This window comes from Haemaphysalis longicornis, unplaced genomic scaffold, assembly GCF_048455015.1.
Source record: "Haemaphysalis longicornis isolate Haplotype H1 unplaced genomic scaffold, Haemaphysalis longicornis Haplotype H1 scaffold_3, whole genome shotgun sequence".
NCBI lineage: Eukaryota > Metazoa > Arthropoda > Arachnida > Ixodida > Ixodidae > Haemaphysalis > Haemaphysalis longicornis.
Window position 1 is genome coordinate 100331108 of NW_027526335.1, and position 54157 is coordinate 100385264.

The 54157-nt window shown below is 47.7% G+C and overlaps 1 protein-coding gene and 2 pseudogenes across 2 annotated transcripts; 2 read left to right on the forward strand and 1 right to left on the reverse strand.

Moving 5' to 3' along the window:
* Window positions 1–14506: 14506 nt before the first annotated feature.
* Window positions 14507–16050, reverse strand: LOC144174949 (histone H3.1-like). Its single transcript, XM_077703938.1, has 2 exons — window positions 15867–16050; window positions 14507–14922 (listed from the first exon to the last, which is right to left on the reverse strand). Exons 1-2 carry the CDS (start codon window positions 15997–15999, stop codon window positions 14645–14647), a joined length of 411 nt encoding a protein of 136 aa, XP_077560064.1. The 5' UTR covers window positions 16000–16050; the 3' UTR covers window positions 14507–14644.
* A 12282-nt stretch (window positions 16051–28332) lies between these two features.
* On the forward strand, window positions 28333–31809 carry LOC144173353 (very long chain fatty acid elongase 7 pseudogene; annotated as a pseudogene). Its single transcript, XR_013323232.1, has 2 exons — window positions 28333–28535; window positions 30761–31809. The product of XR_013323232.1 is annotated as a very long chain fatty acid elongase 7 pseudogene (transcript).
* A 20992-nt stretch (window positions 31810–52801) lies between these two features.
* Window positions 52802–53666, forward strand: LOC144173354 (very long chain fatty acid elongase AAEL008004 pseudogene; annotated as a pseudogene).
* Window positions 53667–54157: the final 491 nt, after the last annotated feature.

Here is a 54157-nt window from a genome sequence, read left to right on the forward strand (position 1 = left end):
AGCAATAGCAGTGCGAACGCAGATGTGTTTCTTTGGTCCGCCAAACAGTCAGTAATGATGGGGTGCGGCAAAGCAGAAACGTGAAAACTCGAGGCTTTTTTAAACAAGCTTGTGTGCTTGAGATGGGAAATCATCTGCGTGGTTGCCGAGCCTTGTTTTTGCCGCGTCGCTCGTGTGCAGTCGCAGTGGGCCCAGCGAAATAGAATTTGCTCTAAAGGGTGTTTTCACGAGACATCAGCCGGGCGTGTCCAGTCGACATATTTGATTTCGACGACATTTTTGTATATATAGCTCCTTGTGCACATGGGGAAAACATATGCGAAGTTGCTTTGTGGAAAAAAAAATTTCCCTTCCGCAAACAAATTGCCAAAGTCAGGTCGGGTCCCCGGCGCGCTGAATAGCTCGCGGGAAATTTAAAACTTCTACCACTATAAAACAAAACCTACTGAAGCTATCGCCCTAGTTATTTTTATGTAAAGACTTTCAGTACCACCAGATTTTTTACGGTATTCGTGATTGGGGCCAAAGCGAATTTCTTTTGTTCAAAATTCCAAATTTTTAAAATTCCCCAAATGACGGGCCGTTTTCGTCTGCAACTAAACAAGCTAGGTAGTTAAAATTTTTCAGTGCTATTTGTCTGTTATTTTTCAATCTTCGTGCAAATTTTATTTTATGTGGTCAAGACGGTTATATTTTAAAAAAAAAGCACTCTACTGCAGCTAGGTAAGGCATTTTGGTATTCAATAATACCCACTTATAAAGATCTCGGATATAACAATTTATCAGTTATAATGACGCTATTTCGGTGCACTTACGACGTTTCTATGCTACCCATTGAAACTGCGTCCAGATATACCGAATATTTGTCAAAGCGTCCTGATTTTACAACGAGCACTTCCGACACGCTCACGGTAAAAATATGGCGCATACAAAGTTTTAAAAAAAATCCAAACAGTTTTTTAAGCGTGAGAGAGGAGGCATGCTGGTGCATTTACCGTAGCAGTGCAACCGCGACGAAGGTATCCCAGATCGGATGCTACCGCCCGCAGATTTCGGACGCCGAGACCGACGTTACTCACTCTCCAGGCATTTTTCCAGACGAAGAATGGCAGTGAGGAAGACAGAAATAGTATAAATTGATTTATTTGATTGACTGTAGGGTTTAACGCGCCAACGCAACGCAGGCGGCGAGGCGCCCTGTAGTAGATGCCTCCGGATTAATTTTGACCACCTGGGGGTCATTAACGTGCGCCGAAATCTCGTACACACGGGCGTTTTTGCTTTTCGCCTGCACCAGAAAAGCGGCCGCCGTGACGGCGAATCCAACACGCGTCGCTCAACAGCGCAACGCCTTAGTCACTGAGCCACCGCGGCGGGTAAGCATAAATTTAATTGTCTTGTTGTGGTAATTAGCGGCCCTAATTGTACTCCGGGTTAGCGGTAAATAATTTTGAACAATTTACAATCTTAAGCATGTGCCAGTGGCTATAAATGAACATTGCCCGCCACTCCGTATCCACTGCCGCACATATAGCCAGTGTAGACCTTCACGCCGCCCGAGTGGACGTGAACGCGGCACCGCGCACTGCAAAAACCGCCTGTGGGTTACTTAACTGCGATATAGAGGTCGCGGTTCGCCGACACTTCGTCGGCGCGGTTACCGATAACGAATCTAGTTGACATTCAAACTTTCGAACTCCGCTCTTCTCCGGCCGAAGCGACGCAGCTCCTAATACTCTCAGCCTTCGCGGCTGATAGCTATCGAAGCCATTACGACCAGTGGAGATTTTGAAGCCTTGCAAAATGAGTTTTTCGCCGCCATTTCACCGGTAGAGGCAGTTTCGACGCAAACACAGTTTAGTTCGTTGGTAAGCAAGCAGCGGGCATCTCTTCATGACGCGAACAGGCTTAATTTGTCACCGAAAGTGTTGTTCGAAATGTCCCCTAATTGGCGCGCGTTTTAAAGGGCGAGTCCATAGACAACGAACTATTAATAGAACGGCCACTTTTCGTGGACCTTCTGAGTTCGTTATAAGCGGGTTTGACAGTATCTTGAAAGCCAATAAAAAAAAGGTCATCTTCGATTTCTTTCAAACTTTTACCTATTCAAGCCAATGCGCTCTGTCACCTACATAAAAAAACTAAAGCCGTTCCACTGAACGTGAAAGCTGACGGAAGTGCAGAGAAAATGATTCGCCATAATGGGCTGTAGCGCCGTTAACCGCTCACTGCCACCACCCAGAACAATTCAAATTTGCCGCCTCCGTAGTGCTCGTGCGCCCCCTGCCTGAAACAGCGCCAGCAGAAGTTCTGTTCTTTTTGGGCTTGCATTTCCTCCCGCACTTGCCGGGGTTGCACTGCCACTTTTTAGATGCGACGCTGAGAGCATCTCTTGTCGGCAGCCCTGTCCTTCCTGCGTGCGTCCGTCGTCGTCGTCGGCGTCCGCAATTGATCTCCTCCGCTCACCCCCTCTCCTCTCCGATAGCGAACACTCTCTCGCGAGGGGCATTGGATTGGATTCGATTGTCTTGGCTTGGCTTGGCTTCTCTTGGATTGGATTGGATTAAAGTAGATTGTGTTGGATTGTGTTGCGTCATAGCCGCGGCAGACGCACTGGCGCCGGCGCGTGCCCAGATGAGAGCGAACACTCTCTCTCAACATCTGCGGGCGTGCGGCCCAGCGCGCTCTCACTCTGCCGGTGAGCGGCGCTGCGCGCGGTGCTGCGCATGTGCAGTACTCTCTCTCTCCGCGGTCTCCTCTCCTTCGGGCGCGCTGCGCATATAACCGGTGTTCCGCTCTCCGGCGGCCTTTCGGTCGACGGTTGCTCTCCGCTTGCGCTTGAACCCCCTCAGCGTCGCATCACACCAGGGTTCCCGCGAGGGGAGGTGGGCGTAATTTTTTTCGCTTACTATCGCACAAACCAACCCATAGAGCATCCCGAACTAAATGAACGCGGGTGCTACCGGTTAATTACATATATTTTGCGTCAAATGGCCCTGCAGTTTTTTTTTTCGCTAAACGACGGGGAGATGTATGAAAAGTGCCAGCGTTTCACGAGCTTCGAACGGTAATTACTATATAAACCACTTGGTTTTCCAAGCCTCTGCCGGACGCCCTACGATGGAACGCCATGCTCTACTTGGGTCCGCTATCTCGCGGCACCACCTGATTCCGGCAGTCGTTCAACATCGACCGTTACAGCGAGCTACGACGTCAAGACGAGCCCCTCAAGTGCTCTGCACCTAAAACATGTTGAACTATGCTGTTTTGCAGCTGCAAAGCAGTATTGCGGTGCCATACTCAAGTGGTTTGTAAGAAGCTTATGACCGCAATGAAAGAGAAATAGCAGTTAGACCACGGCCACTGGTCCTTGCTTTTTGCACGACCTATGACTGTTTCGCTGATTTGTCGTCACCTTGTGGTGATGTAGAGTCCAACCCGGGACTCCCCGTCGAGGAAATGCTGAAAAAAATTATGAACCGACTTGGTGACCTTAAAAAAACTCGCTCAAGGTTAACCAGCGCTTGGATGAGACGTTCAGTAAGCTGACGAGCATAAATAACCAGCTGGATGAACTCACTCAGACCACTACGTCCCACACTCCAAAACTCGACGACTTGCAGACGCAAGTAAATGGTTTAATTAGGAAAATTGATGATCTAGAGAATAGCAGCCGAAAAAACAATATAATAATTTTTGGTGTCAAGGAACCCCGGGGCGAACCTTAACAATCCTGTAAAGAACAAGTGATAAAAAATATATTTGAACCATTGCTCAAAATCCCAGATGTTGCAATCGAGCGCATTCACGGAATTGGGCGACCAGCTAAGGAAAAGTGCCAGCCAGTCATTATAAAACTGGTTGACGGAAGAGATAAGGTTAAAATTTTCAAAAACTGCTCCAACCTAGAGGGGCACGAAATACAGCATCTCGGAAGACTTTCCTCCCGCATTCAGGCCAGTCGAAAAAAGTTATGGGCAAGCGCAGAAGCGGAAAGAGCTGGTAGTGTTAAGGTTGTTTCACTGTTTGACAAGAAAAAAATAAATGAAAAATTACATCAATGAGACGAGTTGCTGAACAAGAGAGCCCCATTATCTGCGCCGTGGCGTCACAACGGTGGCACTGTACAAGGTACAGTACACTGTACCCTGTACAGTGTACTGTAAACTGTACAGGGTACAATTTCACCTAATTTGCATCGCATCTCAGGGCACTACTCGCTCTGGAATATATACGTTGGAAGTATCGTCAATAAATCTGATTATTTAGAAAGTTTCCTCATTGCGCATGATCCCGACGTCACTATCATCACGCAAACGTGGCTTCACAGCGGCATTCCTTACTCAACAATTATTCCTAAGCCTCAGCACTTACTCCAATTTCCCGCCCTCCGAATCGCTGCTCGACACAGTTTTCTCGTTCAACATAGCACAGCTAGCAAGAACACCCCCTCGACCTACACCAGGCACGAGCTCAATTCTCGACCTTATCTTTGTTTCCGAGGCCATCCTCGAGGACAAGAACACCATAGAAATTCAACCTGGAATTGCTGATCACGAGCTGGCATTGTTCCACAGCAACATGCTATGCACTCCTTCGACTCCTGTGATAAGGAAGTATCTTGACTTGACTGCTGCCCCGGGCGAAGGTGTTTCGGATTTACTTGAAATGGAATTCGATAAATTTCATTCGGAGTGCAACACGAAGTACACAGCGTAAATGCGCTCTGGACTCGATTTAAAAACATCGTGCACAAATGCAATACTTATGTTCCATTAAAAACGAAAAAATCTCGCTAACCAAAGTCGGGATAACACGTGAGATACTTCAACTCAAACGTAAAATCAGGCGGCTATCACGCATTTTAAACGGAGCCGGTCACTTTCTGCTAAAGACCCTGTGGGTGGAGCTTTGGAAAAATATCAAAAGCTCGAAATTTCACTTCTTTAATGTAAGAATGCATACCTTCATGAGTGTTAATCCGAGAAAATTCTGGATGCACCTAACTAACAAAAAAGAGGGAGTAAAGAAACTAAAAGTGAATAAAGTTGATGTCACTGATCGGCGACCCTTGACAACAGCCTTCAATGATTACTTTTCTTCTGTATTTGTACGGGCAGTCGATTTACCACCCGAGTGTTTGCTGTCTTGCCTCAATATACCTGATTTGGTTGTTACCGAGGAAGGAATTATCTCTGCTCTGCTCCACCTCAACGCAAAAAAACAAAAATCAGCTGGACCGGACGATATACCAAACGCTTTCCTTGTCAGGTATGCTGAGTGGTGCTCCAGAGTTTTGTTTTTAATTATTCGAGAATGCATGCTACGAGGGGAAGTTCCAGAAGACTGGAAAAAGGCTAAAGTCGGCCCCGCTCCCAAGTCTGGCGACAAATTTGATATTAAAAGCTACTGTCCCATTTCTCTCTAATGCACAGCAAGTAAAGTGATGGAACACTTTCTTTTTAAACATATCAGTTTATTCTTTGAACAAAACAATTTCTTCTCTCCTAATCAACACGGATTTCGGCGTGGCTTTTCAACCGTAACGCAGTTAGTTCATACTACAAATGATTTCTTTAAATCGCATGACGAAGGCGGGCAAATCGACGAATTTTTTTTTTTTAGATTTTGAAAAAACCTTCGACCGTGTCTCCCATTGTCACTTGTTTATAAAATAATACAACTGTTAGCTAACCAAAAAATTCTAGAGTGGCTTAATTCGTATTTATCGAGGAGATGTCAGTACGTCCAAATTGCTAATAATACGTAACATTTAGCCCCCGTATACTGAGGTGTTCCCGAAGGCTCGGTCCTGGGTCCACTACTATTTTTTTATTTATTTAAACGATCTGAGGGAGATTCGCCACCAGGGGGCTGACGCAGCCTGACGAGCTTCGCTTCGGCTCCCGCTTTATGCCTCCCAAACAGCGAATCTGCATTAGAGCTGACTAAACGACCACTAACATCGAGCGCCGGATTTTGAGACGTCTCATCTGACACCAAGGTGAGACAAATCGGACCTCGAAAGCCCAGATTGTCGGCCGAGGGAAACAGCCACCGGGAAGCGCCCGCTAGGCCTACTTTGTATGCCTAGCTCTTTGGAACAACCGAGCCGCCGCCGGGTGACCATGTGAGACGCGCTATCACATCCCGCACCCCAGATCGCCGACATGGAATTCCATCAGCTCAGTGGACGCACAATTCACCCTGACAACCCGTGGATCCAGCGCATCAAAAAACGCAAGCCAACTAACGTCCCGACCACAAAAACAAGCCCGGTCGCCCATGTGCGCCGATCACCTGCCACGCCGCCCTCCATGACGGCGGCTCGTGATCCGCCACCAAGACTCCCAACAAGCTTCTACGCGATCATCTACCCACCGCGCGCGGGGCTCAACCTCACTAGGCTGACCACCACACCACTCACCGAAGCTTTTGCAGCCAAATGCGAGCTTTACCTGCCGTCCTTGTATAAGAAAGCTACCCTCCTTGTGCAACCGACTCAGAATGTGATCGTCACAGGTACGCCCGACCCTGACCTTGCCATCACACTCAGCAACATACAAACGCTTCAGATCTCAACAGGACTTTGCGAATTTGCCGCCTATATGCAGCCTCCACCCGGCACCTGCCGGGGTGTCATCCACGGTCTGGAAGCCACCACTACCGACTCAAACCTCCACGACTATCTCCTAGGAAACGAGCCGGCCCTCATTTACGCACGATTCATGGGTCAGACTCGATCGGTGCTTCTGACTTTCCAAGGTAACCACGTGCCCTTCTACGCGAAGGTGGGCAGCGTCCTCCACCGTTGCCGACCATTTCGCCGGTGTGTGCAAGTTTGCCGCGTGTGTGGTGAACTTGGGCATCGCATGGACGTGTGTATCCCAACCTGAGGACTCCAAGTGTCCAGACTGTGGCCAATCCTCGCCAGCCAAGGACCATGCGTGCCAACCAACGTGCAAACTCTGCTCCCAACCGCACACCACAGCAGGCAAGGACTGCCCGCGCCGCATCCGGCCAACGGTGCCGACCAACAAGACACGTCCTGTCGCCGACAACCAGGTAAGCTGGTCAGCTGTAGCTGCGCACTCTCCCACCGCTCATTCCTCCCTCCAACGCGACACGCCCAATTTCCCCCCACTCCCTACCTCGTCTCACTCACTCCCACTCTCACTCCCCGTCCCACAACCACTCCGCGATCTCATCAAACAACTGCAGGAACAAAACGCTAAGCTTCTCAGCCGAGTGGAAGAACCGGAAGCAGAACGCGCTGCACTACTTCATCCACCCCCGCCGGCTACCGAGGCTCCCACTCCCTTCACGAGAGCCCAAGTAGAAGAAATGGTGAACACGCAAATCACAGCTCACATAGTTCCTTATGTCGAGCAGTATATAGAAAAATCCACGGCGTCCCTCACTAAGATGATCACGGAGGCGGCCGACGCCACCCTCCGTCTTCTCACGGAACGATTCTCCGCCCTCGAGCAAACCCTCCTCCTCGAACACCCACCCCAAGCCAAAAAACAAAAAGGACAAAATGACCCGTAGGCACACAGTGCAACACCCTCTGACTATATACCAATGGAACTGTCGATCATTTAAAAGCAAGAAAGCCTCCCTTGAACTCTACACAGCCACCAGCCCCGTGGACCTACTGGCGCTTCAAGAAACGGACACCCCATCACCCACGCTGCACGACTACAACACCTACACCAACCCACCGCACCAACGCACGGCAATATTTGTCAAGCGTACCCTTCCGGCCCAAGTGATACCAACGGCATCCCCTATTGACAAGCGGGAAAAGTCTCTTTATCCTGAACCTGCACAGCCCCCCCCCCCCCCCCCACCCAGCCTCTCACGGTCATAGAACAGCTGCTTCATACAGTGGCCCGACTCACCGGAAACAATCAGTACATACTCCTCGGGGACTTTAACGCGCCGCATGTTACGTGGGGATATCTTTACGCATCCAAGAAAGGAACGGTCCTCCATCATGCTTCGCAAAATTACCATTTTATCCTGCAAAATGACTTCACCGAGGCTACCCGGCTCGGAAACAGCGTAACGCGAGATTTCATCCCAGATCTCACGTTTACACGACATGTCCCACAAATAGACTACGGAAGCCGGACACCATGAGAAGCGACCACGTCATAATTGCCTTATGTGTCTCCAATCATGCGTCCCGCCACCGCACCGGAGTGGCACGACTAACCGGTTGGGAGGCCCTCCGGAAAGCCCCCCTTCCCTCCATGCAACCTACGGAAGACATTGAAGAATGAAGCCAACTGGCTGACCTACAACAGACTTACACCAAGAACATCATACTCACACAGGATCTACCAGCAGCCGATACCCACCTTGACCACCTGTGGGAAGCCCGCCGTGGCTAACTGAATCGATGGCGTCGCAAAAAGCACAACAACTCACTCAAACGGCGCATCGCAAAACTTACACAAGAGGCGCTCACGTACGCCCAACATCTCCAAAACCAAAACTGGCGGACGTTTGCGACCAACTGAGCGGATCCCTCACAACAAAGAAAGCATGGAATATATATTTCGGCACCTGTTAGGAAATACGCCATCCAAAACCGCTCAACACATCACCCGCCTCATTCACAATCACTCTCAACCCCCGGACCAGCTGCTTTCCTCTCTTCAAAAGTAGCTTTTTGGCTCCTTGCTAACTCCGTCGTCTGCTTCACACCCTAATTACCAAGGGGCTCCCAACCCCAACCTTGACGAGCCTTACACACGCGAGGAACTCTTACAAGCACTCGCAAGGTTAACACGCAATTCGGCGCCGGGGCACGACCAAATTACATACAAGCTGCTTCGGAACCTGAACGACGAGCTTGGATTCCCTCCTTGACTGCTACAACTGGCACTGGAAAGAAGAAACACTACCCTCGCAGTGGCGACACGCTGATATTACCTTACTGCAAAAACCAAACAAGTCCTTGGGGTTCGACAACCTACGACCCATTTCCTTAACCTCATGTGTGGGTAAGCTATACTAACATTTGGTCGCTCGACGCCTTACAGAACTCCTAGAAGATACTGGCCGCTTTCCCCACACCATGTTCGGCTTCCGGGCACATCTGTCTGCTCAAGACGTACACCTACAATTGAAAGAAATAATCATTGACCACCTCAGCAAAACGAACCCAAGCTGCATCGTAGCCCTGGACATACAAGGGGCTTTCGACAACGTAACCCACACCGCCATCCTACAACAACTCCAAACCACGGGATGTGGAAAGGCAACTTACAACTTTGTCCGCGCCTTCCTCAGAAACCGGACGGCTACCTTACACCTCGGACCATACAAGACAGAGAAATTCCACATCCCCGCCCGGGGAACACCCCAAGGATCAGTAATTTCCCCTTTGCTATTCAACATCTCCCTATTAGGCCTTCCGGAACAACTTGCACAGATACCTGATCTACATCACGCTCTAGATGCTGATGACCTTACGCTCTGGACTAACACAGGCTCAAGCAAGCTGTAATATATGTTCAGTTTCCAAATTACACAATAAACAAGGGGAATAAAGGTTCGCTATTCATATAACTGGCATTTCGTCACCGGTAGCGTGGTACCGTGAGGCTGTGCTTCTTACGCGCTTCATTCTGGGACGCCGTTCGCAAGCCGCTAGTCTCATCGTCTATAAATGATAACGCACAAAAACAAACAAATAAAACATTACGCGCCAGCGTTTATCAGGACGAGAGGAGCACTGGCGCCAAAGCCCTCACAATCGTCACGTTAGGCCCCATATGTGCCATCGGGAAGAAAGAAATGCTACAAAGGCGTCGCTATGCGGTGCTTGAGTGACCAACGCAGCCCCGCTGCAGGAAGCGAAAAAATCGGCGTGCCTGCGAGTGAAACAGGACGCGCATGCGCGCCGCGCCGGTCTCGACAACAGGCGCCGGGCCTCCAGAGCGCGCATCGGTGGCTTTTGCCACGCGCTCACGTGGTCTGCAAAATTAAGTCCCCGACTGTACCTACCCAAGAGTGCTTGTTGTCGAGTGTGTTACGCGCTCTTTTTTCTTCTTGTTTGTTTCTACTCCAGAAAATTTGGGATGGATGTACCTAACCAAGATGGATGTACCTAACCCAGAACTGCTGGGCTTTAAATGATGTCCGTAATATTTTGGACGAAATACAACAGAGCCATGGAGAGATACAAAAATGTATCTAATGAACCAAGACTGAAAATTATCGTTTTGTTGAAACTATATGCCTTTCATTCGTCTCATCTGGTTTTCGCGCTTTCTTCAAAATTCGGGAATAGCACCCGTGTGCAATTGTCTGTTCACTGAATATTTGAGTCCACATGAACTGGTTCCCGATTATCTCTGCGGCACCATATGCTAGTGCAGAGCACTTAGCACCGACAGGCCGTATGTCTTCACTGTTGCTCGTTTGAGCATGAAGCAGGAGGGCAGTGAGGCTGATACAAGTGGCCGATCGCAGGGTAGCGGCAACCAAAGCGTTATAGATACTAACAGTACCAGGATGCCAGGATGGAAGCTGTCTAGTGACCTTAAATACAGGCCACGATGTACACGCTTGTTGGTCGGTTCAACAGGATATTTTGTTCGAATATCCATATCTTTCACACTACGGAAGTTCCTCCTTCAGACAATTTTTAAAGCATAGCTTTTTGCCTCTACCCCCAAGGATTCTGTCGCGACCGTTGGTGTCAACAGAAAACTCCCATGAGCAAATAAAAGAAGTTACTGGCACCACCAGAGATCGAACCTGGAACGAATAGAAAAACGGAGCGAGTGCCAACCGTCTTACCGACTGAGCTACGAGCCCACGCGGAGATAGGGGGGACAGACGATGCACTCACCGAGCACATCTCCCGGTTTAACCACTGCATTCTCGCTGAATTTCCGCGTGATAGCGTCACGCGACCACTCGCGCAGTTCAGCGCTCCGCCAACGGCCCGTGAAGCGGCCGTGTGCGCGCCTTGCGCATGTGCTAGGATTTCTAAAAATTAAAGGGAGCTCGCACCAACGCGTGGCATCTAACTTCTCCTCCGTCTCTTGCGCCGATCTCCTCGCCCCCGTCGGCGGTGGAAGAGACGAAGGAGAATGAGATCGTCTAACGCCGGGTTTGAGCTCCCTTTATTGTATATAAGAGTTTCCACCCATGTGCTTCACCAATACAACTCAACCAACCACCATTCATGAATCATGCATTGATTTAACCTTAGTAAATAACATCTATTTAAAGTAATAAAGGGTGTGGTTAAGTGCATTTCACTTGTCTCTGGTTTCATTCTTTGGAGAGCCACGCTTGTGAATTCAAGAGACGTCACATGGCTAATCGTTTTGGATGTTCATTACAGCTTCGCTTTCCAACCACCTTAACAGTGTGACAGCCGTTAAAGGGATTGGTCAGTGTTTCCCGTTTGGGTGGGTCTACACATGTTGAGAGGAAAAGAGACACAGACACGGACGGGTATCAACAGATAAAAGTTAAGTTTAATCAATGAGGGTTTAAACGGCGCCGGCTCCCTCCCTGGTCTCTAGGAAGGGGTAGCGTCGGCGCTAGTCCGGCACCTGGTCAGGTAGAAGCGTGTCAGGGGGGTGGCAGGTCCCTGCCATGGAGGCGAGATTTTTCGCTCTCGCGCCAAGGTGCACAAAAGGCACACGGACATCACTAGATCGGGGGCTCGAGCTCTCGAGCCGGGGAACGCGTACTCCGCTGGGTTGTGGAGGTTATCTCGGAGTGAAGATGCAGGCCCGCTGGTCCCTGTTTGCGGAAGGTGCAGGTAACGGCGTTCGTCCCCGTCTCACTCTCGGGCCGGAATGCAGGAGCGCGCTATCATATTTCTCAATACGGTGGCTTCCTCCGGCGGAATCGGTTGGTGTCGGATGAAGTAGGGGATCCCGGAGGTTGTTTCGACGCCTTCTTATACCCTCCGCGGGTTGCGTGGAAATAAGGGTTGGCGCGTTGGGGAACAAAGGAGGTCGGGCTGGTCATTGTTCGCTTCCCGCACGTGCGTGACGCCTCCACCAGCGTTGCGGGTGCTTCAAGGTCGGCTTGGACTCGTCTACGCGAAGGACGGCGTTGTAAGCACGTGGAGGGGTACGAATGCTGGCACCGGTGGGAACTTCCGAACGTCATACCCTCCTATCCCCAGAAAAGATTTTTGTTCCTGGAAAAGTCTTGATGCGCACGAGTTTAGGCACATTGCGTGGTTGATCAGGCTAGTAGAACACGGCGCGACACACCCTCGACACATATAGTATAGTGAACTAGAATACCTATAGTCTGCTCACGAAGCACAGTAGGGTCCATCGGTGACGCATTGTGGACAACAGGGATGCGAAGGCACCGTTTAAAACTCCTGACCAAACGCCATTCAAATTTTGTACCTTAGATGCTTGACCTAAGGAAATTTCCACATACATGTTTAGAAGAACAAGGTGTATACACGTAAATTCAGAATTTTCCACTCAGATACACAGGGCAAACAATGGTTAGCGATGATACGGCACGCACGGCCCCCCTGCTTCGTAGGGCATAAATGTGCATCGGCTGGGGGAGGCTGTTCACCGCTGGGGTTTGGGAATGTTGCATTATCTCCTGGAGCACGGCTCCAGGTAAAGCGTCCGCGAACGGGTTCGTAGCTGGGCTTCCGCGTTCCGGGGACGAAGGACGGTGCCTGTTTACCCCACCAATCCCCCTAGGAAATCCTGGTACGCCCTCTACTACACCCAAAGCAATTTTCAGCTTGTTGACTTTCACGATTCTTTCGTGTTTCATCCTAATCCGCCTGATTCGGCACGTGACATTAGACCGCTTTTCGACTGTCCGGAACCAGCCTTTCAAGTTCGGCGCTAGTTTCTTAGCCAGACCGCAGGCCTGGCCTTCTACTTTGACGTAGACCCTGTTGCCTGCCTAAAAGCCGGCGTCTTGGCTCTTTTTACCAATGCGCGACTTTCTTTTCTCCGCCGTTTTGTTCAGTGCCTCAGCCGCGAGATTTGGCGTGATCGAAAAGCCTTGAGCTTGCTCCGTGCCTCAGCCGCGAGATTGTGCGAGATCGAAAAGCGTTGAGCCAGCTCCGCGCGGTACTCCTCAATTGTGTTATAGTGCATTCTAGGAGTGTCGCCAACAATTCTTGGTGTCGCCACTTCGCGGCCGTGAAGGAAAAAAAACGTGGTATTATTTGTGCCCTCGTGGACTGCCGTGTTGTATGCGTGCACAGCGAAAGGAAGCCGCTTGTCCTAATCTCGTTGGTCGTGTGTAACGTAATTAGACAACATGGTCACAAGTGTTGGATGCAGCCTTTATATATACTGCACCGTTACACTCCTTGTGATACGCGGTGGTCTGCAACTTCTTTATACCCAAAAAGCCATACACTTCCTCCATTACCCGCGAGACAAAGTTCATGCACTGATCGGTGAGAACATTCAAGGGAACGCCTGGCCTCAGTGTCACTCCCTCGACGAAAACGCGCGCTACGGTTTCCGCCTTCTGATCTACCAGTGGGAAGGCTTCCGCGTAACGGCTCAGGTGGTCTGCAAAAACAAGTATGTACAGTCGGCAAAATGCTTGTCTATAACGCTCGAACGGCGTGCTCTGGACAGCGCGGGAGACACCTAGTGATAACGTCTGGTTTGAAATAGGTAGATAGTGAGCGTGCGCGGCCCGTATCAGCGTGACGGCCGTGTCCCTCCTCACTGTGCCCGTCGCCTTGGCTTGCACACCTTCTTTAACCGGAATAAGCTCTGCATGCCTGCGCTGCCGGGCCGGGAAACAAAAGCGGGGATTACCCGCCTTAGCGCGCGCTGTGCGAGTTTTTCGTGTGCATTAGCTTTGGCGCACAGCTGTTCATTGCATTATCCTTCTGCCAATAGCTGCATAAGTACCGCGTGCACCACTATCCGGTTTAAAGGCTCGGCTTTGCACGTCACTGCTGACGGACTAACGTCGCAATACTTAATGCACTGTGCAAGCAATCACGGACCGTCACTCTAAAACACCGGCAGCGATGCGTTTTCGGTGATTGTTGTTCGTTGCCTTGCATACAGAAAAAAACCCTCTAAATTGCGTAGGGCGCCGAAAACATTAAGCGTTGCAGGTAGTTCAAAGCAGCCAACGCTGTACTGCTATTCGCTAATCCCAACTATTGTTTCCCGGGCCGGCAGTGCAGGTAGCGCTTCTCACGGCGAAAGAAGGTACAGATGGCAAGGCGACGGGCACAACGACAAGGAAAACAGCCATCGCGCTTATGCGGGCCGCGGATGCTCACATTCTACCGGTCTCAAACCAGGCGTTATCACTAGATGTCTCCTGCGCAGTCCAGAGCACGCCGCTCGTGCGTTATAGACAAGACTTTTGCCGACTGTACGTGCGGAAGCGGCCTACGATCCTATGGCGCTGCCCTTGCCCTCGCATGCTCATGCGTGAAATATCTTAGGGATAGCCGTATACATACTACTTCGCAGTAATTAGGGTACAAGAGGGACAATTATGGTTCGCAGTCAGGTTTATTTACATGCAGGGTGATACAAAAATAAGCGAACAGCGAGGACTATACCGACAGTGACGACTAATGAATTGCAATGATATCTACAAGACCGTACGAGAGAAGGGTTGAGGAAGTACATCAGGCACGCTCTCCGCGAATCCGTCGTGCAAGCTGTATGTCCTTGGGCATGATGGTGACCCGCTTGGCGTGGATGGCGCAGAGGTTGGTGTCCTCGAAGAGCCCGACCAGGTACGCTTCGCAGGCTTCTTGCAGGGCCATGACGGCGGAGCTTTGGAAGCGCAGGTCTGTCTTGAAGTCCTGGGCTACTTCGCGAACGAGTCGCTGGAACGGGAGCTTCCGGATCAGCATCTCGGTCGACATCTGGTACCGCCGGATTTCCCGCAAGGCGACCGTTCCTGCAAGCAGGGAAGGTAAAAGAATGGGAACAATGCCCGTTTCACTTTGCCGCTCGAGCAAAAGCGCAGGTGTACACGGCATGGTGGTGTAGGGCGTGATTGGAGTAGATACGCTCTTGTGCAGTACCCGCGTGCAGAATACGTAATGCAGGCGTCCCCTTCGGTTTGCGCCAGCAAGAGCCAGGTGCAGCAACCTTCAAGCCATTGGAGCCCACAATGAGGAATGCACGGTAATGGCGGGATAGCAAAAGCTGCGAGAAGGGAATGATTTGCAGCAGGGGCAAAGTGCAAAATGAAGAAAACGGACACCGATGCACTATTTACGATTCCCTACCTTCTCTGTCTGTGAAGCGAGACTTGCGAGTGTGGGAAGCCCAAAATGGTGCACGGCACGTCAGGTGAAATGGGCTTAAAGACTATCGGACACCGCAGGAAGTTGGAAAATTAGTGGCACTCTGACAGCAGCCCCTGCACAGCGCAACGTGCCTCGACAAGTTTGCTGCCGAATAACTGTTCCACCCACGCGGTCCAACGCGAGAGTTGGTGAATAGCCAACATCGAACAGGAAAAGGCGGGGAGAAATTGCATTCAAACGCGCACCTGTGTAGCTAAGCATGGTATGCTGCTTAGATGCCTTACGAGGCTGATGAGCAGCCGACCAAGGAGCGCGCAGCCTCACACATACATTGTTAGTAGGATGCAGGAATATAGGCCTTGACTAGCTTCGCGAGCAAATACCTTTATCACGAAGAAGCACATTTCGAAAGATGCGCTCATGGCGATAACACAAGCGAAAAGCAAGGACAAACAAGACAAGTTAAGCTCACGAAGAAACCCAGAATTAGCTGACCGAACCCCCTACCAGTTCATTCATGAGGCGCACTATTAATCCTAACAGAGGCCGTGTAGAGCCAACAATCCCTCGAAAGAAATGAATCATTTACCCGGCCTGTATCGGTGAGGCTTCTTGACGCCGCCTGTTGCCGGAGCTAACTTCCGTGCGGCCTTCGTCGCCATCTGCTTCCTCGGAGCTTTTCCGCCGGTTGACTTGCGGGCCGGCTGCTTGGTGCGTGCCATGATGCGCCTAACGTAGCTTGAACTTGCCCAAAGGTGAACTGAACGAATTGTGCTCGGTGCGTGCCTTTAAATGGGTTTGCGCGGGCATGCGCGTTTGGGACGGATTGATTGGCGGTCACGAGGGTGCTATCCTGTACGGCCAGTAATGCTGGGGTTTGGAAATGATATCAGTGCAACGATGACGAGCAACCTTGGCTGATAGAATTGGCGGCTGTGTCAAAAGCCTTTGTAGTGGGCTCATGACGGTATCAAGAAAGAAACAAACGGCCACTGCGTGTGTGTGTGGCTTCTAGTCTGCGTCTGTGTGCGCGTGTTTTTGCGGTGGCGTATGTGTTAAACGAAAACAATTCACACTTAAGTCGGGTTACGGGCTTTCAAGGCAAAATCTTTGCGTACCATTATAACGGGGAGATTTTATATTCACGTCCACCCATCGATACAGCAGTCACGCTGTGTCTGCCCGCCCCTATCACCACCTTGGAGGCGTCTGTCGCGAATGGGAATGGCCTGCTGAAGCCCGGGAACTTCAGCCACTTCAGCAACGAAGCCTCCGTCCGCTTGCGTTTTATAGCCGAGAAAGCTGCTTGCTCCGTCTCGCCCCAGCTGAATGGTTTCTTGGTTGCCAGCTGAGTTACAGGGCGCGCCTGTTCGGCAAACTGGGGAATGTGTCGCCTGTAATAGGACAAATGGCTCAAGAATTGCCTCACTTAGATTTTTGTTCTGGGCTCCGGAAATTCCCGAACGCATTGTATTTTCGACGGGTGTGGTCGAACTCCCTCCGCCGATACGATGTGTCCAAGGCATTTTACTTCGGGGCGCAGAAATTGGCATTTGGACAGTTTGAGTGTAAGGCCTGCTGCATGTACCCTTGGGATAACATTACGCAGGTTGGTTGGGTGTCTCTCAAATGTGCTGCTGTACACGATTATGTCATCCAGATATGCATGACCCACCTTTCCCAAAAGACCAGCCAGGATGACGTCTGTCGTTCGTTGCGCTGTTTACAAGGCCTATAGGCATGCGACGCCACTGGTGGTGCCCTGAAGGCGTATTTAATGCCGTCTTTTCTTTGTCGTGCTCATGCATTCTTATCTGCCAGTATCCGGAGGCCATGTCTATCACTGTGAAAAACTTTGCGGAACCGAGTTCCGACAGTGTCTCCAAAATGTTCGGGAGGGCGTAAAGGTGCGCACGAGTCACGGGGTTCAAGTCGCGGTAATCGACGACGAAACGGTAGGACCCATCCGGCTTCTCCACCAGCAGCGCCGGCGCACCCCATGGAGACGTAGAATGCTCGATTATGTCCGCGTGGAGTAGCTCGTTAACCTGTCGTTCCATCTCTTCCATTTTGCAGTAGGGGTTTCGATACGCACGGCGGTAGACCGGGGTTGAATCGCCAGTCAAAGTGGCCGGTATCCGTTCCGCTGGTTGAAGAAACGGGAGCGAACTCTGCGATTAACTAAACTCTCGAAGCCGAGATTTATTAGGTTCGGAAACGTGCGAGAGGTCAATCTGGCGAAAGAAGCCGGTTCCGTCTACACGCCGGCACCGTCTACACGCCGGCAAACTGTCGCTTCCACTGACCTCTGGGCTACCACCGCAGGTATGGGGGCACCGATGAGCTTGTTGCGGGGTAACTTAATATCCTGAAGTGTGGTGTTAACTACGCGCACGGGCCCATTGCCAGACTCGGTAGCTCCAACTAAACCGTAAGAGCTGGCGATACAGGAAACCTCGAGGAGATTGCATTCCGCTACACCCAACTGTCCCTTATCCAGCTCGGAAGTTACCTCGCCCATCAGCACGCATTCCCTCAATGGGGGCAGCACGTTTTCCGCTGCCAGACATATGGGCGCGCCTTCGCAAGCATGCCAGTCGTTGCGCCTGCTGGTATTCTCGTCTTTAGCTGCCCAGTTTAGAATCAGGATCTCGACGTCCCTATGCTGATGGCGCCTCTGGTTAGTGGCAAATCTACCTTTTCTTGGGAAACGATGTTTTGCCGGATTAGACGAGCTACCGGCAATCTGGCCCTCTCTGTGCAGGCGAAGAACGTTGCCGTAACGGTGCGTTCCCCTAATTTCAAATGCCCTTCACGGCACGTTACAATTTACAAAGGGTCGCCTGTGATGCCAACAAGGCATGTTTTCTGCTCTACCGACCAGAGTGTCGTTCTCCAGTCGGGCAAAACGTCGTCTATAGCGTTTTCTCTGAGGAGGCTTACTTTTGAGACAGTGTCAATCAGGCATTTCATAGTTTCTCACCCTATTTCGCACTCAATTATCGGGCTAGTCTCCCCGTATATGTTAACTGTGGCCTCTACAGTGCCCCTCGGCTTCCCTCCATCGCGAGAGTGCCGCCTAAAGGGGGCTCGACTAATTTGTAATATACGCGGACGATATCAGTATTTTTCTTTCGGGTGAATCCACAGATTTGTTTTCCCGTGCGAACGCATTATTGGAAAAACTAGCAGCCTGGTCAGACGCTAACTTGCTTGAAGTAAACATCTCGAAGTCAAAAGCTGTTTTTTCCGCCTGAAAAATGAACCAATACGTACATTCACACATTCCACAATGCTATAAATCACAAACCACTGAAATAGTTGGATCTTTCAAAACATTGGGCGTTATTTTCTCAGAAAATATGTTGTGAGATAATCACGGACACCATATAACGCTAAAAGCTTCGAGGTCCATGGGATTTATTCTCCGCCACAACTATACTGCCACAAAAAGTCAAACTACTACCGTACCGGGCTCTTTTCTGCTCTTACTCCAACTATTGCACACTTGTATGGGCTCCAACTACAACCTCAAATCTGGAAAAACTAGCCGTTCTTGAAAAGCGGATGCCTCGCATTGTTCTTGACTTGCCGTACAGGCATAGAACAGAAAATTTATTTAGGGAACATGACATAGTAAAAATATTCAACCTGTACAAATACCGCTTGATCCGGAACTGCAAACGCGAAAGAAAATAGGTCTAAGTTTGCTGTCCAGTCTAGCAAGCCTACAATTGTACGAGACTCCATATCCACAGCGCCATAAAACCCCTTGGGCATTACCCAGATCCGTACAAACTACAGTCATCAACTCCTATTATATCAATTACTCACAATATTAAACACACTCCCTGATGAGGGTATCAATGTTTATAATTTTGCTATGTCATTTTTACGGAGTTATCTTGCCGAAAATCCACGTTAATATTGAGATCAGTGCTGTGTAACTTTGAATGTCTGTTTGACAAAAAAAGCTTGATTTGTTTTATGAATTTGTTGATGAGTAGTCCTGAATTGTTTGTGCGTATAGTTTTGTTTGTTTTATTTCGTTTTTTAGTCCACTGCGCTCTGCGCAGTGGGATGTCATTTTTTCTATTTATTTTCATTACGCAGAGCGTAGTTGAATGTCTTTTTTTTTTTTTTGCTACGCAGAGCGTAGAAGCAAGTCATGTTTTTCTTCTCTTTTTTTCACTACGCATAACGCAGTACAATGTCAATCTCTGCCCCCTATTGCGGTTTGCTGTCGCTGCCAGCTGTAAGGGTGGTGGGAGCTCCTTCAAGGGATTTTTCTTTTTCTTTTCTGTCGCTTTTACTCCTCCTCCTCCATCACTTGCATTGATGGAAATAAAGACTATTATCATTATTATTATTAATTTGTCAAAGTTTGAAAGACATCGATATCGGCTTTCAAAATCGGCTTTTAATCGGCTTTCAAAATATACCAAAAGCGTTCCCAAGCTGGAATAGAGTGCCTTTTTGAAATACGACCGTCCTGACCACATAAACTAAAATTGGCACGAAGATTGAAAAAGAATAGGAGAAAATACTAAAACACTTTACCTACCCCGCATTTCCCCGAGGGGAAGAATGTGAAAGTGCGAATGCACGAGTTGAATTTGCGCGGTTCGGTAATGTTCGCGAAAGAGAGATCACACACACACACACAACTACAAAGAAAGAAAGATGCATTTATTCACAGACACCTATTTGTGTTGTCGTTGTACTTGATTGCTAGAGCGGATCTCAGATTTGAAATTTCGTGTCAGTACTCCTTTAAGCGGGTGCATTAGCCCTTCTCACGCCCGATTCCTGGCCAATCCCCCACGTGGGTATGTGCCATGTCAGCGGCCAGGCAGCGCGCGCCCATCTCCCCCCGTTGCCAAGGAAGACGAGGAGATTCCTGGCCAATCCCCCACGTGGGTATGCTATGCGGACATCGCCGGTGGACGCAGGTTCAGGGTCGCTTAAGAAGTGCATCGCACTTAAAAAACACTAAAACACTTTACCTACCTAGCTTGTTTATTTTCAGAGAAAAGTGGCCTTACATTTGGGCATTTTTAAAATATTCCATACTTTTTGAATTTTTATTTAAGAAACTCTCTGTCCATGCCAAACACAGATACGGTAAATCATTTCAAAGTATCCAAAGTCTTTACATAACAATAACTCGGGTGAAAGCTGCAGTTCGTCTTACAGTGGTAGAAGTTTCAAATTTTCCGCAAGCCGCTCAACGCGCCAGTGACCGACTTTCGGAATTTTTTTTGAGGAAGGGAAAATTTTTTTCCACAAAATAGCTCCAGACATCTTTTACTTTGTGCACAAGAAGCTATATATAAAATTGTCGTCAAAATCAATGAGCTCGACCGGACACGCCCGTCTAATCTCTCCTCAAAACACCCTATAAATGCATTTAATCATTATTGCGAAAACCCGCACTGCAAGTGTAAGACCAGTGCACTGGGCGGCACCACCGACGCTCGTAATGACGGTGGAGACCCTGGCACTCATCACATGCAGCACTCGCATTGTACTCAGAACTCAAAATGTACTCATAACTCAAAATGAACGCGAAACTAAAAATGGACCCAGAACTCACTTGGTCTCAGGCGTACTCAAACTCAGTCGGGCTCAAACTAACTCAAGCTCAAACTCACCATGCCACACTAGCCTTGCGCAAACTCAAACTGAAGCTGACGCGTGAGTTTGAGTCCAAATGAGTCTCAGTGAGTGGAGTCATGAGTGAGTCCTCCGACCTCTGGTCGTTCATAAAATACAAAGATCGTCCATATGCAACGAGGTATGTCTACCAAAAGGGAAGATCCAGTCGAGCCTGACTATCCACAGAGACCAAAAATCTACCGATACAGAAGATCCAACAGAGCCTGCGTATCCAACGAGATGAAAGCTCCACCGAGACGGAAGATTTACAGTTGTATCTTTTGTCTCGTTGGATATTTCGGGTCGTTAGATCTTTAGGCACTGAATCCTGGTGGAAGGGGGACGGAATGTGAAAGGAAATAAATATGTGGATAGATGAGAATGACATTAAAGCGGTCGAAGGGCGGTATCTCTTTGTGAGCGCTTGCTTCTGGACACCGTGGGAATGGGGATCCTGGCGGGCAGAAGAAAAATCGATTTTGTAGAATTCAAATTTGGCGCCCTTCGAAGACCGCCTCATAGTCTCTACAATGGCAGAAAGAAGGCGCCAGGAGTCCGCTAGAAGTAGGAGTTCCTGTATAAACATCCCCCTCGCGAAGGGCACGATCAAATGCAGAGCATTTCCGGGGGCGCACGACGTTAAGTAGTTTGCGTTACGTTAATGTTGTTGCACTTGTGGCAACTGCTGATGAGAGAGCGCTCGTCAGCAGCAATTTGAATGAGCCAACGATATAAGGCGCGTTCGTAGCGTCCCATTCTGTGTCGGCTTTGTGGCGCAGTGGGTAGAGCACCATGTACATTGCGTTCCGCCCGCAGGGTCGAGGGATCGAAACCTGGCGCCGGATAGTATTTTATTTTATATAGTGTAGGGGGAGGGGTGCGGACAGCGACGGTGCGGACTACGACGGGACAACGCGGGTGACATCGTGAGTTACTGAAATGCTCTGCATTTAAAAGCGACGGTATCAAACGGATAGCGATGACTGCTGAAGGAATCAGGAACCATCCTTAATACGCGACGTTTCCTCTCCACTTGCTCCCTCACACTTGGCGCGTGCACACTCCCGACAGGCTGCGCTATGTCGCACTCACGCTGGGAAAGAACAAAATCTTCTCTTTCATTTTGCTCCCTCACACATGGCGCGTGTACACTGCGGGAGTTTATATTATTGCACGCGTGTGTAGGCCACTTTTTCTCTTGTTTCCTCCCCCTGCGTGTGTGCGTGTACGGAAGTGCATGTACGTCATCCACACGCGTTACTCCGACGGGAAAGATCCAAACATTTCCTCTCATCTTGCTCGCAACTCCTCTCCATCTCGTTTTACTGTCACTTATGCCCACCGATTCCTGCGCAGACCCCTCCTGGTCCCGGAGGGACATTTAGCCTAGGCATGCACATTTTCGCTGTTAAACTGAATGCAAACTGCCGCATGCGTTCTCGCTTTTTAAAGTAGCGGCAGCTTTACAAGGAAAGGTTCCTCCCTGAGCGGAAGGTCATAACAAAAACCCTCCCGAAAGCTTTCTTGCAGGTGGGAAGATAGAGCACATTGCTGAGAAACTGGGTTTTTTGGCGTAAAATAAATGCAACATCCCCCATTTTCGGTTAGACAGTCTTGAGCGCATCTGATTATTTCTCCCACCTTTCAGCCTTTCTAGATGCTTGGCCGTGCTGCTTTTGGACGTATTTATAGCATCAACCGCCAGATTTACATCAGCCGCTATGAGGTACTTCTGTGTGAAATCGCTGCCGCTTCCTCGTAGCCGCGTGGTCAGTTGTACAGAGAGCCCCAACATCTTCGTTGGTAGCGATTTCCTAACGATGAAGATTCGCATTGCCGACGGCGAGGACCCTTCCTTAACGGCCTTGTCGGCATAGCCACGGGGACGTGACTTGCAATGTAATCGGGGTTTTAGTTCTCTTAATAGATGGTGGCGGGCTGTCACTCGTACGCCACAAACCGGTCCAGCGTCTTTTACCTTTTGTACACTTAAAGAGATGTAAAGGTTGTCGGTTGACGCCACGCACGACCCATCACGGCACGGCACGCAAAAGATGGAAACGTGGCGTAAGAACGTTTCCTGTTGAAACGTTGGAGTATCTGGTTTCAAACTGCGGCTTCTAATGTCACTGGGAACTCAAACCAACACGCATTTAACCCCTCAGCCCTGGCAGGGGGAAGTAACAAGCGCGAGCCAAAGCATGCCGTGACAAAAACTGCAAACAAAAAAATGAAGGACTTCAAAATTGATTTAAAGGAGCAAAACTGATGAATGACCTCATTGGCGACGCTTGCTAAACTTCCATCGACTCCTCTAGGTAATTTATCACACGCCTGGTAAGCGCGGCGAAGGGAACGCTTACAGGCTGTCTATCCTGCCTCGTACCAGGGCAAGTATTTCGCATATCCCACCACACGGGCACAAAATTAAATTAAGGTGCCAGCATTTCCTACAAAAGCATATGGCCAGAAAGCTGTAAGGTGTCACCCTGCCCCCTCAACGCCTTCCGTCACCCGTTCCGTTTTCGTGCTCAACCTGCTGTCTCTTGCAAGCCGGCGGATGAAGATGGTGAAAACTTTATTGTCATCGCTGCAGTTAAGACGGGGTCACTCGTCTCTTCAGACGGCGGTCAGGAACCCGTGGTCACTGGCGGCCTCCTCCGCCAACCGGGCGACTGCTTGGACGTCGGCTAGGGTCCTAAGCAGCGTGGTCTCCTAATGCTCTTGTCTTGTAATGTGGACACCTGATGTGGGGGTCTCTGGTTAGGTGGGACACGCCAAAACCATGTGTGGGAGACCCTTTGGTGTCCACTTGATAGGTGAATTGTGTGGTCTCGCATTCATTGCGAAGAAGAAAAGGTAATGACGACGGTGATGATTCCCTCAATTTGTTCGCACGTACACACAAAAGGGGATTGGTCAAGAATAAAGCTCTGACTATTCCCCGAACGGAGGCTACATGTTTAATTTATTTTCCAGGAAACAAAATATACGTGCGAAAGGAAAGAAAGTGTGTTGAGACGGAAAACCCCAATTACCAAGTAATTATAGCTTCCTTAGCAATACAAGTCACCAGTCTCCGAAAAATAAACTGTCCTAATATTACAAACATACCTTTTTACGCAACCCAGATTTCTGTCCCCGAAATAGAGAATAAGTAACATTGAAAGGGTCAACAACAACACGTTTATCTGCATTCTTAAATACACCCACCAAGCTGAAAAGAACCGACCGCAATGAAGAAAAATTCTAGGGGTGCTTAAGTCTGCCTACGTATTTTCAAGGCGACTTGCGGCCGATGTTTACCACTGTGTTACTGCTTAAGGCGAAGTCACACTAGCCCGACCATCGGTTGAGTTGGTCGGCCAACACCGTGTCGGCGAGCTGTCGGCGCCCATGTCACATTGCGCCGACGCCGACCGTTGGCCAACCGTCTGCGTCGGCGAGAAATCGGCGGGGCGTCGGTGTCTGCGCGATGTCGGCCGACGCGCTTGTCAGACCAAGCCGACGACCGCGCGACGACCCACCCCACCGCCTCGCCTCTCCGCCGGGGATCTCCTTCTTTCTCTAGTCAAACTTGGAGTATCATGTCGCCGCTGCCGCGACTGCAGCCGTTCGTGCGTACTGGCATGTGCGTTGCTTGTTCTGTGTGTACTCCTCAACTTCTTGTTAGATCACGGACAAAGAAGAAATAGGATCTGTGTTCGCTGCTGCCGCGGGGTAATAATACGGATGTTATGGATGAGCCCCCGGCGAAAAGACCTCTGTAGCACGTAAAATATGTACATAATTTGGTGCGTACGTCCGCGGAAATTCAACCTCCTCTAATAGAGAAGGCCTAACATTACACCAGGGTAGCGCATTTTCGAGAAACACGGTGCAGGAAAAGGGAATTAATTGTTGTGGCTCCAGACGCGACTCGCTGTTTCGAAGGACATTTTCCATTACAAAGGCAGTTGCTTCTCAAAATCACGCAGAAAATTATTCACAAATTGGATACGCAAACCATGCCCTTTAAAAAACCGCTAAAAAAAACTGACCCCGCCGGGAATTGAACCCGCACCGTTGAGCGCGCGGGCGCGACGCGCGGGACCACTGCGCCCCCGCACAAATGGTGCCCCACTGCGAAATAGCGTGGGTACTAGATGGAGGTCTATCCTTCCGTGTCATACATCGGTGTTTACTAGCTGGTTTACAGAATTCCTGGCTGGTAAACTGAAATTTCTTAAATAGCGCTTGCACAGCAAGGTTCCCCTAAGCCCCCACAATAGATTATCGCCATCAACTCCGCTGCATCGCGAAAGTGCTCGCAAACATATGTGTGCCCTGCTGCGACTGCGATTTCCCGCTGCAGGAATAGTGCTTGCCGTACCCTGGTTTTACGTTTTACGTTAAAAACCTTGGCCGATATTGATCCCTCATTACCCAAATTACCCTACGTAACTCTTCTTCTGCACGAAACTGACCTTTTATTTTCTACAGGCGAGCCGATCGCACACGCATGTGCAGTTTGCAGCCCCGTGGTAGCGGCGTCGCCGAAGAGCTCGGCCGAAGCGTCGAAAGCCGAAATACGGATTGAATTAGCGCAAGTGTTGAGTTGTATGGGCTTCATATCTTACTGAGTTCATTACACTCCAGAAACTATCAAAATAGAGCCGCATTCTTTGCGGCACAGATGTTGTCGGGGAGCAGTTTTCGCTTCTCGATCGATTCCCGACGACGCGTCGGGCGACTGGTCGGGGGACCGCTTTTGTTGCCGTCTTCGGTCAGCGAGCCAGTCACACTATGCGGACTTTCCATCGGCCGACGTGTTTGTGTCGCCGTCGGCGTAGTATGACAGCGTGGTCGGGCAACTCGGCAGTTGGCCGATGGTTTGGCGACTCGTCGCCTTTCGCCTCACTAATCTTTCATCCCTCCTCCTCGCCCTCACCCTGCTTTGGGTTGTATGCAGGTGAGCCCCCAGATAGGCTCAATAATATCCCCAGTGCACTTTCTTTCCTTTTTCGGATACTGGTGACCGTCGTCACCGTCGCGTTGTCGTCACCGTAGAGTCGGCCTAGTGTGACCGCGCCTTTATGGTTCATCATAGCATGTTGTTGCACTCGGGCTGCAGCATCGGCACTGCGTAGCCGAGTTCGTTCCCGTTCACCGTGGCGTAAGCTGCCTGCGTAATCATAAGCTGCCTGTTCCTCGGAAGCACGCATAACGCGTGGCCTGCCCATTTAGAAGTAACGTGCGCCCGATGTCTGCCATTGTTGTCGCCACCCGACGCACCTCCTGTCCGCCCTTATCGCTTCAGCAGTGCTCAATGCCTTAAACGGATGCGAGGACTCTGGCTTCAGGCGGTAGCTTGCTGAGCGCGTGCTCTGCTGCCAGGGAGACGCCTTATCGCCCCAGCATCCTACTTCTTGCTCCTCTCCTGCGAATCTTTTAAAGACGATAGTCTTTCTTGGGCTACTTAAACACAGAAATTTTGGTCTGTCTGTATGTGTGTATGTCTGTCTGTCTGTCTGTCTGTCCGTCTGTCTGTCTGTAACTCGATTCAGCCACCCGGCCAAAGCAAAACAATGCCTGCGCAATAGTCTTATATAGTCACTTCTAAAGCTACCCGTCTATGCCCGGTGTAATGTTCATACTTGTCAACATTGTTGAAGAGGAACAAGACATTACGCAAATATCAGACAACATATCAATATAGAAGTGCTATTTGCAGTGTTCCTTTATAAAAAAATCAAACATGGTTGACTTTTCGGAAATTAAATACTTCATCAACTGCAGAAAAAGAATTCACTCCGCCGTCGGCTGTCGCCCGCGCCACTATAGCTTCTGGCGCCACTTTAAGAAATCAACCGGCAACTGTTACGCAAGGTTCCACTAGATAGGTTCCACGTTCTGCTTGCAACGCACGTGGAGTAGAGAAACGCGGTTCTATAAACGCTGAAATAGGGCGCCTCGATTAACGCGCGTCTTCGCCGTACGGCAGCGTTCGCATCGAGACGCCCGGTTTGGTGCAGTGGAACGCGGGAAATTTAAAATGATTTAAGCAAACCTTTGGCGTGTTTACCTTGGGAGGAGCGCGACGCAAGAGGAACAACATGAGAGGTTAGCTGGAAAGCGAAGGGAGGCATTTACTTCGCAAAAGCCGATAAAGACTATCGTCTTTTGACGGCATTTACTACGAAAGGAGCAGATACGCGGTCAATTTTTTGGGGGGGAAATGAACATGTCGTTGCGGCGGCGGAGTTTTGTGCGTACACAAATACCGTCTGATTTTCCTTTCGCCTGCCTATACAAAGGTTCGACTCATTATTTAAATATCTTTTTGACTTTTTTAGGAGCAGATATACAAGGCGTCAGTCACCCAATAAACTGTCTTCGGAGTTCCGGTTAGATAAACATCGATAAGGCCGGGAGGTGCACCGGCCTCTTCATGATCCGCTCAAGCGAAACGCGTCGCTCGGTGTTTAGGTGTGAACTGACAACATCCCCACGAATACCAGTGTACAGACGAAACAGTGGACCTCCTCTACGGCGGAATTGAATCTGTCGGATCGGCAAAACAAGATCTTAAATTGCATTTTCGGGTAAGCTGGAGCATGGGAGTGTGCTTTTAGATTACTTCCCAGCCACAAAATACAGCTTCCCGTCAACCTTCCCATCATTTATAGTGTTTGTTTTGCTCCTTCAAAAGATATTTCAAATTACGGATAGTTCAACAGGAGTTCAGTGTACCCCTAATTTCGCCTCAGTCTGGATCCCAAAGTGTGAATTATGCGCACTACTATTGATGCGCTACTATTCACACTACTACTACTACTAGTGCGTGAATAGTGGTGCGTGAATTATGCGCACTACTATTCACGCACTACTATACTTCTCGTATAGGGCGAAGCGGTGGCTTACGCCAGTACACGAAGAGATTGCCCCATGGACCTGACATATAAAATGCGCCACCATGGGCGCTTAGCAAAACGCCCTGTCGTCGCAGCCGCCAATTAATGTGGCAGCATGAGCACAAACAGACGCGTGGCAGAGGAAACCCCCTTCCTTTGTTCTTTACGCGAAATTCGCCCCTTTCTGTTTTCCACTGGCCTTACGTTCCTACTAAGCGTTCGCCTAACACCACTTTTCGGCGTAGGCTACGTGTGGAACGCGTCGTCCGCTATTTCCCACGACGTATTGTGAACATGACCTGCTACACTTACAAAGGAAGTAGTAGGTCATGGCCGTGCACCAGAGATCCACGTCACGATTGTAGACACTGCGTCTCCTTGTGCACTTGTGACACTCCGTTTTCTCTTTTTGTTTAAATTAGGCGGGAAGACAATGAATGGGTAAACGTGAGGGGTAATTCTTTTCTCGGGCACTATCTACGACGCTTTTATTGTTGTCGAAAGAAAAAGGAAAAAGAACTAGTAAGGAGCGTGCAACAGGTCTTTTTTAGAAGCGAGGGCGTCGAGCTAAAGACCAGCCAGTTAGTTATCCGACTTCTTTCTTTGGTTCTTTCAGCTGGGGTCACAGTAAAGAGACATCTAGCCCTGCGCGGTAGTTTCGTGGCGAACGGACTGAAGAAAACCGTGCGTGGTTCACAAAGTTACCGGTAAGTGCACCTCCTGGATTTGCCTCTTCTTATAAAGAGCACTTGATGCGTGCAGAACCCCGTTTACAACTATGGTACCCTCAAAGTTTTGCAGTCATTGTTGTTTTCCATCCATCCTTGTCGGAGAAAATCCTTAGCATTTCCTATCCCCACATCTCCCAAGCCAACCCTGTTTATCGAAGACAGGGGAAGTTACGTGCCACAGTTAGGGTTATTACGGCCGTACACTTAACCTAAAAAAAGCTTAATATGATTGCTAGAATAACCTAAAATAGGCTGCAGTTTTACTGCTTTGGTAACTATACTGCCATACCAGTTATCTGCTGGATGTAGGGTGCCGGACATTGATTTTACAGACGTCCGAGAGCAGTTCTCCAGAAATAACTAGGTACACTAAATGCTTGTGATGTATTACCTATTTTTTTAATTTCAAGGAACGTTAGTCCACAAGTGTTGTACGTATACTTACACTAGAACGGAGGTGAGAAAATTAATGCTTAGTATTCACCGCACATTGTCGCTTAACCGGGTCCGCACATACTGTACTTGTTTCATTAGTGTCTGTACTACTGCTGAGTATTCCAAAATACATTTAGTAGGCTTTGTTGTGGCTAACGATTTAGGAACCAACGAGGCAGCGGTGGCACGTTGGCCTTTAATGGAAACTAGGGCAAGTACCACGCACTTTTTTTTCCGTCCTTGGTCAAAGCGCCAATCTGAACGAGGTCAGAGCTACATTCTCTCAGTACGGTACTTAGCTCCACCGGCTTGAAGCAAATTGACGTTGCGATTTGCTAGGAAATTGAGCGTTAACGCTGCGCCGCCCGTACCGCCTGCCCCTGCACGACGCTATCTCCTCAGCTGTGATTCACGCACTAGCGCGCTGCCTGCGCGGTCCACAGAGATAAACCCACCCAATCTCTCTACCCTTACTTATAACTCCTCTCCAACCTCGTTTTCTCGCGCATGCTCATGAGCATGAGCTGGAGGAGTTTTAGTGTACACGGGACCGCCGGATTGCTGTTTACCCAACAAATACAGTTTCGCTCTAAAACCGCAACAACGGAACAGCAGAAACTAGCAGGCGCATTTGCTCGACTACAAAATCGCGCAGTGCCACTCTGTGCTGGCAATAACTGCATCTTTCGCAGGGCTTCCATGTCTGAAAGAACGAGTGATAGCGTTTATCGGCACTGTTTCCGGGTTTCTAAGTGGAAGAAGTGAGCTCAAAAGTGTTCCTTCCCTTTGAAAATCCTCGCTGCGATTTTACTGACGTCGCCTATGACGAAAAACTGGAAAGTCTGCAGAGATAACGCTAACAGATCGCTCGACAGATTACTGGTACAACCTGCGCGAGATATATAAAAGTCGATAGTAATCATGAAATGGGTGAACAATGAACATTTAGAAGGCTGAGATCGTATGTAAATACATTGTAAACAAGTGCAAAGTCAATCTGGTATTGGGCGCTGCTGACGAGAACAGTGCATGCCGCCTTTTATTCTGACTCCAAAAACTTATAAACAGGCTTTAGACGAGCACGAAATCGTAAATTTTGGGTTACATTGGTGAACGGCATAATGTAGACGCTAGTGGAAGTTCGACTAATAAGCTTCATTGGGAGTCAGGCTCAGCTGCTTTGTTTGAGGTAAGTACGGAGCACAAACAAACGAGTATAAAGTATATGTATAAAGTATATAAAGTATATGTGTTTTAGGGCATTCAAATAGCTGTTGGTAGTTGTTCCTTACTCGACTCACTCCAAATTTGCTTTCGCCTATTTCACTAGTGTTTATGCTCATAGCTGTTGGCACAGTGCAGCCTATTCCTTTTATTCCGAACCTTTTTATTGAATTCTCGAGATTAGAATACAACCACCGCAATTTGAAGCAGTTGTAATGCAGCTAATACTAAATGCCCCCGCTTTATTTGTACTTCAGTATACAGCGTTTCATCTACATGCATATGAGGCTTTTTCACTGTATGCCAGAATTACAAAGCTTGATATGGTGCTATCATTGTTCTCCGCAATGGGTAGCGCCATATTTAAAACCAAACATTTACAATGGGTCTACGTTGTACTTGTAAGAAGCCCTAATCGGATCCGTCATTATTATTACGAGTTGCCACAACTGATGACGTAATAAACACCAAGGGAATCAGAAGTAACGCAGTTCCGTTTAACCAGGCGGGAAAAACGTAAATTTTAACTTTGAATTTTGCAGGTCAAACCCAGGACGAAGATGTTGTCCAGTTTGCACCCAGTGGCACTGTTGGACAAGCTAGACTCCATTTCTGATCCCCGGACACGTCACTACCCGCTGGTGCTGAACCCTTTCTTCGTGGTTCTCATGCTCATCTCCTACCTCTATTTCGTCAAAGTCGCCGGACCACGATGGATGAAGCACAGGGAACCATTCCAAATCACCAACATCATTCGTGTCTACAACGTCGCCATGGTCCTTGTGAACATGGTGGCTCTCGTAATCGTCCTCATCCCGACTTACCTCCCCGGTGGGACATACAGCCTTCTCTGCCAAGGCCTCACCGGCAAATCCCCTGAGCACCACCTCAAGTACTACAGGTACGCCTGGATACTCATCATGTGGAGGTACGCGGATCTCCTGGACACCGTGTTCTTCGTGCTCCGCAAGAAGTTCAACCAGGTCACTCAGCTACACGTCATCCACCACACCATCGTCGTGATAAACATCTGGTTCTACACGCGGTTTGCACCCGAAGGCCAGCCCGCACTGGGCCTGGCACTCAACATTTTTGTTCACATCGTCATGTACACGTATTACTTCTTGGCAAGTTTCGGATCCCGTATGCAGAAGTACCTGTGGTGGAAAAAGTACCTGACGACGCTGCAGATTGTTCAGTTCTTGATCATCATCGTGCATATGTCCATACCGCTATTTGTCGAGTGTGGCTTTCCCAGGCGAGTCGTCCACATTGCGAATGCACAGACACTCCTCATTCTGTGCCTATTCATCAACTTCTACATCAGGTCGTACATGGGCAACCGCAACTCTTCAACGGCTGAATCCAAGTTCATGAGCAACCACGCCAAGAAAAAGTAGCCGTATAGAAGAAAAAAAAAACAAATACAGTAGCTAGGAATCAATTTTCACATTCCATTGTTGCCATTGATTTCTGAACGGATCTACCCGTCGTGGTTCTTGAAGTCTAATTTCGAAACGCCATATTGTACAAATCTCTACAATAAATTTAGCGTGACTGTTTTCTGTGATCTCAAAAAGTTACATCTTTGAAAAATAATTAATAAATACACGGCATTGTCAGCTTGTCCTGAATTACAACTACTTACAAAAGCATGAATGTTGCCACTGAAAGACTACGTTTTTGAAGAAAGGATTGACTTCTATTGCTACGAAGCAATGGCCTGCAAATGAAATTGGTGTACTCTGTGACAATTACGTACGGCAATAGCTCTGGGAGCGCAGATTTGTTTCTTTGGTCCGCCAACCAGTCGGTGAAGATCGGGTGTGGCAAAGAAGAAATGTGAGTACGCGTACATATTTTGAACAAGCTTGGCTTGAAATGGGATATCATCTGCGTTGTTGCGGATCCTGGTTTTTGCCACGTCGCTCGTGTACAGTAGCAGTGGGCCCGGCAAAATAGAATTTTCTCTCTAAATGTGTTCGTTCCCTATTTCAAAACCAGTACTGCAAGTGTAAGACCAGTACACTGCGCGGTGCTAGCGATGCTCGTAATGACGGTAAAGACACTGGCACTCATCACTTGCAGCACTCGCAACTCCGGCAGTGGTGCTGGATATACTGCTGCCTCACTATCAGTGCCAACTCCGGCGCTGGAAGCACTGCGAATTCTGGTCCCAGTACAGTCGGTATCACTAGCAACGCTCCCCAAAGCACTGGAGAGTACGCAGTCGTAGCAAAGCACACAGTGCACCAGCACTGATAGGCGCCACTGACGATCAGCTCATTGTATGCAACGTTGCCATCACTAATGCTTGTGGAATTTTAAAAGCTCTAATGCGTTAGCAGACATGTTTCAACACAGAAGGAAACAGCTACTGCCAAAACGGTGCTTTCCCATCACATCGGGTTGATGCGTACGTAATGCTGCTACTGCGTGACCACGGCGGAATTGTAAGAATTTCTGTATTTTTTAACTCCTCCTGCACAGAAAGGATTCTTTCTGCACCGAATTAGGCTTTGTGGTTGTTAACGGCAGTTAGAGTATTTCGAATTGCGAACCCAAATAACACGTACGCTCGCAGATGGTAAATAGGAAACGCACATTACGACCGCACCGATCCAAGCCAGCTGAAGCTAGAACATGGAATATGCATCCAATCAATAGTTTGATGCATGTTTCCGACTGTGGATAACAAAGTACCTATGAAGAAGGCGTGCGTGGTGTGACTTTATTACGCGTGCACATTTTTTGCAGACGGCGTCAAATAAACCGGTCGGCCGACCGGTTTGCCGACGGGTTGTCGGCCATCGATCAAGCGAAAACTGCCCTTCACAACACTCGTGCGATAATGAATGCGGGTCTATTTTGTCAATTTCTAGAGCGTGAGGAACTAAGTAGGACCCATGACGCCCAAAAAACTTCACATTACCGCTAATGCGACGCGTACTTTGGCTTACGACGCCTCCGCCGTGCTCAGCGACTGCGCTTCGTCGGAGCAGCAATTCGCATATGCTTTAGCCAATGGCACGTTCGTAGAAAATATAAGGTTAGGTAAGTGCAGAAGTTTTTAGCGTAAAGCGTAAAACCAAAGTAAGGGAACCGTTATTGCCGCTGTACGAAATCGCTTTTTCGGCCCGTGGTGCAGCGCAGTTGCTGTTGTTCAGGTATCCTGGGGGCTTCAGGGAACCTTGCTGCGCCAGCGTTATTCAAAAAGTGTCGAGTTTAACAGCCAGGAATCCTTGCAGCAGTTGGTAATGTAAGACACAAAACCAGGCATCTATATAATATGCAATTCATTATAAAAAAAGTTGCCTTTCCCCTTTAGCGCAGTGGATCCCAGCGCCGCCCGCGTAACCTCAAAGTAGAGGGTTCAAATCTCGGCAGCAATTTTCTTTGTTTTTGTGTGGGAGCTTTTACAGTGGCATGGTTGGCGTAAACGACTAGTGAATTCACCTCTTGCGTTAATTGCAGCGCCAACAACCATGTTACGGATAATGTCTGTCGCAACAGCGAGCCTCACAACCACAGAATACAGTCATATTTACCTTTTTCAATGATATGCCGAAGTTCTCAGGCATCGCAAAGGTGCTATATCTTGAAAATTTGAACGATGCTGAATATATGTTAATCGTACAAATAAACCCATTCTGTAATTTGTGCGAACTTCTGTAGATGCACAACGTTCACTGGTAACCATATAATTAGCATTTAACGAGAATTGGTCCCGTAAAAATATTTCCTGTTGGCCAGAATCCAAAATGATCCTTGGTGACTGTATAACTAGCACCTAATGCACCTTACGGGTTTGTTAGGCTTGATCGACTTCCGTTGTTTTGCACGGCGTGCAGCAGAAGAGCATGAACGAAAGAGGGCAGAAGTTTCGTTCGCGATCACGATCACAAGTTCAGCCCACAACATATCTGACTCCCATTCTGCGACTGTACGCTCCTGCAATGCCTTAAAGAAGTACGGCGCCCTCCTTGGAAACTGACCGGGAACCACGATGCGCGGTACGACACCAATAGCCATGGGAGGCTGCCAAACGAAGACTTTGCCTACGGGAGAATTCCGTTCCCACGTGGGTACAAGCGCAGCACTTCCGGTGCGACGCAGAGCGTTAGTTGAAAATTGTGATAGGCTGGGTCCTGAACCAAACCCGGCATACAAGGTACCAAATATTCTTTGTTGACGTAAATAAGGTGTATATATTAAGAACACAGTTTATATACATAAAGAAATAAAGTATTTCGCAAAAAAGAACAAAAAGACTGCTGGGGCGCTGGCGTCGGATCACGTAGGTCTACCACTAGGCCAGGAGGTCGAACAGCGAGCGTTTTTTTTTTTTTTTAAATAGAGATAATATACCATTCCAGAGGAAAAGTGCAACGCAGGGCCCATGCATAAGAATCGTGTCAGGAACAACAGCGGTACCCGTGTCCGTCCCTTGAAAAATGTCTTTTTAACACGAAAGCATTTTATTCCCGAACATACGAAGATTTCACATGCGTCATATCCGTCACGGAAGTGACGCCAGTACAATGAAGCAAGTGGCCTGTAAAGGGTGCACCCCTGCACATAGTCTCTTCTTGCGGGGATGCAACCTTTAGTGCTAAAGACATTATATTTAAGGTTGTTCGTTTTCGGGTTTTATATTTTAGTGCGAAAGTGTTTTATGCCGGGATAGACTAACATTTCACTAACGTCATATCCGTCACGAAAATGACGGCAGTAAATCTTTGCCGAATCGACCCGCCAGCAGGACGTCGCTCGCCAAGCACACCCACAAGGCAGCCGCCGACCGGAAAATCATGCTCAGCTGCAGATTTCGCAGCACATTTCACTTTCATGTTTTCCCGATCCATATGACAGAGGAATAAACCACAGTTTTTTTTTTAATTTGCGGTTGTGAATCCCAGTTGTGAACATTTGTTGTAGCTAACTGATGTGAACCGAGGTCACGTTTCCTGGCCTGTGTTGTTTATGTTTACTTGGAAACATTGTAAATATTGTTTTTTTTTGGCAAACCAGAAGTACTAGCTACAGCGGGTCTGGTATTATTATTTGATAAATTTTTCTTTTCACTCCAAACATGGTCGCTGTCATGACAACGATGTGAAGATTGCCCCCCCCCCCCCTCCCCCCCTCTGTGTTTTCTCGTACGGAAAACAGCTAAAGTGATGAGCATTATTCTGGCAACGTGCTGCTGTCGCGTTTCCGCACACGGCTAGTATAGTGCCTAGAATATACGGCTAGCAAAGAATGCTCGGAGGAAAATTTAAGATGGCTGCCTCCCTTGCAGGCAGATTTTGCGTCAGTGTTGGCGACAGCACGCGTAGTTTGTTTCTTGTTGGTAGGTAGCAGCGTGATTTGGTTCAGTGTGCAACTTCTGGGTAATCGGAGCATTTCAGCAAGATTTGGTAACTGGCAATTGGCACGAGGGCTGGGCTTATAAATATAATTTTTTTTTTCTGCAGTGTGTTGTGTTTCAAACCACATACCTGACCCAAAATTAAATCACTGCAAATCCTTAAAGGAAATTATTTTACTTCGCACTCGGCTAAGCCGCACAGTTCCACCATTTCAGAAGCATCAAATTCGCAGGCTGTGCCCGTAACTCTGTTTGAGAGCCTTCCGCTGTTTGATTTTTCGATTGTTCATACCGCACCACATTTTCGCACCAATCAACTCCTCCAAATGCGAGAACCTTGTTTGTACACCGTCTTCATATCATTAGTGATGAAATTACATTTAAGCGTCGTTTGAAATATGTGGATTGCCCCCTGAGATATGGACACCTTTTTTATTCCACGATTGAGACCACAACCTGCGTCAGCAGCCGGCGGGACGATAAAACAATCAAAACCTCCCCACTCATATGTGCACATAACATTTCGGCACCGGCTGCCAGGACGCGCAAGAAAATGGTTTCCAGAAACTAGATGCCAGATTGCAAACACCGTCTAGAAGAGGGTTGGGGATATCTCGTGACGAAACCCGTTTTGGGACCGACAAACGCGCAAAGCGACGCAATAGTTATCCTCGTGTGTCTCTATCCGACCCGTAAGTGCGCTATGCCTCCTGTTTTCCCCGACCCTTGTAAACAATATCAGAACAACTGGTGACGAAACAATTTACACTGCTAACACGCCACTTCCAGTCAACCACGCTGTTAAAAAGAACCAAATTAGATCGTGTATGTCCGCTGGTGACATACAGGTAGGCTTGTGCGCAAAGCTATTGCTCTTCAGCGCGCTTTTTCTGACCTTACCTTGTGCAAAGACATGCGTCCCCTCGTTCTAGGCGTGCCTGTAGGTTTCCCGGCCGTACTCCTGTGTTGTAGCACCTGCAGTGCTGTAACGTTGTCAGTAGCAAATACGTCTCCCCGCGACATACTGCTGCTTCTTGCGTAAAATTCAGTTTTATAGCAAAGCAACAACGTCTCCCAATTCAGATCATTCAGAAGCGGTGGTCTGTCTTTCCTCTTGGGATAAAAAATTCAGGAAGACACCTAAGGATGTTTATGTGCAGAATTGCGGAAACGTTACGTTTTTTAACAGCGGAGCCATTGTTGCTGGCCGTTATGTGGGCGGCGCCATCAAAAGTACCCCGCATCATAGTTACTGTCACCGTTCACCGCGCCCGTGAGCACGCGTCTCATGAGGAGCGCCTGGCATCGTCCAGCTATGGTGGCTAGAAGGGGGCCATAGTCCAGCCTTGCGCGTGGCGCTCGCAAGAAAATACCAACGAAACAGTTCACGTGCGTCCGAGCCTAAAGGGCGGGGCAAAAGACAGCTCGCGCTGCAAACGCCCGTGCCGCCGGTTTCAACACGTGCTGACGCGTCCTACTTCGAGAGAAATTTGAAAGCCTGCTCACAAAATCGTCTGGGCCCGCCAGTCGTGCTAGAGGAAGGCGACGATATAGATGGATATGACGATGACTCCTACTACCACAGCGAAAAGCCACGCCTAAACATGTAAATAAACTATTTCAAACCTAATACAATGCATGGTTGTGTGTCCTTCAGTGCTTACATAGAAATAAATCATCCAGCTATGCTATGGTTCAAGCCTTGCGCGACAAGCTTCGCCTTTTTTTTAAGTTGTGCGTTCCTCTGTCTCACGTAGGTCTGTCGTGATTACGCCGTCTTTTGTTGAGACAATGCCTCCGTCCCAAGGGGCATACACGCCTGGCGGGCGTGCAGTCTTCGTGCCGGAACAGGTGCGCGGTTTCACCAGATGGTAATTTTAGCTGGCGGAAAGCGCTACTCTCTTTGCTTGCAGTGCGTGATTAGCTTGCCAAAACTACTCCTGCAGGCCCCCAGCGGTGCGATTGTGTCATCTCCCTACTATCGTCATAGTCCTCCGTCTGCATCGTTGTTGCTTTCTTGTTGTAGGTGGTGGTGGTGTTCGTGGTGTAGGTTGTGGTGTTATTTGCTTTTGGCGCATATCCAATCACAGGAATCGGCCAATTAGCACTGGATGGAGGAAAAAAGGTTCTCCTCCAATTGTGGCGCTCTGAGAAGATAGTCTTTTTTATAGGTAATATAAGAAAGTGAGAGAAATATAAATAAAAAAAAGAAACGAAACGCAAAAGCAAATTCTTTTTATTAAGAGAAAGACGGTTAAAACGCAAAGCTTTCTCTTATGCAACCTCATTCAAAGACAAAGTATAAAATTTAAACTGCTTCGAGGAGGTCGGATTTCGTTAGACGTCGGATTTATAACGGGAGGGTCTCACGTTGAATTGCGACCCCGGGAGGCATTTTCTTGTGGCACTTGATGTGTCTTTGTAGAAATCCATTGTTTAAAATGGCTTCCCTGCATAACGTTTAGGACGTAGAAATGTATACATTGAAATACCTTTTATGAAACGAAGGAAGGCACAGCTAACAATCCGGCCGCTGCACCCCGTTTCGGAATAAACGAAAAAAAAAAATTGGCCGCGTATCTGCTCCTTTCGTTGCAAATGTCGTCAAAAGACGATAGTCTTTGTAGACATTTGCCAAGGAAATGCCCACCTTTGCTTTCCCGCTCACCTCTCATGCTGTTTCTGTACCGTCGCGCTCATCCCAAGGTGAACACACTAAAGGTTTGCGCAAGGCGATTTGAATTTACCGCGTTCCACTGCTACAGGCCGGGTTCGGGGCCAGCTCTGCAGTTCGGTGGAGACGCGCGTGAATGGAGGCGGCCTACTACAACGTTTATAGAACCGCGTGGCCGTGCTCCACGTGCGTTCCAAGCAGAACGTGGAACCTAGCTAGTGGAACCTTTCGTTGCTGTTGCCGCGTGATTTTCCATATGCCGCCAGGAGGCGGCGGTTTTCTGCAGTAGATGAAGAATATCATTTGTTATAAAAAAAACCAAGCATCCGTGAATCTTTTAATAAACGAACACTGCAAATATCCCTTGTGTACTAATTTCCTGTCTTATATTTGCGTAATGTCTTGTTCTCGTACAACAAAGTTGACAAGTATGAACATATAAACCAGGCTTTGACGTTTAGTGTTGGCTGTGAGTATATAAGACTTTTGAGCAGTAAGCATTTTAGTTTGGCCGGGTGGCTGAATCGAGTTACAGACAGACATAGAGACAGACCAAAATTTCTGGGTTTAAGCAGCCCAAGAAAGACTATCGTCTTTAAAAAGAAAAGCTGGTACTTATAAGGTTATACCCAGACCACAAAGCAGCATCTGAAGGGGCTGGCGTCTGAGGCTTTAACATCGTTCGCAGGTCAATAGGTAGTGGTCAGCGCACTCATCTTCATTGCAGTGGCTGTTCGCGCCAGGCGAAACCTTTGTAGGCACCTATATTTGAGTGGGGTACATGACAGCGAAGGCCCGTTGTAATAACCTCTGGGTTGCGTGAGGGGCGCCATTCAGATTTCGCTGAAATTTTTAAAAGGTTTCATTCCCTCGAAAGCAATAAAACTGAATCTTGTTGGCCTTGAAGCTTCAACACCTTGGGATACCTTGCAGCGGTTATTAAAGATGTTGGCTGAATGATGACTAGTCCGAAGAGTGGAATCCTTGCTATAGAGTGTGTCACTTCGTTAAGAGTGAACCTCGCATGTCCTAGAACCCAAAGAGGTGAATTTCAGTAAGATTAGGTGGTATTACTGTTCGAAGCGTCCGTAGGGAAAGGGGCGTCTTTAGGAGAAGAAAGGGCTAAGCATACGAAAAGACAATCTGATTTTACGACTGGAGATAATACCGATGCACCAAACATTTGCAAGGAGAAGAGAGGTGTAAAGTATACCTGTTCCGAATATTTTTATCACGTTCACAGGGATAGTGTGTAGTATAAGACCAGGATGTATGGGGACCAAATCATCTTAGAAGAACCAATTGCGCACGTCTGGTAGGTAATAGTCTACCATTTTTGAGAACGACATAAAAATTCTTCATGGAGCGAGGATTGCTCGATACGCTGTTATCTGTAGTCAGTGACGAACCAAAGACAGAATAAACTCTGAGAGAGAGAGAGAGAAATAATTATTTATTGGAGAGTTTAGCTCCAACCCAAACAGGAGCTGGCTACTCCAGGCATTGGAGTATACAAAAGGTACAATACTTGCCCTAAGGAACCACAAGGGGTTATATTAAGTACATTGAGACAGCAGCAGTCCTTACAGCAGTGGAATAAAGTTTAAAAAAAAGAAACAAGAGAACTATACACATCTATATACAGACGACATCCACGACGCGACACAGATAGTTTCGCCAATATACATAACACCCTTGGGTGTTTCCACACCCATTTCAGAGCGTTTCAGAGGAAAGTGCACTTATTTAATAGTGTTCACACATCTTCGTCATTTGAAAAAAATCCCTTAAGGCAAGGAAGGCTTTCGTTTGGTTGCGTACATTGTCCCACGGACCCAACAGTTTCGGCACGCAATTTACCTGGGGCGATTACCTCACCGCGGTTAAAATCTTATAGCTTCGGGTTTTTCTGGTATGAACAGGGCTTCTTTATGAGGATAAACGTCTCTCTTTTAAATAAACCTTTCGACGACAATCACAATTTTTAAACTTTGTGGCCGCAGCTTCACGCACCGTAAGTTTTACGTTGGTTGGTCCGTCATAGGGCTTAACGTTACGGCTACCAACGGCCATAGGGGACACTTGCATAGGAGTATCGGCCGCCACTTTCACTCACAATTTTTGTTTCGTGCTAGTCCCAATACTCACACAGAGTTAATCAACCAGATTTATGGGAAACCCGCAAGGTGCAGTAAGTTTTTGAGAAGGTGAGTTTCCTTCACACCGTGTTCCGTGGCCACAGAGCATACACCTGCATAAAAAGTGCTGCATTTATTTTTATTTATTTATTTATTTATTTATTTATTTATTTATTTATTTATTTATTTATTTATTTATTTATTTATTTATTTATTTATTTATTTATTTATTTATTTATTTATTTTCAGATGATGTTAACCCTTATGGTCTGTCAAAGAAGTGGACCAGTACATCATAAACGACACCCATGCGCACAAAAAGGCACATCAGTCACAGTACAATGCGCAACAACAAAACAGAAGGTCATACTGCAGTTTAGGAGTCCCTCACAGTTTTTTGGAGAAATATACGTGGTATTTAATGCCGCGGAAACTCGAGGGTCATGGTCATTCCAGTCCGCAAGTCAGTTTTGACAAGAAAGCAATGCTTAAAAACAAAAACAACAACTTTTGGATAATAAGGCAAAACAGCATACGGATGATTGTTGCGGGTGACCTGCAGTTTGCTGTTGTATAGTTCTCAACAGAATTTAAGCCTGACAATTTTTTTACGCTTAGCTAGTGACAGAAATTCAGCTTTCACAAGTAGGGCAGTCACCTACTGATTCCTACGATAGGCTGCATCAATAAATTTTCTTGCTAGTTACGCATTCTTGGCAAGGCCAACAGGAAATGGCGCCTTGATGCGCGACCACTGGCGACGGCAAACTACACTGCTAACTATACAGGGTTCTCGAGTTCTCCACCGCTGGTAACATTCACCCTGTATAATCAGCGCGCATCTCTTTACTATTCAGGTCTAGAAGAGGTTTCGCTGTTTCGGGATTCCATTGTTCTCGACTTGTTTTCGGTTTCATTGGCATGGAAGAGGCAGGAACGCTCTTACGTAAACATATTTCTGTAACAAAACCCTCTTTCGCATTTCGCATGCGGCACAAGGGGGGGGGGGGGTGCAAAACGCAGTAGGATACCGGGCTTTGTACGACCGGTATGCAAATGGGGGAGAGGACGGAGATGTGAGATTCAAGCATCTATTTTTTATGCTGCTTTGCAGAAAAACTATTACCGGGAAAGACAGGACCCAGCACGATTTAACCAAGAGAAGCGACAGAAGCGGCATCTTAGTCTTAGGCTCTCTTAAAAGTACATTTCTTCGGGGCGTAGACACAAAAGTTATCCCGCCGTCAGGACAGCCGCATGCATTCATCTTTCAGCGCCGCCGACCGAAGACGGAATTTTCATCCAGGTGCGTGCCCAATTTTTCTCATCTGGATACTTTTTCCAGCTTTTGTATTACAATGAAGATCTAATGGTTTAATCCGCTGCTTAACGCTATCGAAATGCTTTCTCGCTTTGCACAAACCTCATGAGAGCATATTTTCAGAAGAAATGCATACGCCGTGATGCACTTTACCCTTCATCACACGGGTACCCAGAAATATGTCATGCATGACCTTTCATCAAGTGTTACGTCTTCCCTTCGTCTTTTTGCAGAAGATTGTGTTTTGACCGCCGTATACGTGGCAGCTGTGATAAACTTGCCCTCCAAAAGTATTTAAACGTAATTGAAAATAGGTGTTTTATATGGATGATGCAACTTACTGTGTCAAATGTAAATTATGCAAGTTTGCCGTAAGCGTTCCAACATAAATTTTACTTATTCCCTGCAGTCTAACCATCTCGCTCTAGCAGAATCGTACCGATACATTTGTGTACGTATCAACAGCAAGCTAACATGGACTGTCCGTATCGAACAGCTTACGGCCGATGCCTCCAAAATATTAGGTTTTGCCAGAAGGTCCCTGTCCTGCTCTCCGGCCTCATTTCGTTAACTTGCCCCCGAAAGTTACGCCCGTAGTCAATTCGAATATGCTTCTCCAATTTGCAATCCACATCAATCTTACTTAATCGACGCCGTTGAAGCCATTCAGAATCACGCGGCTCCCAGTACAATTTCCAGTACAATTCCCAGTACAATTTCCCAGTACCATTTCCGCACAAGTGTTACTACCATAAAATTATCACTGTCTCTCAACTTCCTCGGTCTTAGACGAAAAATAGCACGCGTCTGTTCGTTTCACAAACTGTATTTCAATTTCGCTTTTACATGGCTTCCTCCTTCTTCCACTAATTCCAACTTCGCGTCGTCTTTTCAATACTTTGCGTGTTCAAAATTTGAAAGGTTCAACTAACGCTTTCAACCGGTCTTTTCTTCCGTTAACGATCAGTGAGGCTTGGAATCGGCTTCCAAATGCAATAGCCAATGGGCGTAATACTCTAAAGTTTAAAACATAACTCGAAACTCATTTGCCAACCGCACCGTCGTAATATCTGTGTATTAGTTGTGTAACCATTTGCTTTTTTTTTTCTTACATTTTTATGCCACCTTGAATTGTGATATCAGTTGTATGACTAGTTTTATTATAATTATTATTGCCCTGTAGTTCCGATTTCTGAATTGTATCCTGCTTTCGTTTCTTGGTCTGGAATGGTCTTTGTGTATGCTTGTTCGACCCCCCCCCCCTTATGTAATACCCCGTCGGGGGCCCTCAAGGGTAAATAAATTATGATGATGATGATTACAAACGAATTCACTTCGTGTTTTTTCCTTCAAAACCGGTTTTCTGAAAGAATTTTTTTTTATTTTTTGTGTGTAGATATTTCTTAGCCTGAACTAAATAAATGGTCACAATACAGCCAAGACAATTACGGAGTGAACCTTAGAACAGAATGTGGAGGCAAAAGCCAAATTGTGCCTTCTGTTGATCTCCTGTCAACCTTTCTGTTGAACTTTTGTAGACGGGTACGACACCACTTCACCCGTCCTTTGGACAGCGCCAAGCCCGTTCCGCTAGCTCACCATTGCCAGGAGCCCTTGCCCTCTTCATTGCCCTTGTGAGTACCTTAACTCCTCACGAGGCGCGTACAGCCAAACCCGGTTATAGCGAGCTGTAATATGCTCCGCGATTAGTTCGATATATCCAATAGTTCGATATAGCCATACCCACCTCTAACGATTTTTTTTGTTACGAGTGCCCAATACGCGGGACCCCCCCTGCCATTACCACGTTGAGAAAGAAACATTTAAATTATTTCATTACCTTGCACAAAAAAAATGTATTTACTGCATCAAATAAAGCTAGATTCCGCCTTAACTGCATATTTCACAAAAGAGTGGTGGTTTTTGTTTTCACTTTCGTTTTGGCGGAGTCGTCATTTGCGCCAGTTCAAGTCCGTGTCCTTTAATATCGAAGTAATGTTGGCAGAGCACATCGACCGGCGAAAGTGCTTCATTAACTTTCATTAAAGCACCGAAGAGACTGAGGATGTCCCCTGTGACATTTTCAGTCTCTTCGGTGCTTTCAGCAGCACCAGCTGCCATGATATCAGTGACGCTGTCTGTGCCTGAGGGGCTCACACTGGCGGCAAAGTCGTCTTTGACGTCTCAAAAAACAAACTGTGTGCAAATTACGTGGACAAGAACACATGAAGACAGCACAAGTGCAGACTCACCACTAGTTTATTATTACACACATCAAAGGATTACACACATCATTTTTTGAGATGCATCATTACCAACTCGTCTACCTTTCAACCCTTTTACAGTGTCTTTGACACTCAGGAAATCATCAAAGGACACTCCTTGCGGCACAGCATCTGGAACGTTGGCGAGCTCGTCGCGCAGTTAGCCCATGATACCGTCTTGGTCCGGACTCGCTAACTGGATGTGCTCCGTCGTGAATCCTGTGCGTTGAAAACAGTTACGGAAGGTGTCAGGCGTCACGTTGCTCCATGCGAGGCTCAAATCTCTATCGTGGCCAATCAGCATCCAATCACCGCTCCTAGACCATGCATTTTTGAGACAATTGTAGGCGCGCCGACTTCGATATATCTGATGTGAACTTCGTTATAGGGATTTGCACGCATTTTCGTAACAGATTCGCTTTTCCAATAATTCGATGTAGCCGAACCCGTCTATAAGAATTTTTTTTGTTACGAGTTCGCAATACGTGGGACCCCCCCCCCCCCCCTGCCATTCCCACATAATAAAACGAACACATAAAGTATGTTATTACCTTACACAAAACAATGTATTTATTGCATGCAATAAACCTACTTTCTACCTTAACTGCCTACTTCGCAAGAAAGGGGTGATTTTTCTTTTCACTTTCGTTTTGGAGGCAACAACTAGCGCCGCATTCCCTACACAGAACATCGCTTACACCATTTCAAGTCCGTGTCCTTCAATATTGAAGCAATATTGGCGGAGAATATCGACTGGCAAAAGCGCTTCATAAAGCGTCGGACGGCTTTACCTTGTGACATCCTCAGTCTCTCCAGTGCTTTCAGAAGCACCAGCTGCGATGACATCGGCGACAGAATGTGCGCTCGATGGGATCATAGTGACGGCAACATTGTCGTCCACACTCAAGAAATCCTCTGCAGACACTCCTTTCGGCACAGCATCTGGAACGTTGGCGAGGCCTTCGCGCAGTTCGCCGATGATGCCGCCTTTGTCCGGACTTGATGGCTGGGTGGGCTAAGTCGTGAATCCCGAGCGTCGGAAACAGTTACTGAATGTGTCGGGTGACACGTCGGTCCATGCGAAGCTCAACATCTCAATCGTGGCCAATCAGCATCTCAATCACCGCTCCGAGACCTCGTATTTCGGTGAAAATTGTAGGCGCGCCGAATTCGATATATCCGATGTGAACTTCGTTATAAAGACTATGCTTCGCATGCATTTTTGTAACAGATTTGCTTTTGTCGATACATAGCGTAATTCGCTTTATTTGGGTTTGTTATAATCGGGTTTAACTGTATAGCCTACTTCGTTCTACCCGGGTTCGCTATAGTCTGGTTTCACTGTATTACACGCGCGACAGTTACCTGCCCTCTCTTGGCGCTGCTGTTTTTCCTTTCCAGCACCGCTATACCCGGCTCAAGCACGATACTATCAGAACTTCAACTTTTTTTGCACCACCTTTTTTTTTGTACGTGCTTGATACGTAGAGATCTAAAGATTTTACGTTAAAAATATTGCAGCAGCTTTTCTCTTTTTCCGTTTTTTTCTGACCTTCGTACTTTGGGGGGAAAAGTTTGGTAAATGTCTGGTGAATCATAAGCGGTTTCTATCAGCTGCACTTTTTCCATATTTGTGGCTTCGCACGCGGCAAGGAGACAGTGTTCTGTCTAAGATTTGTTTTAAGATAAGAACTGCTTCAAAATTACAATTACCACGGCACAATCCACCAAAAGTGTAAAGAAATAGTTTACTCGGAGCACAAACTAGTCTTGCTAACGGTTTTGCACGTTATCTCTGCATCTGGAATAGTGAACAAATTGTAAACGACAGGTAATGTCATCGTCCAGGTGCTTCTAAAAAATTGGAAAAAATCATATTATACAAAAAAAAATTAGTATCAGTCGTGCTGGTTTAACAACTGCGTAATTTAAAAAATGCAAATAAGAAGTTCGCTGTTGATTTTTCGCCCAAAATTGGGGAACGAGGCTACTCAAGCATGACCAGAACACTGCGGGAAAACATGTCGCATTACTTCGTTTGTGCTCAAATTATAAACGCTTGCTCTATGCGTTCGAGGTGCGACATTACGTCTGCTGCTTTTCTGATTTTGCGCATTTATAAATGACGGTGTGTCGGCATTCTGAGGCAGCGCTAAGGTGCGTTCAATGTTTTTCGCCTTCCCAAAAGCAAATTCACATTTCTAACCTTTTTTTTCTTATTCGAGATGTCTGAGTGAAGACGTGTACATGGCCAAAGAAACGGCTTTGCGGGCGTCACTTTTCTTTTAGCAAAAAGAGAAAGCAGAACGCCAGAAAAAGTTTTCTCGTTATCCCAACTGCGCAAACTGAATCTGTGCTGGCCGGGAAAATGGGGGAGATGCAATGGCCATCGGATAGCAACCACAGGTGCCACTCAGCGATGAGGCCCACTTCTTCTTTACAAAGGCGTCCTGGCCGAGGTAGTTTTATGGCACACTGTGGACCATCTTTTTGCAGAATATTCCTACACAAACCTCAACAGCTTATAAAATGCGGATAAAGTCAGATGAATTGTTTTAAGTAAGGCAATCGTTTGAAACTAAGGAATAAACTTTCATGGTGACAGAAAATAGCCAGCGCAAGAAAGACGGGGACGAGGAAGGTAACAGACACAGCGCGGTTTCTTCGTAGTCCTTAGCTAGAGAGGCCTCCTTCGTCCAGGGGACCCTGGGTCCGGGTGGCCTGTCTCGCAATGCCTACTAGATGTTGCTGGTGATCTGGGTTTGAGCTGGCCGTCGGTCACTCCCGTTTGTATTAGTATGGACGCGTAAGTATATTTGCGAATATTCGACTAAAGGCTGGCGTCATGCCGGACGATTTTCCGCATCAGCTACGTGTAGGCGGGGAATTGAGGCTTGTGGTGGTTCCGGGCAGGGCGCCACTTTGCCTGCGTTGCCAAAGGCAGGGTCCCGTCAGGCGTGAGTGCCGCGTCCCGCGTTGCTCACTTTGTCGGCGCTTCGGACATTCAGACAACGAATGCGTCAAGACGTACGCCACAGTTGCTGGTCCTACTGGAGTGGAGGACAAGTCCGAACACCTCATGGATGAGGCTGACGCAGAGGAGGCCGCGAGCGGAGGAGCTGCTGGGCCCTCGTTAGAACCCGAGCCAACTGCTACCTCTGAGGCTAAAGAAGATATCGCACAAGGTGACGGGACCGCACCGGTTGACGAAGGGTTAGCCTCTGCTGCATCTTCTGCTGCAAATGAAGAACCCAGCAAGGAGTCCGGTGACATGGCCGAGGAGATGGAGGTGCCAGAAGCTGTTGAAGACAACTCATCCGGTGCTGTGCTGACAAAACGGCCACAACAGAGCGACGACGGCAGTGAAGAGGTAGTGGAGACAGCGGCAACGGGTGAACCGCCGCTGAGGTTACCGCCGTCAAAGACAGCTCTGTTACGCCGAGCTACCTTGAAACTAAAGCTCAACAATCAGAAGGATCGGAAAGCTAGTGACAAATCAGCGCCGTAGATACGTGGATCGTGTGGAGAGTACGGATCGTGGTCGCGTCGCCCATGTTTACAAAGATTCCTCCGATTAGAACGGCGGCCTTGGCCCCAAGAAACTGTGAGACTCTCGTTGACCCGTTGATATAAAGTGTAAGCATCATGTTATTCGTTTCCTCTTGATGGCTCTAAATTTAACAACAAATTTACGCCTAGGCACGATTAACGTAAGAGGGCTGGCCTCGAAGAAAAAAATTACCCCACCTTCCCGCGAGGGGAACCCTGTGGTTATGCGACGCATCTTGGGGGTTCACTTGGTGTTTCCGTTGGGTTGATTCTCTGATTGCGTGAAACGCGTGAGGAACGCGTATGATGTATTCTTTATTTAACACGCGGCGTAACGTTAACGATGACGGCCTTGTGGTCGCTGAAGTGTACGGGTAGTGGATGCTGAAGTAACGGGACCACCGTGCAATTTTCAGCGAAGATCAAGTCTATGCACGTGCCCGAAATCGGAACGCCGGTGCTGGAACGACCGCGGCTATGACGCAACGTGGCGCGGCTATGACGCAACACTATCCAACACAATCCACTTTAATCCAATCCAATCCAAATCCAATCCAATCCACTCCAATTCAATCCAATCCAATCCAAGCCAAGCCAAGCCAACCCAATCGAATCCAATCCAATGCCCCTCGCGAGAGAGTGTTCGCTATCGGAGAGGAGAGGTGGTGAGCGGCGGAGAGCGCAGCTCGCGCGGCGAGCAGAATGGGGGAGGGGTGTGGACCAAGGAGGTTGTATACAACCTCCTTGGTGTGGACGTACAACAACAACGCCGTATGGAGGGACAAGGCGAGTGAATGAGATGCAGTCACATCTAAAACACTACCAGCTTTCGCGCCTATTCATGGAAAAACACGTTGATATCATCGCTGTTCAGGAGACAAAAATAGAAAGTGAGGAACAAACGAATCGTATGGTGCAACCTTTCCGGGAGCGTTATAGTGTCGGTATCTCTTATGCTGTGGGTACATCGGCGGGATGTGTACTATTTCTGCGGAATACTATCGGCATTATTGTGGATGAAGTGATTACGTGTGAAACTGGGCGCATGCTTGTTTGTGACTAAGTTTTCAGGTATTGAATGGCGTGTTATCTGTGTTAATGCGCCTAACAAGCAAAGTGAACGAAAAACGTTTTTTGATCGCCTTGACAGGTACCTCAACAGCGAGAGACATGTTATGTGAGGCGACTTTAATTGCGTATGTTGTCCTTGCGATAGGGTTGGGAAAATATCTGAACGTGACGCAAGTGCGCTACTACTAAACACAATTGTTCATGAACGCAGTTTGGAAGATGTGGCGCTCCTGATAGCGAAAGATAAACCTACCCAGTTCACTCATTTCCAGGGTGGAAGTCATGCTCGTCTCGACCGCGCGTATGTGGATACAGATCTGCTTATCTTGTGTAGAAATTACCAGGTGGAACATGTTGCGTTTAGTGACCACAGTCTGGTAATGTTTCACATTGGATCTCAACCAAGAGCTGGAAGGTTTCAGTGGGATCAGTGGAAGTTAAATACGAAACTTCTGCAGGACGAGGCATCTGTCGATAAAGTAAACGACAAGATTAAGAACATTTTCCAGGGAAAGGCCGAAGATGCCATCTTATTATGGAAACGCTTTAAAGAAGAGGTCAAAATCGCAGCAATTGAAAGGTCCTGCGCAATAACAGTTAAAGAAAATAAAAAGAACTGAAATGTCAGTTGGACTATTTGTTATTTGCAGACAGCCTACAGCCAGGAACCCACACACGCAGTATTAGAGAGGTAAAGACACAACTAGAGACGCTTGAAACAGAAAGATATAAGGGAGAGGTAATACGGGCCCGGGCTGAAGGGTTGTGTTTAGGCGAAACGCCCACAAAACGTGCTCTCGGAGATGAAAAGCGATACGCAGCCAAGAACAATATAGTGGCGATTTCATACGCTGGTGCTGCCACTCGAGATAAACAAAAGATTGAACGTGCATTTGTGGAGCACTATAGACATGGCCTGGGCCAACGTCAACCATACAAAGATGGATTTAACGAGCAGTTTTTACCACTCGTGCCGAAGCTTGCCGAAGAAGTTAAAGCAAACTTGGAGGCTCCTATAAGTGTTCGGGAAATAGAACAGGCCATAGATGAGCTAAGTCGAGGAAAAGCGCCTGGGCCTGATGGTGTCACGCTTCTTTTTACAAAGCGTTTAAATGTGAACTTGCAGAGGCTCTTTGCAACGTTATATGGCTCGCGTATAAGGAAAAGACGTTGCCCCGTCCTTCCGTAGATCACATGTAATCCTTATCCCCAAAACAGATGATGAAACAAAATTGTTATCCGTCGAAGCATATAGACCAAATACACTTGCAAATTTAGATTATAGAGTATTTATGAAAGTTCTGGCAAAACGTTTACAATGTGTTATTCAGTCTGTTGTTGGCCAACACCAAACCTGCGGCATAAAAGGTCGCTCAATAACGACAAACCTCCACGTGTTTCGGAGTCTTTTAGAAACCGTTGATTCATTGGGAGGACGAGTTGCTATCTTGCAGTTAGATCTGGCTAAGACCTTTGATTGTGTAACACATAATATCCTGTTTGCAGTGCTCGAACAGGCGAACGTCGGCTCGATTATTTTAGAGGGGGTTAAGATGAGTTATGCAAACAGTTTCAGGAGCCTGGTAGTAAACAAAAAAGTTAGCGAGAGCTTTGAGGTTGTGTCGGGCGGGAAGCAGGGATGTCCTTTAAGTGCCCTGATATTTACTATTTACCTGGACCCATTTTGTCTGAAATTGTTAAATAGTAACCAGATAAGAGGTTTTACGTTGCACGAGAGTGAGGTAAAGATTCTTTGCTATGCTGATGATGTTGCGGTCGTGTGCTGTGACAAAGAGAGCGTCAGTAGAGCGGTTCGAGTAGTGGCAGAATCTTGTGAGCAGACAGGAAGCGCTATCAATTGGAGCAAGTGCATAGGCACTTGGCATGGAGACTGGGAAAGCAAGCCAGAGGAATTTGCAAACGTCAACTGGAACACCTCTCCGACTACATACCTGGGTGTGCCATTACAATGGTACCAGAATCCCACGGAGTTCTGTTCTGAGGAGACTGAAAGAGTCCGGAGTGAAACGCTAAAATGGGGGGGTCATGATACGTCACTATTTTCGCGCGCTTCTGTCTGTAATGTATTTTTGGTTGCTAAAATATGGTATCTGCTTCAGGTGTTGTGCATGTCCAGGGTCAACGTGCAAAAAATTCACAGGGTTTTTGCTGTTTTTATTTGGTGCTCAGGATTGGAGCGCATGAGTGGTAGGAATCTCTTCATTTCCGTTAAAAAACGAGGTCTCGGACTGGTGCACCTATTTCTTAGGCAGGTTGTCTCTAGGTTTATTTTCCTGAGAGACCAGACAGATCCTTTTCTACGAACAGTTGTGCAGACGAGATTGGTGAATTATTTGCCGGTTTTTGTTGTGTCTTCCAGTGCACTAAAACCAAGAGCCCCACGAGGCTACTTGAAATAGGTCGTTATGGCCTTTCAATTCCTGAAGGCCAGGTTTTCCTACGAATACCCTGCTCTGGTACCTACAAAGAAACTGTACAAGGATGTGATCGATGTGGCATTACCGGTACCTGTTTATCGCTCTGTACACTGTGCAGGGACGGGGAAAGACGTGTTAAGGAGAGTTAAACAAATGCCTGTGAAGTCAAGAGTCAAAAGTTTCTTCTTTCAATTACATACCGGAACACTACCCGTCAGTTTTTGGCTGCGGGAGAAAGGAATACTTGAAGCGGGGTCAGTGAATTGCCGACATTGCGGTAAACTGGAAACCATAGAACACATTTTCTTGGACTATTCTGACGCAGTGTTCCACTGGGACATTCTCCAGCGGACACTAAAGAAAGAACTGCCGGTATCTCCGTACGGAATACGTTTCCTTCCAACGCGTAATGATGGAGGCATGCCACTTGACATGTTTATGGCCTTGAGCCTGCACAGTTTCTGGAAACCTCGTATGGCCGTGCGACATGCAGACCCGGATGCACGACCTTCAAGGGAATACTTTATTGAAAGCATTGCTTATATCAGAGACGTAATGAAAATGCAAGAGTAGCAACCTGACTGGGCTAACATATTGGATGAACTAGTTAACCTGAAACGCTTTTAACACGCGCCACCCGCAGCAGCGGGAGGGGCTTTATCATTATGTTGTGTGGAGACATGTTTCATTGTTTAAAGGGTTTTTTTACCATTATGTTGTGTGGAGGTATGTGTCATTGTTTTGTTTTTTGTTCACTGTACCAAGCCGCTAATAAAGAAGAAAAAAAAAGAATGATAGGGAACGCATCTAAGACTTCACACACGCTTCTGGCTGAAATTTCTAATGGGCTTACATATGAGTTCGTTCATACATGCCCTTAACTTGTAAAGAACCGCGCATCAAACGGGACAAAAAAAAGAGGAGACAACCAGTTGCGCTGATTGGGAACAAAACTTTATTTATGCATTGGTTCCGGGCGCCGGCTTCTTGGAATCAAAGACGCCGTCCCAACACAAAAACGTTAAAAGAAGACAACGAAGGAGAGATATAGGCATAAATCAGTTAATAAAACATACACCAGGGAACAACAAGACAGGCGTCAATTCAAAATAAATACCATAGCTTTTCCTAGCAGTGAGCCACTGGTAATACTAACATATTTTTCGGCACTGCGCAGAATGCAGAACTGGCGATGATCACACATGCGCTTTGGTCTCGATAGCGACCTAAAATGCGGCCTTTTTTAGCAGCGGGCGGGAGCCACAGCCAACGCAGTGCACAACAAGGTCTCTGCCACCAGACCTTTTAAGAAGAAAACCCGTGCACGCCGACGGTTGTTTATGGCAATGCTTCTCAATTGGGGACCCCTGGACCACATGGGGTATTCGTAGGCAATTTCAGGAAGTCGTGTTTCATTTGGTTCCTTTTTTATCGTCGGGGAGTGGCGGATAGCGGTACGTATTGCAAATCTCATTCCGCTATCATTGAAGGCTTTCAAATGCAACTTGCAACCAGACGGGACTTCACTGAATCCATACATTGGGGTGCGATGCGAAATTCTGGAGCAAGTTGGCAGCACATCCGTACACGGCCTGCGGGAGATGAGCTTACAAGTTTCATGCACGTCTAGTCAAGCTTTCATATTGGTGACTACTAGTATAAGGCGTCTATACCCTTATCCCAGTTGATTGATTCCAGTCTGTATTATTCTTTTTATTCTTTCAGGGGCTCCTGGCCTGAAACCAGCGTGAGTGAGGATGAACCTGACACTGAATCCGTTTACTTTATCCGCTGAAATGGTCAGGATGGGAGACCCCCGGACCAGGGACTACCCTTTGGTCATCAACCCGCTCTTCGTCTTCCCGCTCCTGTTCTTCTATCTGTACTTCGTCAAGGTGGCGGGTCCGCGCTGGATGGAGAACAGGAAGCCATTCGAGATCATCAATGTCATTCGTGTCTACAACCTGCTCATGGTAGCCGTGTCCGTCTGGTTCCTTTCTGCCATCCTACCCTTCACCTACCTGCCCGGCGGCCACTACAGCCTATGGTGCCAGGGAATCACCGGCTACATGACCGAAGAAATGAGGCGGTACTACAAGATCGGCTGGATATTCGTCGCCTCTCGATACGCCGACCTTTTTGATACCGTGTTCTTTGTGCTACGCAAAAAGTTCACCCACGTATCCAATCTCCACGTCATACACCATACCTTAGTCACGGTGAACGTGTGGTTCTACACCTTGTTCGCTCCTGAGGGCCAACCAGCATTTGGGCTAGCGCTGAACGTGTTTGTGCACACAATAATGTATTCGTACTATTTCTTGGCAACTTTTGGACCTCAGGTGCGCAAGTATCTGTGGTGGAAAAGGTACCTCACGACTGTGCAGATTGTCCAGTTCGTCATCATGATTCTCCACTTCTCTATCCCTCTGTTCGTCGACTGTTCTTTTCCAAGACATCTTATCATCATCGGAAATGCTCAGACATTTCTTGTTCTCTGTATGTTCATAAATTTCTACTTGAAGAATTACAATACCGGGGCTAGTGAAAAGAGTATGAAGCGTTCATGAATGAGACAGGAGATGAAAAGTGCGCAAAAACGTATGCTTAATTCCTTCGGTTTCCCTCAACGCTTCCCAAACTGGCGTTCCCGAAACTGGAAGAGGACGTTTATTTTCAACAAATCGTGAATACTGCAATAACTACGAAGACAGTAGAATGAATGGGTTTTCGAATCAGTTCGAGGGCTGAAGATAAAACAAGATACGAGGGGCCCCACAGCCAGAGTTGTACAGCTAATGAGCCGTTCAGTCAATTTCTGCCACGTGCTAACAGAACATTTACCCTCAGGTACATACTTTCTCGCTCCTTCACGTAATTATATCTAGTCGAACAGCTCGTACAAAGCTGAATCAGGAAGTGATCTGAATTTTCGTCAAAACCGTATGCACAAAATGTCTCGCAAGTTTTACGGATCGGGAACATACTCACTGAATAATAACCCTAGGAAAAGAGTGTAAAAATGAGAGAACGGCATGCATTATCAACCGCTAAAGTGTCAAGCGTGCGAATAAATACGAAAGAAGTGTGTATTGGGTTTCTCGAACATAACA

Excerpts from the sequence above, each read along its gene's own strand:
- LOC144174949 (XM_077703938.1), bottom strand. The coding sequence starts at position 15,999 with ATGGCACGCACCAAGCAGCCGGCCCGCAAGTCAACCGGCGGAAAAGCT. Across the intron at positions 14,923-15,866 it reads GCCTCACCGATACAGGCCGG|GAACGGTCGCCTTGCGGGAA; the intron begins GTAAATGATTCA and ends CCCTGCTTGCAG.